The sequence below is a fragment of the Crocuta crocuta genome, unplaced genomic scaffold (genome assembly GCF_008692635.1).
Source record: "Crocuta crocuta isolate KB4526 unplaced genomic scaffold, BGI_CrCroc_1.0 scaffold170, whole genome shotgun sequence".
Taxonomy (NCBI): Eukaryota; Metazoa; Chordata; class Mammalia; order Carnivora; family Hyaenidae; genus Crocuta; species Crocuta crocuta.
The window spans coordinates 6,810,932-6,883,020 of NW_027527853.1; the positions used below are offsets into that span (position 1 = coordinate 6,810,932).

Sequence of the window (72,089 nt, forward strand, 5' to 3'; positions counted from 1 at the left end):
TGTTGGGGGGGAGGCTTGCTGCCTTTTCTCCCATTTCAGTGGGAACTGTCTTTTTGAGGGCTCCCTTCCACTGGCCCTATTCTGCCTGTTTAGGCAGGGCTGCTTGTCAGCTTTTGGATTAAGCGTTAAGTAAAATCATAGTGAATGAGGCCTCTGATTCAAGGAAATTACTAATAGGAATAGAAAAATTGGACTGATAAAGGGAAACGTCATGCCCTGTAACATTTTATTAAAGTAATATGGAAATTATATTTTCTAACACAATAGGCTGGAGTGGTATTTCTCTAGCTATGGGGGTTTCCACTGATGAATATAATGACTTTGCAAACGATAATTTAAAAAATTCAGTGGCTGAGTCCAGCTCTTCTGGAATTGCCAGACCCAGATCTATAGCAAATAAAATTTCACGGATGAAGCAGTGAGGCAAGAATAAGTTCACTGGCTCCAGTTACCACCCTACAAAGTCAGTGGGTCTGCCCTGGCCATTAGAGAGTATGTAACAGTGCCCTCTGCCCAGATTAAATCTCCAGTACTCTGTAGAAAAGGACATAACTGCTATATATAGTACTGTAATAGGACAGTTTCCCCGTTGTGGCCCAGGGACAAGAACACATGCTTATCTGAGACCTCTGATTTCTTAATTCTCTCTGCCATCCTAATGGACACTTCCAGCTGGGCCTGACCACACCACAATCTGTAAATCATCAGACCACCTAGAATAACTCTTAAGCCATACCACGGCACATTATTTTGGATAATCTACTATTTTAGATGACTTTTTAAGTACTTGAACAACTGAAGGCATGGCTAAAGTTCAAGTGAGATTTCAAAATAATTAGCCACATCTTAAACACAATGCAGTATAAACACAAATTAAAAAAAAAAACAAACTCAAATCCCCAACCCAAAACAATTTAGTATAAGTAGTGACAATTGTTTTCCTAAAGGTAATGGAAATATATGGGATGTGATTTTTTCATTTATTATCATAGGGGCAAATACCTGTGTTTTTCTGGGCCATTGCTTGGCTTGGTCCATCTTGCGGATGCAGAAGCTGAGCTCCAGAGATACTCTTCTTGATGTCCAGTGTTAGCAACAGAGATTTACCTGGTATCTGAGATGCTGTAGTATCAGCTGAACAGAATAAACAGATTGTTAAGAGCCCCAACTGGGAAAAGGTACATTTGGTAGGTTGGATTATTATTCTTGATTTTTCTTTCCCAATTCCCATTTGGCTCCCTGTTATAGAATTGTAAGTCTATACATCTTGCCATTGGCTTTGTTGACAGTGTGGATAGTAGAGTACATCTCCCACTGTTGATGTTGGTTTTGGCTATGTGACTTGTTTTGGCCAATGTAATGTTAGCAGACATGACATGACTAGAGTCTATTAATGTGCTTGCATGGTTTGGCTTGACCTCTTATGTCTTATGATCTACTAGGAGAAGAACATGTCCATATCGGTCCTGGTCCCCAAATAAGGAGACATGTAGAGAAAATCTGAACCCAACTTGCAGCCTGTAGCCCACCCCAGCCAAATTGCTGCCTGAAGTAGAGCTGCCCTAGTTAAGCAAGAAAAGGAAATAATTTTTTTTTGAGGCAGGGCGGGGGGGGAAGGAGAATGTGTCTGTTATGCAGCATTACTACTTCAACAGCTGATTAATACATTAAACATCTGTGGATCGGGCTACAAATATCAACTGGGGAAATTGCAATCTGGAATTCACTTATTCATCATATGTGAATACTAAACTGGCCCTTTTGGCAAGCACTGTGCTGGGCTTGGGGCATCAAATAGAAAGAGTACATTGTCATGGCTAGAAGGGCGATGACAGTTCAGTAACATAATCAATAACATAACAGACCTAAAAGACAATGCTCAAGAGCAATAGTAGGGCCATGTACAATGGCCTACGGACACACAGTATGCCTGGAGGGATGGAGAGTTGGTGACACAGAGGCTATCATTTGGATCAGGTCTTCAAGGAGGACTTTGTCAGCAAAGGAGAGAAAGACATTCCAGGCAGTGGGAACAGTGCAGAGGTAGGGCCATTGGAGTGTTCATGAAATACAGAGTAGCTCAGTGTGCTAGAGCATGGAGGGGAGTGGCAGGAGATGAGGCCAGAAAGTTGGATTGGGGATAAGTTGGAAAGGCCCATGACTAAGGAGTGTGGACTTTATTTAGTAGCTTTAGTCCATGGACATTTTAAGGAAACTCTCTGAGATTTTTAAGCAGTGGGCAACATAATTAAATCCATGCTTTAGAACAATGTTTCTTAAGGTGTGGTTCCAGAACCAGCAATATCAGCATCACCTGGAAATTATTAGAAATGCAAATTATTGGCCCAGACTTAGTAAATAAAAAACTTTGGGGTGGGCCCAGCAATCTGTGTTCTATAAAGTACTCTATGTGATTCTGATGCCCACTGAAGTTTGACATTCACTGCTTAGGACAATCAGTCTCTTCTTAGTCATGAGAGTGGGGAAATCATGCTGGGAAGAGTTTCTGAAGAGGCCCAGAAGATTCAGGAGGCTCCCTGCTTGAGGGTAAGGAAAGGTGAAAGATTCTTACCACTTACCTGGCCCCGAGGCAGTCAGATCAAGGTGGCCAGAGCATAGGCAAGAGGAGGCATTCATTTGTTCACTCATTCATTCATTTACTCAAGAAGCCTTTCTCAGCAATGACTATGATCAAGCATCGAACTGGGTCCCTGAGGCAGAATCTGGAAAACATGTTGCTGCCCCTTGGAAAGAACTCATTCCTAGTGGCATCAACCTTGTTCTAACTGGAGCAAGATTCCATATGCTTACTAACCTGTTTCTCTTTTTCTTTAGTGGTTAATGAGCAAAACTGATTAATTTCAAGGTCTCTGATGATTAGGATGATATTGGCTATCAATGATGGACACTTACTATATGCCAGACCCTGTTCTAAGCTCTTGAAGCTATTGAGTCTTCATAAGAGCTTCATGAGGTAGATCCTAAGATTATCCACATTTTGCTGATAAGTGAATCAAGACACACAGAAGATAAACATCCTGCCTAATTTTATACAAACTTGTAAGTACAGGAGTGGCATGTGAGCTCAGGTAGTCACTGTGCTGACGACATCTTCCAACCTGCTGGGCTAGCAAAATATTGAGAATTCCTGGAGAAACTAGGTAAACATACATTGTAAGAGCAGAACTTTGGAGAGTACAAGGAGAAACGAACTTTGTTATTTTCCCTATCACCTGCTTGAACCTGTTCTGTAGAGCCAGTACTAGATATCCCAACTCAACTGACAGCTTTGAAGAACTACCTTTTCCTTTTGTAGGTCGTTTAGAGCTCACAGTAGGCTACACCTCCCAGCACCTTGTCTGGGTGCCTGACACTGCCCCCTGATGTTACCACTCTGTTGGAAGGGCTAGGGCAANATTAGATATAGAGAAGCTCTCTTGATTCTTAGTTTGAGAGCCTTGAGTTGAGAAGTGGACATGGCCAAACCAAGGATGATTCTGTTGACTCTGTAGCATAGAGGGAGGCCCAGGCATGGGGTCTCCAACATCCTCATCCAGAATGTGAATTACCATTCTCTAGAGTAGAAGCATACCTCATGAAGGAGACTAGCTGTGCTAGACTGATCCGAGGCCCTTCCATTTTTCGAGACTCCTGGGACATCAGAAAATGGTGATTTGTCAAGTGTTTCCATGCTAAGAGGTGACTACTTTAGCCTGTAAAATTTCTTTTTTAAGAATAATGACTTCATAGTGCGGTAGGTAAGCATAGGGACTCTGGAGTCCAGGCAGCCTGAGTTCAAATCCTGACCCAATACTTAATTAGCTGTGTGATCTTATGAGCTGTGTGACTTTGGGCATGCTATTTGGTCTTTCTGAACTCAGTTTCTAATCTATAAAAATGGGCATAGTAATACATCCTCATAGGGTATTTCTGACGGTTAAATACAAGCCTCAGAAGAGCTCCTGGACTCTTGGAACAGTATACACTACGTGAGTGTCTGTCATTATTGTTATTCATTGGACTCCAAGTAGCGTCATCTGGTAAGAAGCAGCTAATTTCAAGTATTATTTTAAAAATATCATTTTCCTTCACTCCCCCATCAGGGAGTCTTGGTGACTGTGTATATAATTTCTTTTGCAGATAATTTCAAAATTTGAAATTTTAGGCCATTTCTGAACCAAGACCTGGGTCACATGGTCTCTTGACACCTCTTGTGAACTGGGATGCCTGCCCTGCTCCTGCGAGTGGCAGATACTCCACTTAAAACCTGCCACCTGAGGGACCAGTCCCTACCCACACCCAGGGGCAGCCCTTCAGCTTTGGGACTAGGGCTGTGGATGGACATGTATGATGAGAGTTTAGTAACTGACTCCCAGCAAAAGACACAGACGCCTAGGGTGTTGGATTCAGTCAATCTTCCGGCCAAACACAAGGGTGTGGCTCTTTAACCATCAGAGGTTGTTCTCTCCCTGGCTGAAGTTCAAAGTGATTGTGTTGCCAGTTGGCCGGCAGGAAGTTTGACTTTGCTAATAGGCTCCCTGTGCAATGCAAAGAACTCCTGTGGCAGTACTTGCAGTACCCACCAAAGCCTGTGCTAATCTCCATCCCTAAATATAGTTGTGACTGTCACCTTCCAGCTTGAGGGTGGTGAATAGTCACCACCTGTACACTTACAGGATTCTAATGTCACCTAACCTTTGTGTTGCTGCCCCAGCAAGAAGCTGGTATGTAGGAAGGGTGGCATAAAAGTGGCATGGAAATTGAGTAGTGAGAGCTGGGTCACAGGCAGTGTGTCCTGACCCCTGAGGTCCTTCTAAATGTACCGTGACCATGAAACTTACCCCATAGTCACAGCTCAAATGCTGGGGCCAATGCCCTGTGTTTTGATGCCTGCTCTTCATTCTGTCAAATCCTGGCCATGTTCCAGTGCTCCTAATTATCTCTTGCCTAGCAGCAGCGAGGTGGCAGTCACAGTGCAGAGGTGGGGGTGGCTGCTCTGTGCTTCCAGGCCTGTGTGGCTGGGAAGCACTGCTGCAAAATCTTCACTACTCTCCACAGCCCCCCCCACCCCCCCAGGCAGCAGGCAAAGTAGCACTTTACAAGTGAGAGGAAGACATTTATTGTCAGCTAAACATTCCCAATCAGCCCAATGGCTGTGAGCAGACTTTTGCCAAAGCTTCTGAGATGCTGATGTGCACCATTAGCTGCTAGCCAGCCTGTCATCACCTTACCCCTAAGAGGTGTGGGTGCTTGGCAGGGTTTGGGTGTAGGATGCCCATCGACTGAGTTATTTATAGGGCAATTATTTTCCTGCTTTCTCTTCCTACCTTTTCTTTTTAATATTTATTTTGGGGTTAGTACAAGCAGGGGAGGGGCAGACAGAGGGGGACTGAGGATCCAAAGCAGGCTTTGTACTGACCGGCTGACAGCAGTGAGCCCCGTGTGGGGCTCGAACTCATGAACCATGAGATGACGACCTGAGCTGAAGCTGGATGCTTAACCGACTGAGCCACCAGGTTCGCCACTCTCTTCCCACCTTTTTTTTTTTTAATTTTTTTAAAATTATTTTTTGTGTTTATTTATTTTAAAATTTTTATTTATTTCTAGGAGAGAGAGAGAGAGAGACAGAGTGAGCAGGGGAGGGTCAGAGAGAGAGGGAGACACAGAATCTGAAGCAGGCTCCAGGCTCTGACCTAGCTGTCAACACAGACCCTGACGTGGGGCTCAAACCCATGAACCATGAGATCATGACCTGAACCGAAGTCAGACGCTTAACTGACTGAGCCACCCAGGGGCCTCTCTTCCCACCTTCTTATATGAAGTATAGGTAAAGGTCACTGGCATGTCTGAACATTCTACATTTCTAACATGTTTTGCCTGGAGCAGGCAATGAATGCTACCCACCACCCGGTAAGGAGAGAAGGGTGGACAGAGGGGTGAATGTGTTCAGCTCCCTGGGACTGCAAGAGGGGTGCTTGGCCCTGAAGGTTTCAAATTTCTACCTGAGAAGGACAATATTTATAGCTTTTATTCTAAATGTTGAGAAAGACCTTTGCTAAAAAAGTTTTTCCTTCCAGCACTATTAATTTGCATACAATGAGGAGAAACCCTTTAAAGGAATGGTTTCCAAACTATGTCTTTTTTAAACTAAAGAAACATTTTTTTCCCAAGTGAAATCTTACGCCACAGCCTAGGATATAAAACTGGAACAACGACAGGAAATCCTTCCTGGATCTAGAGGCGGCACCATCTCTGTTTCCCCAGCAACCTCAGCAGCGGTCACACAGATTTCCAACACCCTCGGTGCTGCGAGACCTCCGCTTGGTCTGAGTTCTCTACCGTCATCTACTTCATGCCCAAAGTATTTGGTTTCTCAGACTGGCAAGGGGGCCCTTGCAGGCAAGTGAGTGTTATCAGGGGGCCTTTGACGCAGGATCTCTGGGGCTTGGGCATTTTATCCAGCATGATTCAGGCACTGAGAGACGGGTGCATGGAGATTCGAGTCCTTTCTCCATCTGACTCAGCGATGGCCAGTGCTTGGCAAAAATAGGTAATTTATTGAATCATTTGTCACTGGAAACATATGAACTGCATTCTGTCTTCATGCTGCCAACCTCCCTGATCTACCTCATGGGTTTTATATTCCCAAGTGGGAAGATGAAATAAATAAGGAAATAGGAAGCAAACAAAAATGAGTATTCCTATGACTGGCAAGGGCTAGAAGAAAATAACACAGGTTAATGGGATGGGGGTAAGGACTGGAAGGTAGTTCTTTAGACTGGGTATGTGAGGATGGCCTCAAAAAGGAGTGACCCATAAGCTGAGACCTGAACGGTGAGCAATTATCCAGCCGGGAGAAAACCTGGGGGAAGAGTATTTGCAGCAGAGGGAAGAGCATATGTGAAGTCCTTGAGAAGGTGTGTGCTTGGCTTGTTTGAAGAGCAGAAAGCTGAGTAATGTGACAGAGACCTTGATGACTGGGGGCAACAGGGTGGGGGGGCCTTACCAGAGAGTCCAAGGTTGGGTGTTTGGGCTTGAAGATTAATGGGGGTCAGAGGGAGGGTTTTCAGGTTCTCTCCCACTCATGTGTTGCTCCTTTCTTTCAGCATTGCACTTGCATTGCCATTTATATCTAGAAAATGAGCACATTTATCTTTATCTGTTAATAGTGCCTCATAATTAACAACTAAAACCTACAAGTACCCCAAGTTGAAAAAATACTGGGGTCTCAAAGGAACCATAAATGCTAGCATTCATGTAACAAATATTAATTTCTTTTAACAGAGGAGTGTTAACTGTAGTCATCATGAACATTACATCCCTAGTACTTATTTATTTTCTAATTGGGAATTTGTACCTTTTGCAGAATTTATGCTATAGCTGTGTGACCTTAGGCAAGTACTTAACATCTCTATTCTTAATTTTTCTCATCTGTAAAAAGGGAATAATAATAGTACTTCCATTATAGCATTGTTCTGACAATAAAGTATTTGTAAGATGCTTAGAATACATGGTAAACATGATATGTATTTGCGGTTTTTGGTTTATATGAAAAGGCACAACGATTTCATAGATATTTTTGGGGTGCCTATCGTGTGCTCAGTACTGTGCTGCGTACTGAGTATACAGCAATGAACAAAGCAAGCTCGATCCCTGCCCGGCACCTGGCTTCCTGCTCCTTACTGCGTAAAACAAGGCATGGAATTGCAAATCACCACCCTTGGCCAAAGCATGTGCAGGCTGGTAGAGAAAGGTGCGGGGGTTTCTTCATTATATTGGGAGCCATCAGGGGCCAACCCAGGTCCCATCCCCTAGAAAGCCTCTAGAGTCTGCAGAGACTATTCTGATATGAAGAAAATTCCCTTAGAAGGACCATATATAGGGTGAGCACAGGCACCTGTTTGGTCCTCAGCCTCCCTGCAGCCATCTAGCTGATATCATTATCACTGAACCCTAGTCTTGAATCTTGAGCCTTACCTCCAGTCCCTGCTCCTGGCTTCTGCTGGAACTGGTATCTTAAATGAATGGCATGCATCTCTTTTTTGGACTTCAAAGATCCACCAGGTATGGCCTAAAAGGACAGAATCAAGCATGAACACTCACCAAGCCAAATTACCTTCCCAAATAAGGCCAAGGCTCACTTGTAGGTTCCTATCAAATTATAATTACAAAAAATTAATCACACCAGTTCCTTGATTCCTAGTGTTGGCGAGGTGAGCCAGAGCAAAGCGTCTTTCTAAACTACAATGGTTCTGAAGGGTTAAATGCATTCCATGCTTGGCACAGCTTTCCGGGTGATGTAGACACGTTGGTGCTGGGCCTTCATGATGGGCTCCGTTATACATCAGCGGCCTCGTCTCTTCTCACTCCTCCCCATGTGTCCTATCACTCCACGCTGCTCCGTGTTCTCCGGGTGTGCCCGGGCTCTCTCCCTGCCTTTCTTGCTAACCCTTACCCAGATTTATCCTCCTGGAACACCTATGCAACTCTCAGGACTCACTCGGGCATCACCCCCACCAGGAAGCCTCTCTTCCTCTCTCAACATTATATGGGACCCCTCGTCTGTGACTCCCTGGACTGCCACGTCAGTTCCACTGGAGCCCTGAGGCTGTCTCTTTGGGTGCCTCTTTCACAGACTTGGCCTTCTAAGGCCCTGTCTCACTCACCATTTCATCTCTATAGCTTTCTGGGGCTTAATAAATTATTTTAAATGAATAAATGAGTGAAATATCATTATTTCCTGTAGTCCTATTGAAAATCTCTGTAGGTACATTAATATTTATAACTTACTCTGTATCAATTTTGGGATGGGGGAAATACAGTCCTTATATCTATAAAAGGTCTTGGAACACTGAAAAGCTTCTTGTGGGACTTAGTTTTTTTCTGTGATATACCTTCCCTATATCAGATCATTGCTGATTTTCCTTTTTCTGCTGCATGATGGAAGGAGTATTTTATGACTACAATTTTTGAGAATGTCTACTAAGGTATATTTCCCTAGTTTTTGCACTGGGGCTTGAACCACAAGTAGTACCAGAAAACTGTTGTAAATTAGGTAAATGTAACATTTATAATAAATCTCAGCTACCTATAAAATAAATCATCAGTACAACACTGGCTGAGAGAGAGAGAGATTTATTCCTCTCTCGTGTAAAAGAAGTCCAGAAGTTGGCTGGCATCTACTGTATATAGTAGTGAGAACCTGGGTGAGGTCTAATGATGGCTAAACCTTCCAGATACCTGTAAGTTGAAAGTAATATTAGGGGCGCCTGGGTGTCTCAGTTGGTTAAGCGTCTGACTTCGGCTCAGGTCATGATCACACGGTTCGTGGGTTCAAGCCCCGCATTGGGCTCTGTGCTGACAGCTAGCTCAGAGCCTGGAGCCTGTTCCAGATTCTGTATCTCCCTCTCTCTCTGACCCTCCCATGCTCTCTCTCTCTCTCTCTCTCTCTCTCAGAAATAAGTAAAACATTTTTAAAAAAGTAATATTATTAAAGGGCTTTTGTAAAGATCTAAAGTGATAAACCCTGGCCTGACAGAGCGTAAATGTTCAACAGATATGAGAAAAAAAAAATCACATCTATTATTTTATTATTAGTGCTAGTTGATTCTGCTATCAGCTCCTTTTTAGGTTTGCTGCTTTTTGGTAGAATTGATGAACTTCAGAGATTTGTATAATTTTCCAGACATAGTTGGAAGGCATTGCTGTACCACCATTTACTGTGAACATTTGTCTCATGCATTCTGAGATGGACCCTGACATAGCAATGTCACATCCTTCTGTCCTCAGAGAGTCCTTTAGGGGCCCTGCTTCTTGCAGAGAAATAAAACTTACAGGGGTCAGAATGGGGTCCTAGTGCCTCAGGGCCACGCTCTCACAACTTACATAAATAGCTACCATCAGTATCCAGGGTGACAGGTTACGTGGTTCTGGAAGAAGGTATCCCTCATTTCTTTTGATTGGAATTTAGTAATTAAAATAAGATGACCTAGTATACAATAATTCATATGGATAATGTTTTTAGACAAAGTATTCAAAGGTAGATTCACTTACTTTATCTTAATCTGGGCTCTCCAAAAAGACGGGCCTGAGATAGAGGACTTCTAGGCTATTTCTTTACTAGTGATTGTGAGTCCACAAAGCAGGATGGAGAGACAAAGAAGTGAAGCAGGAAGACAGGGAGAGGGTCTGTTACAGGGTACAGTAAGGTAGGTTACTGAGTTGGTCACTGCTAATTGTTTGATCCCAAGGGACCATCATGACTGTCCTGTAAAAGTGAAATAAATTCTGTATCCAAATAGTCCACTGGAGAAAAGAACAGAAATTATTTATTCATCGACTCCTGTCTCCCATTGGTTAAAGGTGTGTCCCTTGAGGTAATTGCCCCACATTTCCACACCACACATACATGGTGGGGTTTCAAGGCACACACACCTGTGTGTCCAAAGGAAGCCCCAAGGCAAGGAGCAGAAAGTATGGAGTGCAGGTAAGGCATGTATTTTGTGCCTGTGTGAAGGTGCTCAGAGGCTACTGTGGTGCTGGTCTATGCAGTAGCTGGAACAATAGTTAGGGGAGGCTGATGGAATGTGAGATGGCACTAAGAAGTATCTTATATGTTTTCATTCATTCAACCAAAAGGTATCGTAGACATGGTATACCCCAGGTAGAGAGAGAAGAAAGAGATGGTAGTTCGGCAGTGACCAAGACAACACGACTCTTACTCTCAGGAAAGTCATGGTTTGGGGGTTGTTGTGAGCCCTAAAGTGAGGTAAGTACTTAACACAAGATCTGTAAAGAACTGCTCAGTTGTCACCGGCTGCTGTTTTTACTTTGTGGCACTGCTTAAAATGGGTAACACATCTGGGCTAGTTCCCAGAGATCTCCGTTGGTGACCAGCTCAAAAGCCAAGACACCAAATGATTCTGTCATTTTTTTTTAAAGGAATAAAGTGTGCATATTATTTATTAGGCTGAAAAATTCTTACTAATGAGCAATCAGTAGAGACACACTTGCTCCTCAATAAAATTTTCCCTTTGATCTGTACCGCTTCTTGAGGATTCTTTCCTAGACCCATGTGTATCATGATGGTTACAAACTTCCCACCTCAGCCACTCCTTCCAGGGCAGTACTTTTACAACTTCATCTGATTGGTGGGGGTGGGAGAGCACAGAATCCTCTGCTCTTAGTAATAAAACAGTGTTGGAAACTGCTGTGAAAACCCAAGTGAAAAACATTGAGCCTTTTCCAACACTCCCAGGACTATACATTTAGGAAGTACACAAGAAATTAAAAGTGAGTCATGCAAAAGCTTACTTTTTGGCTTTAATCCTATGGTGAATTCGGAACATTAACCATACTTAGCATGTGATAAACAAAGTCTCCTAAAGACAATAGCTGATGACTTCTATACAAATTTTAAATTCAACGTATTATGTATTTAGGATTGGGAAGCAGCCTTAAACATTTTTAAGCAGCAGAAATATACAAAATGGTTACAAGTGGAAATAACACTGGCAAAGTGCCCTGTGTTTTTAGCCCAGTGCTAACTCATAGACGTCTCAGGTTACTAAGAAAAAACATAAAACAACATTTTCCAAGTTAAGAATTCTGGGTTTGGGGGAGGGCAGGAGACAGAATAATAGCTTACTCTGTGGCTTAAAATACTCAACAGTTCAGAGTCATTACATTTAAAACCAGAAGGATCAAGTACTAAGGTAGTCTGTGTTCTGAAGAGGAAAATGCACAGAAACCAACTCTGGCTGTTTCTTTCCTGAAATCCTTGGCAATTCTCAGCTGAAGACGGTCTCATTTATAAGCTGTTACAGTTACTTCAAACGTGGGTATTTGGTAGTTACAAACAATGTTTTCATTAAATAAATTATGTTATTGTTTTGATAATAAATGATATTTATTAACTGGAATGAGTGATAACTTGTGAAACATTCTCCTTTTTTTTTTTAAGAGAGAGGGAGAGCATGAGTGGGGAAGGGGAGAGACAGGTGGTGGCAGAGAGAGAGGGAGGGAGAGAGAATGTCAAGCAGGCTCCATGCTCAGCAAGGAGCCTGATGTGGGGCTGCATTCCACAACCCTGTTCTGAGCTGAAATCAAGAGTTGGATGCTCAACAGACTGTGTCACCCTGGTGCCTAAATTTTCCCATTTTTTTAATGTTTATTTTTGAGAGAGAGAGAGAGAGAGCGAGAGAGAGCGCACGAGCAGGGGAGAGGCAGAGAGAAAGGGAGACACAGAACCTGAAGCTGGCTCTAGGCTTTGAGCTGTCAGCACAGAGCCCGATGTGGGGCTTGAACTCATTAACTGCAAGATCATGACCTGAGCCAACGTTGGATGCTTAACTGACTAATCCATCCAGGAGCCTTCCCCCTGCCCCGTTTTCCCATTTTTAAACATAAGGGTCTGTCTGTATCCTAACACAAATATCCCACCCCAAAGCAGGCACCTTTGGAGGGGTGAGGGGTCTATGGGCAATCCACAAGTCTGCAACCCACGGGTCTAACAGGCCTGTAAGCAGGAAGCATGGACTATGCTGAAGGGACTGAAGTATGGCTGTTAGTAGAGTTAGCTGTAGTAAACTTTCCACCCTAACTTATAAGCACAAATGTGCCGTTTTCCTTGATATTCTAATCTCATAGGAGGCTTTTTATTAGCACATTGTTCCTTTGAACATATGGTGCACACCATATTGGCAAATTGCAGGAAGGGATGAAGAAGCATGTACTCGTTTTCCATTGTTTTTCTGGAATCCAGGCTGATCCAGCATAAAACTGCAGGTGAACCCAACTTTCCTTGTCTGCAGAGAGACTTCTCCCATGGACCATACACCACCAGACACTGTAAGTCTCGTGTAGCAATTGTACTGCCTCCATCTTCCTGGCCCTGGCTGCAGTTCTGGTCTAGGAGGCCAAGACAGCCTCTGGGCCAGACTGGTTACTACAATGGTATTAACTCCCTGAAAAAGAGTGGTAACTCTTCAGCTCTGGGCCCCCCTCCTCAGGGGAAGGAGCTACTTGTGGAGAATCAGTCCCCTCAGATCACATTTTTATCTTAGAGCTTTCCCCTTGTCCACTTTGATCTTCTTTAGGACCTTGTCTAGATGCTGGCCTCCTTGGCTGTGAAAGAAATGTTCTTCTGATTTGGGTAAGCATATTCACAGTTACTTATGCACTTTTAGTGTCTGTCTCTGTGCTCAGCTTTAACCGATGGTGCCAGGCCCTCATGATGTCTCTGTGAAGTAGGTTGACTAGCGGTAGTTCAGAGGGTAATGGAGGAATAGGGGTCTTCTTCCAGTTTTAGGCTGCTGTTGCACTGTGCGTTCTCCTATGGACAAGAGCTTGGTTTTCCTCCACGGATCTTTGTTTTGTCCCCTTCAATGAGGTTCTTGATAAAGCTGAGATGCTTGACTCCCTCAAGCTCACTGTCTCTCTCATTTCCACCAACATGAGTTTGAATTTGAGGGTCACCTATTCTCCTCCTGACTTCTCTGTGGAGTTCCACTCCTGGCCTGTTGTGTTCTGCATCGTCTGAAAAGAGGTGATGCGAAGAAAATTCTTCTGGCTTCTGGCTCAAGATTGCTCTTTTAAAAGTTTCCTCCCACTTCTTGGGACGTGTGGGTGGCTCCGTTGATGAGCAACTGACTCTTGATTTAGGGTCAGGTCATGATCTCAGGGTTGTGGGATCCAGCCCTGTGTCAGGCTCTGTGCTGAGGATGGAGCCTGCTTGGGATTCTCCCTCCCCTTTCTCTGCCCCTACCCACTCCCTCCCTCTCAAAATAAATAAACGTAAGAAAAAACCCAAAAGTTTCCTCCCACTTCCTGCCACTCAAAGACACTTTTGATTCCATTATTGTAATATATATATTCTATATTCTCTCTATATATATATTCTAGTATATATACATATTCACTATTAGAAATGCAGTAAGTCAGATGTTTCACCCTAGATAAATGAATTTCCAAATTCCTAGATTGCTAAAATGAGGACAAAAAGAACAGCCAGACAGGTACAAAAGCCCTCCAAAAAGAGTTGAATTTTAGGGAACTGGCTTTAAGTGGTGTGGCCTCATTCTCCAAGAATGCCTTACAGAAGGATGTGAACACAGCTGACCCTTGCATTTTCCCTGAATGATTGAACCTTGCTGGGATAAGGGTGTAAGAAGTTGGAGTTCAGAGCTTCTGCTGACTTTGTAAAACCAGAATTGTGCCCCCTTCCCCACTCTCTGTACAGCCTAGACTTCACCCAAGGGGACTCATCCAGCAAAGGACATGGTTTATGGAGCCACCCAGACTGGGGTTCAAATCCTGAGGTCATCATCTCCTAGCAATGTGATCTTAGACAAGTCACTTCTTTTAAATATCCTTATGTATATTTGGGGGTTGTGAGCATTAAGGGAGGTAAGTACTTAATATAAGCCCTGTTAAAGTAAGTGCTTCTGTGGTATGGTCTCCATTTCCCAGATCACCTCATGGTATAAGATCATGGCTATAATTTCAGCCTTCTGGTTTTTCATTCCAGGCAGTAAGAAAAAAGACAATAAAAGGGTAAAGCCGGTTCATTTATAAAGTAAGTTCCTGGAATGTCTTGCAAGAATTTATGTTTATATCTCATTGACCGAAAAGTAGTTTCATGGATTCAAATTTCTGCAAGGGAAAAATGTAGTATTTACTCTGGATAGCCATGTGTCTAGCTAAAATTGCCATTACTATGGAAGAGGGGGAGAATGAACATTCAAGGCCAATTATCAATCTGTGGCCCAGAGAGACATTTTAGGCACAGCTAGAGAGGGAAGAGTCTTGGGACTCTGATTAAGCTTGATGGCACAGGAGGAAATAACCATTAAAAGTGGTTGATGCTGATAATATCAAAGGCAAATCCAAGTTACCAAGAAAATATGATCTGGAAGTGCTCTGTCTAATGAGGTAGCCACTAGCCACACGGGCCTTAGGCTCTCTTATCATTTCCCCCCTGAACAATTTTGACCCTTAAATCTTTAAGGTTGCTGAAGGTGGAAAGTCTCATCTTCTGTAGTTTCCTCCTGCTGAGTAGGGGTGTAGAGATGTCTTTACCTATGGGTCAACATTTTTAATTCCACTCTACCTTCCCCAAATGACCAAAGGCAGAGACAGCTGATTCCAACATGGGCAACATTGTTGTACAGATCTTCTTGAACAGGAAGGATCATCTGTTGGCTTGAAATTATTGCAGTGATGGAGTCCAGTGTCTGGCAGTGCTACCAGCAAGAAGATTTTTAGAGGTCAGGCTTGAAGTATCCTTTGATGGAGTGGGAACACGCATCAGGAATCAGATGGGTCTTTCCGGCTTGTAATTCACATGTCTGTAGCAATCCTTTTGAATGCCGCACTGTAAGAAGGAATTGTTAGTATAAACTGGAGAAAGGAGAATGAAAAACAAAGGTACAACCATCAATTTTGTTTGAAGAGAAGTTTGAGGTCTTCTATAGGTTTACAGGAAATAAGAAGGCACATAAGTTTGATCATTGGTCTCCTGTCAAGGTGGTAGAGGTTTTATCCTAGATATAGGAGTCCATGAAGAGTGTCCCTGTAACTTTATTGCAGTGGGAGTACATAACTTGACCTGGTAGGGGCCCTTCCATTTTTGAGTTAAATCCCCTGCTGTATGATGACTTTCATTAAACCAGGTCTCTTGGGTTATTATGGGGTGGGTTTCTAGTAATTGTCAGATCAGGTTTAGAGAGGATATGGTTTACATATCGACTTAGAGATTTAGGAGTGAACCTGGCCTCAAGTGAATAATAAAGGCTATAGTGCTTTTAGGCTATAGTGAGAAAGGCTTTTTATATACAAAGAAGATGGTCTATACATGAAATATTGTGACGATTTTTCTGAAATTTACCTCAAGTTGGGTAGCTTAGGCAAACAAACATTTAAAGATAATCAGAATGATTTCGAGGGTCTTTATTAAGAAGGGATGCTGTATTTTGTCAAATGCTTTTTCTGCATCTATTGACAGGATCATATGATTTTTATCTTTTCTTTTGTTGATGTGAAGTACCACATTGATTGATTTGCGAATATTGAACCAGCCTTGTAACCCAGGAATGAATCCCACTTGATCTTGGTGGATAATTCTTTTTATGTGCTGTTGAATTTGATTTGCAAGGATCTTGTTGAGGATTTTTGCATCTTTATTCATCAAGGATATTGGCCTGCAGTTCTCCTTTTTTGCTGGGTCTCTGTCTGGCTTGGGAATCAAAGTGATGCTGGCTTCATAAAATGAGTCTGGAAGTTTTTCTTCAATTTCTATGTTTTGGAATAGCTTGAGAAGAATGGGTATTAATTCTGTTTTAAATGTCTGGTACAATGCTCCAGGGAAGCCATCTGGCCCAGGGCTCTTATTTGTTGGGAGATTTTGGATAACTGATTCGATTTCCTCACTTGTTATCGGTCTGTTCAGGTTTTCTATCTCTTCCGGTGTGAATTTTGGTAGTGAGTGTGTGTTTAGGAATTTGTCCATATCTTCTAAGTTGTCCAGTTTCTTGGCATATAGTTTTTCATAGTATTCCTTGATAATTGCTCATGTTTCTGAGAGGTTCCTCAAAAAATTAACAATAGAACTCCCCTATGACCCAGCAATAGCACTGCTAGGAATTTACCCAAGGGATACAGGAGTGCTGATGCATAGGAGCACATGGGCCCCAATGTTCATAGCAGCACTCTCCACAATAGTCAAATCATGGAAAGAGCCTAAGTGTCCATCAACGGACGAATGGATCAAGAAGATGTGGTTTATCTATACCATGGAATACACATGGCAATGAGAAACAATGAAATCTGGCCATGTGTAGCAACACGGATGGAACTTGAGGCTGTTATGCCGAATGAAATAAGTCAGGCAGAGAAGGCCAGCTACCATATGTTTGTACGTATAGGAGGATTAGGAGGAACTTAACAGAGGACCGTGGGGGAGAAAAAGGGGAGAAATAGTGGGGGACAGGGATAGAGGCAAACCATGAGAGACTCTTGAATGCTGAGAACAAACTGAGGACTGATGGGTGTAGGGGGGAGGAGGCATGATGGGCATGGAGGAGGGCACTTGTTGGGATGAGCACTGGGTGTTGTTGGAAACCAACTTGACAATAAATTATTTTTAAAAAAAGGTTAAAAAATAAAAGATAATCAGAACTAGAATTTAGTATCTGTAAACGTGTATTATTGAGGCATAGTTTTTCTCTTTAGAATCATCCCTATTGTTGAGATAGCCAAATCAAGACTAATTTGTTTGTAAAATAATTAGGCCAAGTTAAAATTGTACTTACATAAGTTCATTAAGAACAGTGATTGGTTATATAGATCTTTTATAATTTGCTTTGCTGGAAACTTTTATAAGGAATCTATAGATTGAACGTTTAGCAGCCAGAAGCAGCTCTCCAGGCCAGAAGCCAACCCAAGTACTTGCTATTAGGCATGCCTGAAATACCTGATTTGGGTGAATTCCTCTTCATGAGGTCCCCAAGATGTCCTGAGGTTCCTGTACCTTCCAGGAAGTGACATTCCTTACTCACCTGGTAAGGCTGTTGGGAACTTGACAAGGTATCAGGCCAACATTTCCAAGGGGCTTTATAGCTCCATGTTTCATAAAGTCAACTTCAGTTCCTTAGAGCTGAATGGTGATATGGGAGTCTATGCATGTTGCTCTCAAATATGACATTCCAGTCAAAACCTTGGTAAGATAACCAGGATTTCGAATGCTGTCCTGTTAGGAGAAGATTCTTACTGAACTTGTACAAGTAACTCTAATTTCCATGAAAGAAAGAATACGGAGGGGTTTTTGAATTTCAGAAGGTTTAGCTAGAGAGAAAGTTAAAAATTTCAGGTTGTTTACAAATGAATACTTTTATCACTTTTTTTGTATATCATAGATACCTTAAGAGAATGTTTTCTTGATCTGAAAGAGCAAGCATTAGGGAACCAGCAATACTTTAAAACAAAGGTCACAAAAAATAATTTTCCTCAGTTCATTTGGTCCCATGATTGTAATTCCTGTTCAGTTTGAATGCACCTTTTTAGTTCTGAAAATTCTTTAAAAAATTTTTTTTAATGTTTTATTTATTTCTAGGAGAGAGAGAGACAGCGTGAGCAGGGGAGGGTCAGAGAGAGAGGGAGTCACAGACTGAAACAGGCTCCAGGCTCTGAGCTGGCAGTCAGCACAGAGCCTGATGCGGGGCTCGAACCCACGAACTGCGAGATCATGACTTAAGCGAAAGTCGGACGCTTAACCGACTAAGCCACCCAGGCGCCCCTAGTTCTGAAAATTCTTACCCGTTTTAGTTTTAGGATTTTAAAGATGTTAAATAACCTGTATTTGTCATAAAGGTTCTTTTTATAGATCTCCTTGAAGATGAAACATGCTTTGTAAGAGCATGAGAATTATAAATGACAAAACCTCAGAAATGGACATGGTTAACAATCTGATAAGAGTTCATTATAATGAGTTGACGAGGTAATCCAGTTATTTCTGTGATACATAATACTTCAATCATCAGAATATCAAGTGACGACCTTATACCAAAACATGAAAACTTTAGGAATTGCGTACGTATTTGAACAGTTATACCATTTACCCATACGATACAACCTAAGGTTTACCATTGTTTGACAGTGCTTTTCCAAGTAACTTAGCCCATCAAACAAAAAGGTGTAAATGGTCAGGAAGACTTGACTTACACTTCAAGTCTTGGGAAGCTTGTTAAAACCTTAGAAAGCTATAAAGTGCATCCTAAATAGGTTTATAGATCATTACATAAGTTAAAACTAACTTAAGATGGAAATAAGAGATTCCAAAGGCAAATATGTGGGTTATATAGTTAGCAAAGTGAAGCTCCTTGAACACTGATAAGTTTTAACTAAGTAATCAAAGACCTGAAAAAGACAAAACATAAGCTTTGGTTTTACGAGCAGACAAAAGAACTTTGTTTACATTTTTCTTATCAAGAGCAGAACAACAATCCAAGAAAAATTTCGTATTTTGAACAGAGAGAAAAGCAGAATTTTAACCTTATACCAGTATACTTTTAAAATTCATACATTTGAACTTTAGTCCCTCTAGACCACACACAAAATTCCTTTCCAAAGATTTCCCTTCATAAACATTCTATAACTTTCCATTGCCATCAAATTTTGTCCCAAGCCATTTCTCTCCAAATAACCACCTCATTTAGGACAAAATTACTTTCTTTTACCTTTTGCAAAAATGTATTTCCATTTCTTACATCTTTCTTACACATCTCCTATTTTTTAAACAAAGAGTTATTTTTCTTATTTCCATCAGTCTTAACTACATTTAGCAGAATTTTAACTCTTAGAAACCTTAGTCTCCAGTGAAAACCAAGTAGTAAACAATTGTGAATTGTTACACCAGAATTTTTGGATAGCAAATTTATGAATTAATAAAGCACAGCATATTTTTCCAACAGATCCAAATATCCTAGTTTCTCTACAATAAGAAGTCAGAAGTACAAACCTACGTTCAGTAATTAATGCTTTAGCACTCTCTTCGATTTGGAAAAGACCTAGATGTCCAACGAATTCAATCCCATTCATCACGCATGCGAAACTTTAAAGTTTTAAATTAACAATGACTGAAAGTTATCTTAACAATTACCCATGAAAACTTTGAGACAGAACTAACCATTATTTTAAGTCATCTTTTTGCCAACAAATTGGAACAGAGAGAACATCAGCTTATTTGACCTTCAGCAAACCTAGATAGAATAAAGTTTTTTTCTTTAATGTTGATTAACAGGTCTCTCTCAAACCAACAAACTTAAATAGCTTAAACATCAAATATGTTCCACCTGCATCACTTAAAAGTCAATCGATTTGTTCCCCATTATTAGTTTTTACCTGCAACACCAGTGGGGAATCTTAAGTGGGTGGTCCAAGGAGGTGCTCTTCACTCCTTGACAGCAAGGGTGGGAGGAGGTGCGGGAGACGCCAAGGATGGTAGAGAAGCTAGTTCTGTGGGCTGCACCCAAGGTGGTACAGAAACAGGAGGCAGGGAGGGGAAGGCAAAAGAGGCGAAGTGCCAGAAGGCAGAGAACCAGTTCCTGATTCTAAACCTTGTCAGCTGGGGTGGGAAGGGGGACACCTTGGTGGCTCAGTTGGTTAAGTGTCAACTCTTGGTTTCAGCTGGGGACTCCGTGCTGACAGTGGGGAGCCTGCTTGGTATTTTCTCTCCCTCTCTTTCCTTTCTCCCACTCATTCTCTAGCTCAGAAATAAATTTTTTTGTTTTATTTATTTCTGAGAGAGTGAGAGCGGGCACGACAGCGTGAGCATGGGAAGGTCAGAGAGAGAGGGAGATACAGAATCTGAAACAGGCTCCAGGCTCTGAGCTAGCTGTTAGCACAGAGCCTGATGCGAGGCTCGAACCCACGAACCATGAGATCGTGACCTAAGCCAAAGTCGGATGCTTAACCAACTGAGACACCCAGGCACCCCATAAATAAATAAATTAGTTAAACAAAACAAAACAAATCACCTTGTCAGCTCGAACAGAGGAGCAGACACCATGTTTGCTTTTTTTTTTTTAATGTTTATTTTTGAGAGAGAGACAAAGCAGGGGAGGGGCAGAGAGAGAAGGAGACATAGAATCTGAAGCTGGCTCCAGACTCTAAGCTGCTGTTGCAGGATTCTCGTACAGAGTCATGACACTGAGGCCTTTCTTTCCAGGAAGCAACTTTATTCGTGCCAGCACCGCTCACTTGGGTTCATACCCAAAGAACTAGGTGGCCCACATCACATGGCATAGGTTTTTTTAATACATTTTCTATTTCTTTGACTCCCATATATGGTAACACACATAAACATGCAGTCTGATTAAGCTGTCTCAGTTTATAAGGCCATGGGGGATGTAGCCACTTGGGTGCATATCTAGGTGACCCTGAAGTCTTCTCTCCTTTCTTTTTCATTTTCTTTTTCTCTCCTTAGGGAGAGGTTCTTACCACACTGCTAGCACAGAGCCCGACACAGGGCTTGAACCCATGAACTGCGAGATCATGACCTGAGCTGAAGTCGGTCACCTAACTGACTAAACCAATCAGCTATCCCTGGGTTTTTTTTTCCCCACCAAAGTGGAAATATAGAGTCTATGTCAGGCAGGAGAAGACATGGAATTTCCCTGAAACAAAGGGAGTTTTGGCAGCTGCTTAGGAATATTCCTTAAAGTTTCTGTCCTGAGGTAGACTAACCACAGTTGGATCCAATTATCATAGCCTGGGAAATGAATGATGGGGAGGCCCTCACATCTATTAGGAAGAGGAAGAGAGTCAGCATCCCCTTTGTCAGGGATGGCCTGTATTTCCTCCAGCAACCTGGATTTATTTGGAGGAGGCCTATTTAGACATTCAATATGTCAGGAGGGAGTTTACTAGTCAAACACATTTGGGCAAACACCTTCTGCAAGAGGCCTTTTGGTTTGGGTCCTGATTTAAAGCCCTCAAGTTCTGTTCCTAGGGTACCTCTGTCCATTTGCCCTGTTTACTAAGGCCATGCAGTTCTAGGAAATCAGTCCTTTTCTCAATTTTGCTATCTGAATTGTTTCCAGTGGGTTAAAAAGGCATCCCATCGGAGAGTTCTTAGGGACAAAGAGAAGCTCCCATGCTCCTCTGAGGGACAGAAAGTAGAGAAGGTCCATTACCATGAAAATTCCCCCCGATTCCCAAGGGGTGTCCCACAAGCAGGAGATGTCAGAAGTTCCTGAGGTGTAAAAGTGACCTGAGGTGTCCCTCGAATGAAATCACTATGATCACCGACCAGCCACTAAGGGCCCCTGTAAGAGGGATGCTAGCATTTCCCCTGCCTCCCCATTGCATCCAAGGCTACAGGTGGGTGCCGGTGTATGGACCTAGTTTGCCTTGCTGAGAAGGCCACGAAGAAACTGTTTTTGTTTTTGTTTTAAATATTTTTATTTATTTCTAAGAGAGAGAGAGAGACAGGGTGAACAGGGGAGGGTCAGAGAGAGAGGGAGACACAGACTCTGAAATAGGCTCCAGGCTCTGAGCTGGCAGTCAGTACAGAGACCGACGTGGGGCTCGAACCCACGAACCGCGAGATCATGACCTAAACCAAAGTCGGACGCTTAACCGACTAAGCCACCCAGGCGCCCCACGAAGAAACTGTTTTTAAACCATGAAAACAGCGGAGAAGTTTTACAAGGGGGTGGGTGGGAATTACCCAATTTGTAATTTAAGTAGTTAGTAAAGGACAATGACAGAAAACAGTAAAGCTAGAAATCCATCATGATCTAAGTGACATTCCAACACATGGTCTTTATAGCTGATTTCCCTAGGAAACAGTTCCCGGGTGGGTTTTAATTCGATAGGGTACTGGTTCCAGCCAGCTCCCAGTGGAGGTCTTACACCCAGAAGTAGCTAGACCAGGGATGTGGAGGGGATCACCTTAGACCAATGAGGAGAAAACCTCACATGGGGGTCTCAAGGTTAGCAGCTGTCCTGGTGACTTAGGGGGCTGTCCCATGCCCCAGACAATTTTGCACAAGGACAGGAATAAAGAGAGGGCAGAAAATTTCTGGGTCTTATTCCCATTCCGGCCAGCATACTAACTTTTAGCCAAAAGACAGGCTTTATCCTCCCTGTAGGCGAGCCACAGGTTAGAGGCGTGTGGCCTGAATGATCAACGTGAAAGTGTTCCAATAAGACCATACTTGTTGAAAAGCCCCTGAAATGAGAGTAAAGGAAGAAAAGAGAAAGTACTCACCAAGTTTGCACTGGGTGAGTCCAGATGAAAAGACTTGAAGCCCCATGGCTTGGGTGCCAAATGATGGGGTTTTGAAGTGAAGGTGGGGTTCAGAGCTGACGGCCAAGAAAGAATTCTTGAAGATGTCTTTGGTGTAAAAAGGTGATTTTATTAAAGCATGAGGACAGGACGCGTGGGGTGAAAGAGGTGCACTGGGGTTATGAAGGGTGACTGCTTATGTACTGCGGAGTTAAAGGGGTGATAAAGTCAAGAGGAAGTTTCTTAAAGGGATTTCCACGTGCAAAAGGAGATTCACCAGTTACTGGAGACGTTGGTATTGTCAAGCTAAGGTTCGTTTTTCCTTTTAGTAAAGCATTACCCTTAAGACAGTAGGGAGTTCCCAGAGATTAGGCTATTGATAAGGTCGCCCTTTTCTTGTAATATTATGAAGATATTTGTAAACTGATGGAGACTCTATCAGTTTAACCATTTGTTTTCTGTCCTTTCCTTTGTTCTTGGACAGCCAGGAGTGCCTGAGGACTATCACACATATTCCACCTGGGTGGTGTGGGGGTTGGGTGCTAGTTTGTGCTTTGCCCTCGGCTTGCCTTACGCTCCCTCATCACCTGTGCCCTATCTTCCGTCTCCCCACCCAGATTCCCATCTCTGAGTGACGTTCTTTATTTCCCAGACAGCTGTTCACACTTTTCCACTTTAAAACATGTGAACAGCTTTATCCTGTGAAGCCTTTCCCCATTCCTAATCCCTTAATCAGTCTGTGCTGGACTCTGCTGGTATCCAAACCCAGTTCTTCTTCCAAGGCACATAATCTACAATTCCACTCCTGAAATACGATGCCTAATGACACTTGCCGCCAGCAGCAGTGGGGAAAATGTGTGGCGCCCTACCCATCACTAAACTTGGGAAGCTGCAAAGATGCCAGGCACGCAGATGAAGGGCCAACCTCTTTCCTTGTTGAGCAGTACCCCCTAACTCCACCCCAGGGGACTGGTAATTGCCCCAGAAACTGAGTACTCTTACTTTTCTTGAACTGCTAATGGAGTCATGCCTCAGCCTCAGGCTCTCCTGTCAGCAGATTGTACCTTTTGGAGGTAGGGATCAGGTGAGGGTGAGGGATCAGGAGTGGGGTATTACTGGATCTGAAAACTGATGCCTTGCCCTTTCCAGCTCTTGCGCATCAACAATGTGTATGGAGTTTTATAGTTTCCAAGACACTTTCAGATTTCATCATTTAGGAAGCAACTCCACCTCTCTGAGAGGGGAGCAAGGAGTTACCATCATCAGTTTCACAGATAAGACAACAGAGCTGGAAGGTTACCGTCTTTTCCGGGTGACTCCAACAAGAAAAGTGAAGGTGCACTTATAGCAAGGTTTTCTGTCGACTTGACGACTTGACTTGACGTTTGGTTTACCAACTCCTCCTTGCTAAATGGGTAAAATCTCACACTAAAAAGCCCAAAGGGCATCTAAATGGCTTTGTTCAGTGAAGATTTGACACAATGAATGCATTTACTGAAAACACATTTGCATTCAGATTACAAGTGGCCATTACATCCATTACTTTATCTACTCTGTATAACAACCTTACACTTTACAGAGATGCTTTTGTTATTCTTGGCTTACAGATGACAAAAAACTCAGGCTCAAGTAGGATGGGTAAATTGCTCTACTCACAATAGAACCTCTGCCCACCATGTTCAGCTAAATCCTCTCTGCTTATAAGTCTAAGGAGATGAATGCAGTACAGCAGGGTTTCTCAAACTGTTCTTTAAATTTTTTATTTTTTTAAGGTTTATTTTTATTTATTTTGAGAGAGATATAGAGAGCAAGCGGCAGAAGGGCAGAGAGAGAAGGAGACAGAATACCAAGCAGGCTCCTTGCAGTCAGCGCAAGCTACTCACAAACTATGAGATCATGACCTGAGCTGATACCAAGAGCTGGACACTTAACCGACCGAACCATCCAGGTGCCTCTCAAACTACTACGTATTTCTGTTTTAGAAATAACAGATGTTTGGGAGTCTCCCACCTGCTTCCACCCAGTCTCTGAAGCCCCAGGGGTGATGCTTTTGATTAGCTGAGGCTGGGAGACACTGCATCTAGGGAAAGATGAATGTAGACTACTGCAATTTGTTTCCTCTAAATGCCTCGATTATTTCATAGGAGGTGTTCTTTTTTTTTTTTTAATGTTTTTTTATTTATTTCTGAGAGAGAGAGAGAGACAGCGTGAGCAGTGGAGGGTCAGAAAGAGAGGGAGACACAGAATCTGAAGTGGGCTCCAGGCTCTGTGCTGGCTGTCAGCACAGAGCCCAACGCAGGCCTTGAACCTACGAACCATGAGATCATGACCTGAGCCGAAGTCGGACGCTTAACCAACTGAGCCACCCAGGCGCCCCAGGAGGTGTTTCTTTTGATGGATATTTTGGGTGGGCCTTTGGGAAGCAGGTCAGTGAAAGGACTTGACCACTGGATCTTTTACTTTCTTCTTTACGCACAATTTTCTATCCATCTGAGGTTTGGCTTCTCTGGATAGCAACCACAACTGTAATTACATTTCATCTGGTGCAACACTGACCTCGTTCAGATAATTTTAGATTCAAGTTCATTCTCTAAGGGATAGCTATTTCTTTCGTTTTGCAAATTCTGTGTAGTTCTGAGTCCCAATTCTTCTTCTGAAAAAAAGACATCAGTTGTTTAATTGATTTTTAAATAGTCCCTGTCAAAGATTTCCACTGTTGAAAGACTCTAGATCCTCCAATCAGCATAAGCATCAGCATCGGCACCAGCATCATCTGGGTGCTTGTCAGAAATGCAGCACAGACTCTCTGGTGTACTGAATCAGAGTCTGCTTTCAACAAGGTACCCCAGTGATTCGTCTGTATCTTAACATTGGAAAATCACTGGTTTAGGACACTTTTCCTTTCAGGAACAGTTACAATGTATTAGGTACCCACCATCTCTCAGGGTAGGCACTTTACCCTTTTTAAATCTGGTCCTCACAACTAACCTGCAAGGAGAGAATTATTATCCTCAGTTTATGAAAGAGGAGACTGGTTTTGATTTAATCAATTGCCCAATTAGTAATGACGGAGATGACAGTAAAGTTGGTCTACCTTTTCTTGGGACACTTGGCTTAAAACTTTCTCTTCCTTCCCTTCCTCAAGCCTCTCCACAAATCTCAGTGTTTTCCCTCTCACAATCTCACATGTGTTGCAATTGATAAGGCAATATTGATACATTATTAGTAACTAAAAGCCACAGTTTTCATTAGAATCCATTCTTTGTGTTGTACATTCTACAGGTTTTGCCAAATGATAATGTAATTCACTGACCTAAAAATCCTGTGTCCTAGCTATTCATCACCCCCATCCTAATCCCTGGTAACTGCTATCTTTTTATTGTTTGTATAATCTGGTTTTCGTTTGTACATGAGAGAAGAATAAATAACCAAAAATCAAGGGTGGTATTTTGTCCATCTAATTCTTCATTGTGTCTCCTCTATCCAGAATAGTGATAATACTGAGAATCACTAGAGGAAACCTCTTTATATTTTGACATAAATACTTCCATATATGTGATTATATATGTATGTATGCACATACACTCATATGTGCAGTCTCCTGTGTTTGAAAGGATAACCCATTTATGTGATGATTTATTAAATGTTTAATATGCCCCAGATATCCCATGAGGCACTACCTATCGATCTCCTCTTAATCTTCATCACAAAAAAATTGATAAATTATAGATAAGCTCAATGTGATTCTTAACTTGCTGTGGGGATTTATAATCTGATGACAGTAATATTTAACAATGGATATTTGTTTGCAAAAAAATTTTTTTTCACACAAATGATCTTACCCTCAAAATAATCTTTTAAATTATTATTAACTTTGTTTTGCTGTGAGTTTGAGTGCCTTGTCTTAGAACTGAATCTAGTTTTAAATTTTCTCACGCCACATCCTGCACCACTGCTTTGTTGATTCACACTGAGCTCGTGGCAAAAGAGAACTTTCCCCTGCTTGTCTCCATGTCATGTCATCTTCATTCTAGACTTGTGCACTTGTTGCAGTGCAGTAATACATTTTTCTTTCAATAGATATTAAAAAATATTGGGAGCCTGGGTGGCTCAGTCGGTTAAGTATCTGACTTAGGCTCAGGTCATGACCTCACGGTTCGTGGGTTCGAGCCCCGCGTTGGACTCTGTGCTGACAGCTAGCTCAGAGCCTGGAGCCTGTTTCAGATTTTGTATCTCCCTCTCTCTCTGACCCTCCCCTGCTCAGGCTGTCTCTCTCAGAAATTAAAAAAAAAAAAGCTTACTAAGCAGCTACAATTCTGCTGGGAGCTTTGTGTACATGGATGAATAAAAATATATTTGGTCTTTGCTCTTGTGGGGCCTAAAATCTGTTCAGTTTATACCTATGTGATTGACTAGGATGCAGTGGAGAATATCTCTTTAATTCTGTCTTGCCATTCAGCTAGTAGATGCACTTTTGCATCATTTGCAAATTTAGGAACCATATTTTATGTTCTCCACGTCTCTGGATCTCTATGTCAGGTCATTTATTTTCTTTCTTGTTGGATTTATTTATTTATTATTTTTTTTTTTACAAATAGTTTATTGTCAAATTAGTTTCCACATAACACTCAGTGNTTGTTGGATTTATAAAGGAGAGCTAAAGAGGGAGCATTCTCTTTAATAAGGCTGTTTGGCAAAAATATTTAGCTATCATTTCTTCATCTTATCCCTAAGGATATCATGAAAGACTTTATCAGATGATTTACAAGATTTAAAGGTCACTTTGTATCAGTATTCCCTGATTTCTAGTGGTTAAGTGCAGGGACTCTTGGGTGCCTTGGGTTCAAATTCTGGCTCTACTGTTCATTAGCTGTGTGACCTTGGGCATGTTACTTGAGCTCTCTGTATTCAGTTTCCTATATTTATAAGACATTCATAAATTCAAATTGTATTAATAAATTATAAATTGATAAATTTCAGTAAATCTGAAAGTCTAAACAATATAAATGATTTTCTAGCAAAATATAAGTGAGCAAAATCGGTGCAAGAAGAGACAGAAAGCCAAAAATGACAGAAGAAATGAAAACAATTATTAAATTCTTCCTTTAAGGAAAAATACTTATTGAAATAGTTTAGTTTTGCAACTGAATTTCATCTAACCTTCCAGGAAGAGTTAATTTAATCTCTTTAATAAGTTAACCAAATTATTTCATTCTCTAGAAAGATATGGAAAGTTCCTCAATTAATATTATGACACAAGCATAACTTTAATACTAAAATCTGGTAAATAAAGCACAAAATGTTTTTGTGGTTCAACTTATGCATATACATGAAAAGATTCTAAATAAAACTTTAGCATGCCCATTTGAAATGTAAGAACAAAGTTGGGGATTCACAGTACCTGATTTTATATTTACCACTTACGAAGAAAGTGTGATAATGGTAAAAGAATAGTCTTACAGAACAATGGAATAGAATAGAGACTCCAGAAATAGACCCAAACATATTTGTGATCAATTGAATTTTGACACAGGTGCAAAGGAAATTCAATGGAGAAAGGAGAGACTTTTAAATAAATGGAGCTGAAGCAATCAGAAGTCTCTGTGTGAAAGCAAAAACAAAAGAGTAACAAAAGTAACAACAACAATAAAACCTTGGCCCTTACCTCTATAAAGATACTAAATGGAATCACATTAGAGACATAAATGTAAGAGCGAAAGCTATAAAACCCCTAGAAGAAAGCATAGAAATATAGGAAAATCTTTGTAATCTTGGATTAAGCAAAGGTTGCATAAATAGGACATAAAAAACATGAACTGTAAAAGAAAAAATGGAAATGAATAGAAAAATCAAAATGTGTTTTGTCAACATAGAAAACTTCTGCCCTCTGAGAGACAACATTAAATAAATGAAAAGCAAGGCACACACTGGGAGAAAAAATATTTGCAACAATATAACTAATAATGGACCCGTACCCAGAATATATAAATAACTCTTACAGCTCAATACTGAAAAGTCAAACAGCTCATTGACAATACCAAATGCTGCCAAAGATGTAGAGCGACCGGAACTCTCATACCTTTCTACTGGGAATGCAAAATGGTGCAGGAATTTTGGGAAAGGGTTTGGCAGTTTTAGAGTGTTAAACATACATTTGTCATATGACCCAGCAAACTCACACCTATGTATTTACTCAGAGAATGAAAGCATTTGTTCACACAAAGGCATACCCAAATTTTTAGAGCAGATATATTCCTAGTAGTCAAAAACTGAAAACAAAAAACCTGAAAGTCCATCCACTGGTGAGTGGATAAAGAAATTGGGTGCATATAGATGATGAACAATAGCAAAGGAACAAACTACCGATACATGCAGCATCATGGATGAATTTCAAAAACATTATGTCAAGTGATAAAACCATCACAAAAGCCTACATGCTGTATGAACTTTATTTATAACAGGACATTCTGGAAAATGTGAAACTAGAAGGATGGAAATCCGACCAGTGGTTGCCAGGGATTTGTGGTGGGACAGGAGACACTGCAAAAGGGCATAAGGAAATACTTTGGTGTGATGGAAATGTTTCTATCTTGATGGTGGTGGTGGTTACATGACTGAAGATATTTGTCAAAACTCATCAAATTGTGTACTTTGGGAGGATGAATTTTACTATCTCCAAATTATACTGCAACAAACTGGACTCACAAAATGTAGAAAGTCTAGTAATGATGTTGAAAGAATAATAGACACTAACTAAGTTATGTTTTAAGAATGCCAGAAAGGTTTGCCATTAGGAAATCCAACAATATAATTCCCGAGAACAACAAATTAAGGAAAAAATATGAAGTCACCAGTAAATGCCAAGAAAAGGTTTTGATACAATCACTAGTTATTTCTAATTAAAACTTTAATTAAGATATTGAATACAAAAGAAACTCTTACAAAGATGTATCAGGAAACATGTATAAGAATTTTCATAACAGAAAGCTGGAAACAACCCAAATGACCATCAACAGGAGAATGAATACATAGCTTATGGTTTATTCACCTAATGTACTATAATATGGCATTCAAAAAAATGACTCACAGCTACACATAAAAATATGGATGAATCTTAGCAATAATAATATAGAGTGAAAAATGTAGGTCCCCAAAGGTTACCAAAGAATAGCATGATATGGTGGGAGGTAAGGTGGCAGCATAGTAGGAAGACCCTAGGCTTGTCTAGTCCCTTGAACACAACTAGATAACTATCAAATCATTCTGAACACCCAAGAGATCCACCTGAAGACTGGCAGAAAAAACTGCACAACTAGAGGGAGAAAAAAGGTCACAATGAGGAAGGTAGGAAGTACAGAGACTTGGTTTAGGGGAGAAACAAATATCATGGTCCTGTGGAGGGGAGGGAGCCTTAGTGGTGGAGAAAAGCAAGATAGAGAGAAAGGCACAGGGAAATGCACAAGGAAAACACTTCCCCAAAGCCACTGGCTCGGAAAATAAGAGGGGCTGAATTTTGTGGGTCTTTGCAACCAGTGGGGCTTAAAGACTGGAGGTTTTTAAAAATGTTTTATTTAATTGTTTTTTGGTAGGGGGAGGAGAGTACATGAGAGCAGGTGATGGGGAGAGAGAGAGAGAGAGAGAGAGAGAGAGAGAGAGAGAGAGAAATCCCAAGCCAGCTCCTTGCTCAGTTGTGGGCCCCACATGGGGCTTGATCTTACCACTGTGAGATCATGACCTGAACTGAAATCAAGAGTTGGATGCTTCGGCATACAAAAAACAGACACTCAGATCAATGGAACAAAATAGGGAACCCAGAAATGGACCCACAAATGTATGGCCAACTAATCTTTGACAAAGCAGGAAAGAATATCCAATGGAATAAAGACAGTCGTTCAGCAAATGGTGCTGGGAAAACTGGACACCGACATGCAGAAAAATGAACCTGGACCACTGATCTTACACCATACACAAAAAGAAAATCAAAATGGATGAAAGACCTAAACATAAGACAGGAAGCCATCAAAATCCTAGAGGAGAAAGCAGGCAAAAACCACTTTGACTTTGGCTGCAGCAACTTCTTACTCAACACCTCTCTGGAGACAAGGAAAACGAAAGCAAAAATGAATTACTGGGGACTCATCAAAATAAAAAGCTTCTGCACATCAAAGGAAACAATCAGCAAAACAAAAAGGCAACTGATGGAATGGGAGAAGATAGTTGCAAAGAACATATCAGGTAAAGGGTTAATATCCAAAATCTATAGAGAACTTATCAAATTCAACACTCAAAAAACAAATAATCCAGTGAAGAAATGGGCAAAAGACATGAACAGACATTTCTCCAACAAACACATCCAGATGACCAATCGACACATGAAAAAATGCTCAACATCACTCATCATCAAGGAAATACAAATCAAAACCACAACGAGATACCACCTCACATCTGTCAGAATGGCTAACATTAACAACCTAGGCAACGATAGATGTTGGCAAGGATGCAGAGAAAGGGGAACCCTTTTGCACTGCTGGTGGGAAATCAAACTGGTGCAGCCACTCTGGAAAACAGTATGGAGTTTCCCCCCCAAATTAATAATAGAACCAGCAATGTTCTATTGTTCTATTCTAAAAATAGAACTATGAACCAGCAATTGCACAACTAGGTATTTATCCAAGGGATACAGGTGTGCTGTTTTGAAGGGGCACATGCACCTCTTTATTTATAGCAGCACTGTCAACAATAGCCAAAGTATGGAAAGAGCCTAAATGACCACTGACAGATGAATGGATAAAGAAGATGTGGCATATATATATATACACACACACATATATACACACATATATATATACACACATACATACAATGGAGTATTACTTGGCAATCAAAAAGAATGAAATCTTGCCATTTGCAAGTACGTGGATGGAACTAGAGGGTATTATGCTAAGCGAAATTAGTCGGAGAAAGGCAAATATGAGGACTTTAAGATACAAAACAGATGAACATAAGGGAAGGGAAGCAAAAATAATATAAAAACAGGGAGGGGGACAAGACATAAAAGACTCTTAAATATAGAGAACAAACAGAGGGTTGCTGAAGGGGTTGTGGGTGGGGGAGGGGCTAAATGGGTAAGGGGCATTAAGGAATCTATTCCTTAAATCATTGTTGCACTATATGCTAACTAACTTGGATGTACATTTAAAAATAAATAAATTATTAAATAAAGAAGAGTTGGATGCTTAACTGACTGAGCCACCCAGGCATCCCAAGACTCGAATTTTAAAGGTCAGTGGGCTTGGCTGGGATAGAGCCAGGGTGCTGCCCTACTTCTGGAGAGAAAGCAGGCAAGCAACCAGGGCAGGTGGCACAGAGGTAGAGGTCTGAGGATCACCTGGGCACACAGGAGGGAGACTGTTCACTCTTCTTGGAATGTATCTATAAGAGGTGGTGTTTGCAAAGACACCTCTCTGGGGACAAAAATCCTGTGGACGCCACTGTCCTCCTCCCACCCCTTGGCATAGATGCAGAACCACCTGCTAAGAGTGGCTTGCTTGGACACTGGGAGCCTAACCTGCTTGTTGCAAGTCCCATGCCCCTGAGCTCTGGTGTGACTGCCCTTCTTGGTCAAACCTGCCTCAGTCCCAGTGCAGGGGAACTCTTCTCCAGAAACCCAGCAGAAACCCCCACATGAACCATGTCTTCTGAACAGAGGGTTCTGCAAGGCTTCAGTTCTAGTTGAAGTAGCATCAGGTCTCATTTAATAAGCAAACCAGAGCACATCTAGTTAAAACTTGCCACACATCAGGGGTGCTCAGTTGGTTAAGAATATGACTTTGACTCGGGTCACGATCTTGTGGTCTGTGAGTTCAAGCCTCACATCCGCCTCTGTGAGGACAGCCTGGAGCCTGTTTTGGATTCTGTGTCTCCCTCCCTCTCTGCCTCTCCCCTGTTCATGCTCTGTCTCTCTTGCTCTCAAAAAACAAAAACAAAAACAAACAAACAAAAAACCTGCCACACTCGGGCCAAGGTCCACAAAATGCCCACTGTAAGCAAGGAGAGTCTCTGGAGATGACTGGCCAAAAGGATAGAGCAGCCAAAACACAGCAGCAGAGTGTATGCAGCACACACCAGAGACACACTCTGAAGCTCCAGGCCCTGACTGTTATATGACATCTTCTTCATAAAGCCATTACTCTCAAGAGAAGGAAACAGAACAGATTTTTCCAAAACACAGAAGAAGACAGAGATGTAGACAAAATGACAAGATGGAGGAGTTTATCCCAAATGAGACAATTAAGAAAAGGTCATGGCCAGAGATGTAACAGAAACAAATACAAGTAATATGCCTAATGGAGAATTTAAAGAAACACTCATAAGAATGCTTGCTGGACTTGAGGAAAGTAAGGAAAACTTCAGGGATGCCCTTACCTCAGAGATGAATGAGTTAAAAAAAAATCAGTCAGAAATGAAAAATATAATAACTGATTTTAAACAGACTGGGTGTAATGAATAGTAGGCTGGAAGAAGCAGAGGAATGAATAAGTGATATAGAAGACAAAATAATGGAAATATGAAAGCTGAACAAAAGAGAGAAAGAAGAATTATAGAACATGAGAATAGACTTAGGGAACTCAGTGATTCCATTAAATGCAGTAACATTCATATTACAGGTGTCTCATAAGAAGAGAGAGAAAAGGAAACAGAAAATTTGAGGAAATAATAGCTGAAAACCTCCCTAATCTGGGGAAGAAAACAGACATCCAGCTCCACGAGGCACAGAGAACTCCCATCAAAATCAACAAAAGCAGGCCAAACCAAGACATACTGTAATTAAATTTGCAAAATACAGTAATAAAAAAAATCCTAAAAACAGCAAGACAAAAGAATTCCCTAACTTACAAGGGAAGACCCATAAGGCTAACTCTCAGATCTCTCAACAGAAACTTGGCAAGCCAGAGTTATTCACCATGCTGACAGGGAAATATCTGCAGCCAAGAATACTCTATCCAGCAAGTCTGTCATTCAGAATTGGAGGAGAGATAAAGAGTTTTCCAGACAAACAAAAACTAAAGGAGTTTGTGTCTACTAAACAAGCCCTGCAAGAAATATTAAAGGGGACTCTGAGTGGGAAGGAATGACCAAAAGTGACAAAGACAAGAAATGAACAAAGAGAATCCCCAGAAACAACCACAAAACAAGTAATAAAATGGCAATAAATACGTATCTATCAATAATCACTCTAAATGTAAACAGACCAAACACTCCAATCAAGATATAGGGTGTCAGAATGGATAAAAACCAAAACAAACAAAAAAACCCCCAAGATCCATCTATATGCTGCCTACACGAGACTCATTTTAGACCTAAAGACATCTGCACATTGAAAGTGAAGCGATGCAGAAACATTTATCATGCAAATGGGCATCAAAAGGAAGCTGGAGTAGCAATGCTTATAGCAGAGAAACTAGATTTTTTTTTTAATTTTTTTATTTTTTTTTATTTTTCATTTTTTTACAAATAGTTTATTGTCAAATTAGTTTCCACATAACACTCAGTGCTCATCCCCAAAGTGCCCTCCTCCATGCCCCTCCCCCCTCCACCCNAGAGAAACTAGATTTTAAAATAAAGACTGTATTAAGAGATGAAGAAAAACATTCTATCATAATTAAGGGGTCTAGCCACAACAAGATCTAACAATTGTAAATATGCCCCCAACTTGGAACACCCAAATGTACACATCAATTAATAATAAACATAAAGAAACTCAGATGACTTCACAGGTAAGTTCTACCAAACATTTAAACAGTTAATACCTATTCTTCTCAAACTATTCCAAAATATAGAAAATGAAGGACATCTTCCAAATTTATTCTATGAGGCCAGCATTACCTTGATGCCAAAACCAGACAAAGGCTCCACTAAAAAAAGAGAACTACAGGCCAATGTCCCTGATAAATATGAATGCAAAAATTCTCAATAAAATACTAGCAAACTGAATCCAACAGTACATTAAAAGAATCATTCATCATGATCAAGTGGGATTTATTCCTGGGCTGTAAGAGTGTTTCAATATTCACAAATCAATCAATGTGATATACCACATTAACAAAAGAAAAGATAAGAATCTTATGATCCTTTCAATAGATGCAGAAAAAGCATTTGACAAAGTACAACATATATTCATGATATAAAAACCCTCAACAAAGTAGGATTAGAGGGAACATACCTCAGTATAATAAAGGCCAAATATGAAAAACCCACAGCTAATATCATCCTCAATGGGAAAACCTGAGAGATTTTCCTCTATGGTCAGGAGGATGATAGGGATGCCCACTCTCACCACTGTCATGTAACATAGTTTTGGAACTCTTAGTCTCAGCAATCAGACAACACAAAGGCATCCAAATCATAAGGAAAAGTCAAACTTTCACTATTTGCAGATGACATGATAGTCTAAATAGAAAACCCAAGGACTCCACCAGAAAATTGCTAGAACTGATACACAAATGCAGCAAAGTTGCAGGATACAAAATCAACATACAGAAATTGGTTGCATTTCTATACAACAATAATGAAGCAGCAGAAAGACAAATAAAAGAATCAATCCCATTTACAATCATACCAAAACCATATGATACCAAGGAATAAACCTAGCCAAAGAGGTAAGAGATCTGTACTCTGAACACTATAAAGCACTGATGAAAGAAATTGAAAATGTCACAAAGAAATGGAAAGACATTCCATGCTCATGGACTGGAAGAACAAATATTGTTAAAATGTCTATATTACCTAAAGCAATCTACACATTTAATGAATCCCTATAAAAATACCAACAGTATTCTTCCACAGAGCTAGAACAAACAATCCTAAACTTTTTATGGAATCACAAAAGACCCCAAATAGTCAAAGCAATCTTAAAAAAGAAAAGCAGAGCTGGAGGCATCACAATTCTGGACTTCAACCTCAACCATAGCAACTTCTTACTACATATGTCTTCTGAGGCAAGGGAAACAAAAGTAAAAATAAACTCTCGGGATTACACCAAAATAAAAAGAAATAAGCCTTGGGGCCCCTGGGTGGCTCAGTCAGTTAAGTGTCCTACTCTATTAATTTATGCATGTCTGTCTGTATTTATATATTCTCAAGTTAGCTAACAAAGAACCCAGTGATTCATTGCTTACATACGATACTCAGTGCTCATCCTAAAAAGTTCCCTCCTTAATGCCCATTACCCATTTAATATTCCCCCTACCCCTCAGTTTGTTCTCTGTATTTAAGAGTCTCTTATGATTTGCTAGAAGATTTTACCTTCCCCAGGCTGGCTGGGGGATTTCCTAGGGCTGCTGCCTCTGCTGCCTGCTTCCTGCTGCTCTGCTCCGGGAACTCTGCCAGCTACCCCAGCTGGTCACAACAGAACCTTGCCACCATTGCTCTCTATTTTTTTTTTTTAATGTTTTATTTATTTCTAGGAGAGAGAGAGAGAGAGAGAGAGAGAGACACAGCGTGAGCAGGGGAGGGTCAGAGAGAGAGGGAGTCACAGACTGAAACAGGCTCCAGGCTCTGAGCTGGCAGTCAGCACAGAGCCCGACGCGGGGCTCAAACCCACGAACCACGAGATCATGACCTAAGCGAAAGTTGGACGCTTAACCGACTAAGCCACTCAGGCACCCCACCACCATTGCTCTCTAGCTCAGGGCATGCACTCACCATTTCACTCAAAGACGGATGGAGTGGGGGGTGCCTGGGTGGCTCAGTCTGTTAAGTGCCTGATTCTTGATTTTGGCTCGGGTCATGATCTTACCATTCATGGGATTGAGACTGGCATCAGGCTCTGCGCTGGTGGAACAGAGCCTGCTTGGGATTCTCTCTCCCTCTCTCTCTGTCCCTCTCTCTACTGTCTCTTTCTCTCAAAATAAACAAATAAACATAAAAAAAGATGGAGTGGGAAATGACTTCTCCTCGGAGTTACGTTCTATTAGAGGGGTCTCATAGCAAGGTAGGTTGGTGGCACAGTTCTTTGATTTTTATATACTTCCTCCAGGGTAGGATACTGAATAGTAGTAGGTTCGCATAACAGCTTCCCTGCTATACTTGAAAACCATTTCTTCTCTCTCAGCTCAAGTCCTGTTGCCAAGTTCAACACACCAAACTAGTCTCTTTTTTTTTTTTAATTTTTTAAAAATGTTTTATTTATTTCTAGGAGAGAGAGAGAGAGACAGGGTGAGCAGGGGAGGGTCAGAGAGAGAGGGAGTCACAGACTGAAACAGGCTCCAGGCTCTGAGCTGGCAGTCAGCACAGAGCCCGACGCGGGGCTCGAACCCATGAACCGCAAGATCATGACCTAAGCGAAAGTCGGACGCTTAACCGACTAAGCCACCCAGGCGCCCCTAGTCTCTTTTCTTATAGTGGATTTTCTCCTGGGGGCCCCACAGTTCCCTTCCCTTTTGTGATTTGGCCTCATGGGTCCTTCACACTCATCATCTCACTTACCATGATGTCCACTATTCATGCCTGCATGTGCCTAAATTCTATTTAATAACACCGATGGACTTCATCTCCTGGGAGCCCCATTTACTTCAGTTGATGTAAGCCACTCACACACTCAATTTGCATTTAGGTTTCACCAGAATCTTGGGTTATGAAATGTGAACTACCTAAGCACATACCCATGGACTGTGGCATGAGACCATCTAGATGTAAACTCTGAATGGCGCGGGAGATTGGTCTTTATTTAAAGTTCCTTGAGGTAAGGGCACCTGGGTGGCTCAGTTGGTTGAGTGTCCAGCTTCAGCTCAAGTCATCATCTCACAGTTCATGAGTTCGAGCCCTGCTGTCAGCACAGAACCTGCTTCAGAACCTCTGTTCTCCACTCCCCGCCTCTTTCTACCCTTCCCCACTTGCTCTCTCTCTCTCTAAAAAAAATAAATAAGCATTAAAGAAATAAAGTTCCCTGAAGTAATTCACAAAAATGTTAAATATGAACAATTGGTTAACATACTTCTTATTGATATATACCCCAAATAAATGGTCAGAAGGTAAAATGCAGGCTATTAGCTTTGAATCTCTTACAAAATATGGTTGTGAAAACCGTTAATGACCAATTTTATTCTTGGAACTGATACCAAACAAGACTTTGGCTGGTCTGCCTGCCTGATCTTTTAGGTAAAGAGTGAAGGGTCTTTGATCATTTGATCTCAACCACCTTAGAACAGAGGCCTGAGGACACTAGTTGGTGTTGACGTAAGATGTTTGTCCTGAGGAGAACTGCTCAAGAACTCTGGTCTCCTTTTCACATACACCAACTCCATTGCCAGTTGAAATATGTATATCATGATCTTTTACCTAATCTAGATCTCAAACACATGGCCAAGAAATTGTTCTCTATAAAATAATTCTGTTCTTTCCATTTGGGATTTGGCTTAATGGATTTGGTATGTTTTCAAGTCATCACGATAAATCCTTGGCATGAAGATGACTGTGAACTTTATCTGTAAAATGGGGTTATGGTAATTCCTGCTCATAGGGTTGCTGTAAGGATTAAATGAGTAATATAGGCAGTAGCTAATGTATAAGTGCTCCCTGCTCAAGGCCTTCAAAGGCATGCTATTGTCCACAGTAGAAAGTTCAAGCTTATTAACGCAGCTTTCAAGGATCCTTGATGATTTGATTTCATTCTCATTTCTCTCTCTTATCTTAACTGAACTACTTAATACAAGCATACATTCTCCACCTCTCTGCCTTTATTCCCTTTGGTCCCTCTGCCCAAAATGCCTTCCTTCCCTTTTTTGCCAAGTCCTACCCTTCCTTCATGACCTGATTCACACACTTCAGGAAAGGTTCTTACCATTGCCTAAGCTGAAGGGAGCCATTTTATCTCCATACACTCCAGATGCTTCTATCTGGGTCACTCTTACTTTTCACTTTTAGTGTACTAATTCATGTACATATCTCATCTCCATGAAATTCTAAAGGACAGGGTCTGAAAATATTTCATTTTGAATGCTCAGTCACACTTGGCCCTTGGTCCTGCCCAGAACGGGATTAAACTAATGTTATCTGGTCATATTTGGCCCTTGGTTCTGCCCAGAACAGGGATTAAAAAGATTTTTATGAATGAATGGGTTAAAGAGAGTTAATACTTGGTGTGGTGATGCCTGAAGTTTGGGTTTTCATGGGAATCCATGAAAGTTTTTTTTTTATTTCCAAAGTTTAGGATTGTTTTTCTTTGTGTACTGCAAATTGACTAAGGAATGGGAGATTACTCTCTTGATCAAAGGTATCTGATCTGAAACTGTATCAGAATACCTTACAGGTCCCATCTAACTTTAGGAAACTATGAGACTATTGTCTGGAGAAATGGCAAGATGACAGCCCTGACTCATCTTTGTAGGTATGAAGGATAGGTATGTGGGTAGAACTAAATCCTTGCAGCTGATAGATTAATTTGTGCCACTCCAGAATTAACAATCTAGTGGCTAGAACCCTTAGGTCTTTCCTAACCCAACTTTCCAATGCGTATTTGAGTTTCTGGATAGTAGAATAACAGTTTTTACAATGGAAGGCAAATCCCTTGCCGCTGAGGCTATCTTCTCACGTAGAAGCATTCTGCCTTGAGCACCTCTGACATACCTTCCAGGCTCTGCCTGAGCACGTCCAATGAGCAAACTCTCACTAGTTTTCTAGTCCATTGTTGGATAACCCAGTTGTTAGAAAGGTTTCTCTTATATTCAACTAGTATTTGTGACTTTATCACAATGTTGTGACTTTATCATATGGGTCCTATTTCAGCTTTGGAGCAATATAAAAGTCTGTTCTCTCTCCCATATATATGTAAAGTTAACAGATTTTCGAAAATGTATCTTGTGCATTCTCTAAGTCTTCCCAGGCCAAACTCCTTTAGCCCCTTAGGCAGCTTGTGGAACACATTTCTTGTTCTTTCTTAAATTTCCTGTTGGGCAATGACCCTCCTAAAATGTAGTGAGTGGAATACACTACTTTCACACTTAATTATAACTACATTTACCACTCAGTCACCTTACTATAACTGCTTTACTTATGTATTTCTCCTCATTTAACTTTTTTCACAATGGTCCCATGCAGACAGTTCTTACAACTATTATTTTATACATAAGGGGTCTGTAGCTCAAAAAAGTTAAGTCATTAATGGACTTAGAGTTAACAGTAGTAGAAAGCAGAGCTGAATGTGATGGCTCCCAAAATTCATAGTCCTCCACCAGTATGATTAGTTTTACTACCCAACAAGCTAGTTACAACAAACAAAACTCAAATTCCTTTTTTCTCTCTGCAGTGTACCTCATTCCTGTTTTTAAGGCACATACGATTCAGAAAGTCTGCTGGCTGATAGATAATTGGAAGTACCCTGGCCGGAGGGTCTGGCAGTGCAGCCTAATCAAATGCCAGTGAAGACTCGGTCATTCCCCAGCACTGCTGAGTTCCTTGTTGGTATGCTGTAAGCATTCCAGGGTTCATGTGTTAAATATTTTCACAAGGGCTTCCTTGGAGCAAGGAACTGTTAGGAAATGGGGTGACTATGGATAGGTGCTTTGGGGGAATTGACAGTGAATCAGACCCAGATTACCCTAGTAGTTTATTATAAAAGAAGATGACACATGCTAACCAGCAACAAATGAAGTGCAGGGGTGATGTTATTGTGGTGCCTCAAATTTCTGAGAAGGGAGGAATGATTTTCAAGAGCGTGGGGATATCTGGCAAACCTTTGTGGAGAAGGTTGCATTTAAGCACGTTTCTTACATTCTCTGCATTAGTTTCATACTCTAAAGATGATATTAAAACTGGTCCTTAACTGATAGGGTTGTTATAAGGATCAAATAAAACAATCCAAGGGAGTGCTCAGCATATTGCCTATCATGCAGTAAGTCATAAATAAATAATTTTTATTGAGAATCATTTTTAGATTGGAATCAAACACAGGGGTTTTGAAATCATCCAGACCTGGGTTCAAGTCCAACATGATATGACTTATGGGCACTTAATTTCTCTGAACCTCAGACTCCTCATCTGTAAAATGAGGTGAATGAAAGCCCTACTTCCTAGGTAACACAGTGACTGAAGAGGAATAAGCTCTCAGAGACTGTTAGCTGTTATTCTTAATATCTTTTGAGCTGGGCCTTGGAGGATGGGTAGGATTTGGGTGAGAGCAAGAACGTTACAGAAAGAGTATACCAGATGCAAGGTACATTGTGATTGGTTGGAAGGTCACTTCATCTGGGCCATATAATGTGTATGAAGGGGAGGGTTCAGTGACCAGAGCTGGGTTGTCTTGGAAGCTAGAATGAAGAGTCTGGGGTTTACTCTAGTCAGTGAGGCTGGACAGTCACATACACTATGTAAAAATTTGCTGGACTTTTGTTGTTCATTAGTTCCTCCTACTTCTGTGTCAATCTCTGTAGTCAGTCTCAATTTATTCCATCATGGCCCATCATTTCCATCCTCATTACTGCAACTGCCTCCTAACTAGTCTCCTTGTTTCTACTCTTGCACCTTTTCCCATCTGTTCTCTATGCAGCAATTGTTAGAGTGGTTTTTTTCAACACAAACCCGGTCACTTACCTGCTTAAATCCTCTCAATGACTTCCCATGGTACTTAGGGTAAAATCTAAACCCCTTATCATAATTAAAAGCCTTCTGTGTGATCTAGACTCTTATTTGCCTCTTCTATTAGTCAGCATTCTGGCAGGAAAGTAGCATAAATCAAAATGGGTAATTTGATGAGTGTCTAAAAAAGATGCTATTTACATGGGTGTGGGAGGATTTGAAGAAACTAAGGAATAGTGAAGTGTTTTGGGGGCAATAACTCCAGGAATTGTTCCCCACCTCTAGGCTGAAGCACTGCAAGCAGATGGAGCCTCTGCAGAGCCAATGGAATAGATCCATGGAGAGCCCTGCCTGACGGAAATCAGGGCTATAGGGAGAGGATTGAAGCCAACCTACCACAACCTACCACAGGAAGGAAGGAAGGAAGGAAGGAAGGAAGGAAGGAAGGAAGGAAGGAAGGAAGGAAGGAAGGAAGCCAACCTACCACAGCCACCTGTCAGGGTGGAAGCTGGGGAATAAATACTTTGATTCATTCTCCTCACACCTTTTGCTTTCCTGTTAGTGCCTCTTGTTGACCAAACCCAACCAAAAGTCACAGGACATGGAAGCCCAATAGTGCCCAATCCTTGAGCTCTCCCAGGCAAAAAGGGGGTTACAAGAGTGTGGCAAGTGCATCTGGAGGGCCCTTATATTTTTCTAAACCAACTTGTACCTTATATGTTGTTTCTTTCTGTCTCCTCATGCCTGTTCCTTCACCTAGCCAATGCCTGCTCTTCCCTCTGCTCTCAGACTGAGTATCAGTTATGCAGGGAAGAATCTTCCCTTGACTTACCCCAGGTTAGGTCATCTTCCTTTATCACGTGCTCTCATAGCACTCTCTACTTATCTTTTGAAATACATATTAAAATTGCATAATAATTAATTATACAATTATTCGCTTAGTAATAGTCATTCTGCTAGACTGAGAACATAAGACCCAGTTGGTTTTTTTTTTATTATAGTATCTTCAGTCCTGAGTACAGTGAACTCCACAGAAGCCCAATAAATAGTTGTTGAATAATTGAATCAACATTGTTCAGTCTTCAAATTTCTCTTTGCATGTCACCCAACTTTGACCAGAATAGGTCTTGTTGATTTCAGGTGTGGGCCTCACACCTTAATGGGCACATAAGACTACAGGATATTTCAACAAATATCTTTGAAGTGTCTACAGTCTTCTAGGCATTGGTAAGTGCAAGGGATACAGAGATGGGTAACATTTGGTGCCTGCCCTCAAGAGTTCATAGTCTACTAGGGGAACCAGTCATGTAAACAAATAACAGTGTTACAAAGGCTATGCTAGCTGTCTAAACGAATTTGTCTCTGGAACACAGAGCAGAGAATAAGGAATTCTGTTCTGTCTCTAGGGTTGGGGGAAGTTTAACATTGGACATCTGAGCTGTACCTTGAAGGATGGGTAACGTTTGATCAGGTGAAAGGCTGCTGGGCAGAGGAAATGGCAAGAACAAACAGAGAATGTGGCACATGAAGGCAGAGACTTACATGACTTATGTACTTTCCACAATTAGGGGAGTCCAATAGTCAGCCGAATTTTCCAGGAGGTTTTAAAGTCAATGGTAATCTTAAATAAGTAACTCAGTGAGGGACACAAGCAGGAGATTGTTGTGGACATTTAAAGTCCCAGAAAGAAAGGGCAAGGTGGACAACAGCCATAGGTAGCAAGAGAATCAAAGGATGACAAATGGTTTTATGGATATGAAAAGAATTCCTGTTGAGTTACTGCCTTAAAAATCCCAAGTCTACATCTGTCTTGATCCTGGTGCCCAACTTGTGATCCAAAAGCAAATCTGCCAGGTCCCAGGACAATGTGTGCTTTCACTGAGGCTCCTAAGGCTGGGACATTAGGTAGTTTGGTTGGCACTGCTTTGTGGTACTTTTGAAATACCTTTTCCCTCTGAGAGCCAACTTAATAGTACACTATATTCTTCCAGTATTTTTGTCAGTGCTCCTCTCTAGATTGTTTCTGAAAACATCTTTTGACAATTCGTATTCTTGCCACGTGCCTATTCACCAAATTCACATCGTTTCAATGTTATCTTATTTTCTCTGTTTTATGGAGGATTCTGAAGGTAACAACCATTTTTCTTAATTATCACACACAATTTACCCAACAGGTATGTGTAGTTAGTGCTAGGTGCCAAATTCTTGAGATGCACAGATGAATAAGATATTGTCCTTGCCCTCCAGAAGCTTATAATCTAGCAGAGGAGACAAATGCAAAACAGAGTCTTATGTTACCAAGAGACTAGATTTTAGCTGTTTCCACCACAAAAAAGAAATGACATTTATGTGATGTGATGTGATGTGATGTGATGTGATGTTACCTAATGCTACCCTAGTAATCATATTGCAATATATGAACTGTGTACCTTACACTTACACAACTGGCATTTTTATGTCAATTATATCTCAATATAAATAAATTAAAAAGAAGAAAATTAATTACAAGCAAAAGAAAAAATAAAAGAAAAACGATGTCAGCTTTTTTAGATATTTTGCTATAGGGTTCAGAATTTCTTATCTTTTAAAGTTTTCCCTGATGTTCTTCCCCTAAAGCAAATATTTATCTTTTTAAAAAAATAATTGTGAGCTATGGAACATTTTTGCTTCTCAAAATAACCATCAGAGTTCCCATCAGATAATTCCTCCTCAGTCTTCTATAGACTTATTTGTGATAGGCAACATTTATCATCTTAGATAAATAAAACAGAAATTGAGAAATGTCATTATTCCACTACATTTTTAAAAGATTGAAATCTATTTTCCCTTTCTGACTTTTAAACAACAGAACTGTTAATATTCTGAGGGTAATAATTATCACTTAAAAAATACAACACTGTCAAAATAATGCAGACAATTCAGACATCTCTTTCCATAGGATATTGCAGAATAAAAACAAAACCAACCAACAAACCAGCCAACCAGATTTTTATAAAAAAAAGATAGTAAGTGAAATGATGAAGATAATCCCAGGACCTTTAAAAAACACAGAAGTAGTCCCAGGAAGCAGTCTGGAGAGGAGGGCATGGAAGATACTCCTGGGAAATGACATCTGACTAAACCTCAAAAGGGGAATAGACAGTAGTCAAGTCCAGGTGAATGGAGGGAGAGCACCAGGCAGAGGGGACAGTGTAAGAGCACATATAGCATTAGGGAATGACAGATGGGGTCAGGCAATGTCAGTAGTTTGTTTATTTTTGGTAGACTTAGATTATAGGCAGCTATTGCAGGATTTTTGTGATCAAAGCTACATTTTAGATACACTGTTAGATGTGGGGAAAATGTGTCTGAGTGACACAGTACAGGGTGGGAAAGGCAGGTCAGAAGGCTATTACGACAATCCAAGTGAGAGATGGTGAGTGGCAAAAGGGTGGAGGCGAGGACATAGATTTTGAGACATACTGAAAAGGCAAAGCAGGCAGGATTTGGTGAATGATGCAATACGGAAGTGAGGAAGACAGGAGCACCCAACAGAGTACTCAAGTTCAGATCCTAGTTTAATGTCTGTGAACAAATCAGCTAATTACTCAGATGAGGTGTTGGCACATGAGGTTAGGTCTTGGCATTTAAGCTTAAATCCCATTACTTAATAGTTTCAAACCCTGCTATCGTCATTCAGCCTTAGCAAGGCTCAGTTTCCCCATTCAGTAAGATGGAATAATGAGAGTGGCTTCACAAGGTTTTAATGAGAATTAAATGAAAGAAAAGATATGAGGCATTTGTAAAGTTAAAGGACTAATCATATGTAAATGTTATTGCTCAAGAAGTGTCACTGTGATTTCTACAATCAAATCTTGCACTTCTGTTTGTAATCTGCAAAATAAGAACCTCTTTCAATATTAACCATGGAGAAGACTAATTCCATAAATAGCATCAAAACTCTGGATTTGGGGGTAAGGCAGGATGGAAGTAAGACAAGAGAAAATGATGCTTAATCATTGTCCTGTCTTAAGCAGTAGTTCTCTGTTGTTCTTCTTAATTTAATAGTAATTGATTTAAAAGTAGCATTATAACAATATTATAGCCAGTGATTATCATAAAATATAGGAAAGGACCTAATAATCCTGGATACATGGTTTGTTCTTATAATGTTAATTTTATTTCTTCAATCCTTTCTTCAGAAAGAAAAAAGCCCTCTTCTAATCACTAATTGAATTCCAAAACTCTGTAACAATGAAAGCTCAATGTATACAAGAAAGCAAGACCTAATGCTTTTTTCTCAACATTATCACTTTCCACTACAGGAGAGGGTTTTTTGATAGGAAAAGTGAAGGAATTTTGAAGTAGTTTGTCTTCCTCTTGGTGGTCTCAAATAACTTCCAATTTTACCAAGTGACTTAACATTTTAATAGTTGTTCATTAAAAAAAATTAATATTTTACTAATAGATTAAATAAGGCTTGGAGGAAGTGGGCTTTGAAACATGTTTTCAAGGTTGTGGCTGCCATTGTAGAGGATTTACTACACTTCAGACAATCTGTGAAAGCCCTAGTGAGAACAGTTGACTCAGTAGGATCTGGGAAATTCTTCACTCTCTCACAAATGCCGCCCACCCCACAGTTGAAACTTTTTACCACTTCCTAGGCATGTAGCAGCTAAACAGAAATAATTCTCTGATAGACACAAAGCCATAGCTTAGGCCAAATCTGCTTTAACTCTGTATGGGTAAGAAAGATGCTACAGCATTCTAGTTAAAAAAGGGTATGGGGCGCCTGGGAGGCTCAGTCGGTTAAGTGTCTGACTGGCTCAGGTCATGATCTCATGGTTCATGAGTTTGAGCCCCGCATCGGGCTCTGTACTGACAGCTCAGAGCCTGGAGCCTGCTTTGGATTCTGTGTCTCCCTCTCTCTCTCTGCCCCTCCTCCCCTCAAATAAATAAAAACATTTAAAAATTTTTAAAAAGGGTATAAAGAATTTTGAGTATCTCTTGCAGCTATTAGTCATTAAGAGTTATATCCAGAGTGGGGGTGGGGTGGGGTGATGTGATGTGTTTGTGTGTATGTGCTGGAGAGTGGATGGCAAGAGATGTTTAATTTTATCATATAAGAAAGAAAGTATTGTGGTATGTTATAAATCAGGGATCTGTTTTCAGTTTGGATTCGTTCTGCCAAAGGCCCTTTAAAACTCCAAAAACCACAGTTCATAGCTGAATCCAGACACTAGATGACAGAGCAGAAAAATATCTGTCTCTAAACAAAATGAGCCTGGTGAATAAATTGTGGTTAGACAGAGAGCTGCTGCATCCCATGGGCTTTCTGAGTTTGCAAGCAAAGAATCATAATGCAGAATCACAATGATTCAGAAAGCTAAGATTTAGCAAAATACGGGACTTAAACTGAAGGCTGCACACCCCAGCCCAGACAGAACACTGAGAACGTGTCCAGAGCATCAGACCCACTTAGCACAGATGAACCCAGTAGCCATGTCCACAAAGGGACTTATCCAGCTCATTTTTTTAAAAAAATTTTAAAGTGTTTATTTATTTGAGAGAGTGAGAGAGAATTCATGCCTATGGGGGAGGGGCAGGGAGAGAGCATCCTAAGCCAGCTCCGAGTAGTCAGCACAGAGCTCATGTGGGGCTCAATCTCATGAACTGTGAGATCATGACCTGAGTGGAAATCAAGAGTCAGATGCCCACTCAGGCATCCCTCTAGCTTTTTAGAAAGGGGGAAGTAGAGATAGGGAAGAATAGAACTTAGGAGTATACACTGTATCAGTTCTCTCTTACTGAATAGATTCAGTCCTTGCCCCAGTGCATTCTATAAGCCTGGAGTTAAGAAAATTCTCCAAGTCACAAAAATGACAGTGCCCAGAGCAAGTGGAATCAGGCTGGTAGTCTTCTTGCAGAATTCCCTGTGGAGCTGTCTTTTTTTTAAAATTTTTAATGTTTATTTTTGGGAGGGAGAGAGAGAGAGAGACAGAAACAGAGCATGAGTAGGGGAGGGGTGGAGAGAGGAAAACACAGAATCTGAAACAGGCTCCGGGCTCCGACCTGTCAGCACAGAGCCCAACATGGGGCTTGAACCAAAGAACCATGAGATCATGACCTGAGCCAAAGTCAGTTGCTTAAACGACTGAGCCACCCAGGTGCCCCTGGAGCTGTCTTATTTGTGCATGTTACCGTGAAGTCCCCCTTCATAGGGGCATGAACTAAAAACAATTTCTTGTACACATCCTTCCATTCCCCCGCCCCCCAAAATGGGCCTAGCCGCCCAATTATTGAACAATCAATTCTTCCTTTCCTTTCATTAGAAATGCCCACCTGTAATATATATTAAATTCTCACATGTTTAGTAGGTCCAGTTATGGACTCTTTAATCTCATTGATCTGATTCTTTTTTTTCCATGTGCCAAATGATTATTTATTTACTTTCATTTTTTTATTGAGGCATAATTGACATAAACATTGTATTAGTTTCAGGTGTACAATATAATGATTTGATATTTGTATATATTATAAAATGACTACAGTAGGTCTAGTTAATATCCATGACCACACATAATTACAATTTTTTTCCTTCTAATGAGAACTTTTAAGATTTACTTTCAGGGGCGCCTGGGTGGCTCAGTCGGTTGAGCGTCCACCTTCAGCTCAGGTAATGATCTCATAGTCCCGTAAGTCCGAGTCCCGCGTCTGGCTCTGTGCTGACAGCTCAGAGCCTGGAGCCTGCTTCAGATTCGGTGTCTCCCTCTTTCTCTGCCCCTCCCCCGCTCATGCTCTGTCTCTGTCTCAAAAAAAAATTTAAAAAATTAAAAAAAATGTACTTTCAGCAACTTTCAAATATACAATATAGTAGTATTAACTATAGTTACCATGCTGTATGTTATATCCCCATGACTTATTTTTATAACTAGAAGCTTGTATCTTTTGACCACCTTCGCCTATTTCTCTCATCCCCCACTCCTCACCTTTGGTAATCACCAGTTTGTTCTTTGAATCTATGAGCTCTGTTTTTTTTCATTTTTTGATTCCACATATAAGCAAGGTCATCCAGTATTTGTCATTTTCTGTCTGACTTATTGACTTATTTCACTTAACATAACACCCTCAAGGTCCACCCACATTGCCACAAATGACAGGATTTCATTATTTTTATGGCCGAATAATATTCTGCTGTATGTATGTGTGTGTATGAAATAATTTATCCATCTTTATTCATCCGCACTTTGGTTGTTTTCTTATGTTGGCTAGTGTGAATGCTGCTGCAATGAACATGAGGGTGCAGATATCTTTTTGAGTTAGTGTTTTCACTTTGTTCGGGTAAATACTTGAAAAACAGAACTGTCGAATTGTATGGTAGTTCTATTTTTAATATTTTGAGGGACTTCCACCTGTTTTCCCTAGTAGCTGCACCAATTCACATTCCCACCAACAATGCACAGAGTTCCCTTTGCTCCACATCCTCACCAGCAGGTGTGAGCTCACATCTTACTGTGGTTTTGATTTGCATTTCCCTGATGATGTTGAGCACCTTTTTGTGTACCTTTTGGCTGTTTGTATGTCTTCTTTGAAAAAATGTCTATTTGGATTCTCAGCCCATTTTTTAGAGTGTTTTTTTTTTTTTGCTGTTGTTTTGTTCTTTACTATTGAGTTGTATGAGTTCTACATATGTTTTGAATATTAACCCATTATCAGATATACATCATATTTGCAAATATTTTCTCTCATTAGGTGGGCTGCCTTTTCATTTCATTCATTTCCTTTGCAGTGCAGAACCTTTTTAGTTCAGTGTGGTCTCACTTGTTTATTTTTGCTTTTGTTGCCTTTGCTTTTGGTGTCAAATCCAAAACCAAAAATTATTTCCAAGACTGATGTCAAGAGGCTTACTGTGTTTTCTTCTAGAAGTTTTATGGTCTTATATTCAAGCCTTTAATCCACTTTGAGTTAATTTTTGTACATGGTGTAAGAAGGTGGTCCAGTTCAGCCTTTTATATGTAGCTGTCCAGTTTTCCCAGCACCATTTATTGTAGACACTGTCCCTTCCCCATTGTATACTCTTGGCTTCTTTGTCATAAATTAATTGACCATATATATGTAGGCTTATCTCTTGTCTCTCTTTTCTGTTCTATTGATCCATGTACCTGTTTTATGCCAGTACCGTACTGTTTTGATTACTATAGTGTAAGGTAGTTTGAAATCAAGGAGTGTAATGCCTCCACCTTTGTTCTTTCTCAAGATTACTTTGGCTATTTGCTGTTTTTTTTTTTTTTTTTTGTGGTTCAACACTAATTTTAGGATTGGCCTATTTCTGTGAAAAATGCCATTGGAATTTTGATAGGGGTTGTACTGAATCTGTAGGTTGCTTTGGGTAGTATGAACATTTTAACAAAATTAATTCTTCCAATCCATGAGCATGGAATATATTTCCATTTTTTGGTATCTTCTTCAATTTCTTTCATTAGTGTTTTATAGGTTTCACTGTACTGCTCTTTCATCTCTCTGGATAAAGTTATTCTTAGGTATCTTATTCTTTTTGATATAATTATAAATGGGATTGCTTTCTTAATTTCTCTTTCTAGTAGTTTGTTACTATTGTTAGTTTATCATTATTGTGTAGAAATGCAACAGATTTTTGCATATTGATTTTGTACCCTGCAACTTTACTGAGTTAATTTATTAGTTCTTTTAAAAATTTTTTTAATGTTTTATTTATTTCTGAGAGAGAGAGAGAAAGAGAGAGAGAGAGAGAGAGAGAGAGTGTGAGCAGGGGAGGGGCAGAGAGAGAGGCTCTGAAGCAGGCTCCAGGCTCTGAGCTAGTTGTCAGCACAGAGCCTGACACGGGGCTCGAACCCATAAACTGTGAGGTCATGACTTGAACCGAAGTCGGACGCCTAACCGACTGAGCCACCCAGTGCCCCTTAATTTATTAGTTCTAACAGTTTTTTGTGTGAAGTCTTTGGGGGCTCTCTACATATACTATCATGTTATCTGCAAATAGGTATAGTATTATTTCTTCCTTTCTGATTTGGATTCCCTTTATTTTGATCGGATTCTTTTTTTTAAAGTTTATTTATTTTTGAGAGACAGAGAGAGAGCGAGCCGGCGCACATGAGGGGCAGAGAGAGAGGAGAAAGAGGGAGAAAAAGGGAATCCCAAGCACAATCCACGCTGCCAGCACAGAGCCCAATCCAGGGCTCAAACCACTGTGAGATCATGACCCCAGCTGAAACCAAGAGTCAGATGCTCAACCAACTGAGCCACTCAGCACCCCTATTTTGATCGGATTCCTCATTCATGCACCAATACGAAATTTGAAAAACACTAATCTATAATACATTTTTAGCTACTAGGGCTAGTATGTCATTATTTTTTCAGAATATTCCTTCTAATTTTGAGGTTTCTTATGCTGACATTTCCTATTTAGTACATTTTGTCTAGTTCCTATCCTTCCTCAGCACAACTCGTCCCATCGCCCATCTTCCATATTCATATTCAAAATGCTCTTCAGTAGTGACTTAAAGTTTTTCCCTCCATAGGTCCTTTCTGACAGGTTTTTCTTCACCCCAATCCTTGAATGAATATGGAGAACCTGAAGCAATCTGGAGATGTCACCATCAGCACAAGGAATGATTTCTCCTTTACAGTTAGATTGTTATTTCATTCTTTGCTCATTTCATTGTTTTGCACTCACATCTCTAATTTTCTTCAAGGCAGTCTAGGAGATTTTCTTTTTTTTTTTTTTTTTTTAGGAGATTTTTTTTTTATTTTAACAGTTAAGGTTCTCTTTCCTTTGACCCTTCCCGCAATGTACCCTCAGGCTAGAGTGCTCACTTCTGGCCAAATTACTCTCTCTGCAGTTACAATACACGTTCTGGTCCTCTTTGGCCATCCTGGCCTCTAGAGGCCTCTCCTTTCTCTCAAGTCCTAATGTACATATAACAAATGTATATAATGTTCATATGACCCATTTTCCACTTAGCCAGCCTGGTATGGTTACTGGTCTTTTTACTGTATATCCTTCTTCCCAAGACATTAGAGAGGCCAAGTGCATTCTCTTTTATTTGTTCCCTTCTTCTTCTTCATCTCACCTGTGATACCACACATATCTGAGGTGGTGTCTTGAACTTTCTTTAACCATTTTAACCACTGTTTCTTTAACCACTGTTGCCGTTGGCAACAACAATTGCACCTTCACACCTGCACCCAGATTGTTCTCTTACAGGGAAGTTTGAAAATTGGGGTGTGAGGTGAATCCAGTTTAGAGGCTTATTCAGTATTGACTCCTCTTTGGAGAGAGCCTGTTTTCTGGATTTCTATTTTAAGGACTTCAGAGAGATGGCTTTCATGGCATGAGCCAGCACCAGGGGGCAGGAGAGAAGGCAGCATGAATGGAAACAAGCACAAACTCAAAAGGACTGTGTGAGTAAATGGTATAAGAATGTGAAAGCCTCCAACACAGTTCTTGGTACCTAGTAGTATCTAGTAGTCTAGTAGGTAGACTATATAGGTTAGTTGAATGTGGAAGTTTTAAGGTCCTTTAAAAATGACTTCTTGGTTACAGAAAAAGTCCCTGTTCATTGTAGAAAAATTTAAAAATACAAAGAAACAAAATGACACAGAACATTGTAATTACTCATCCAAAAATAAGCCCTGTTAACATTTGGGTAGAACATATCCTATTTTCTATGTTATCCACATTTTCCCTCTAAAATGGAATCACAATACAGTCTTATTATTTTGTTTCCCTGTAACTTTAACTGGCAACACCCACTTTTTTAGTTCAATGTGTGATCACGAGTAGAGGCACAAACTCTGTCCTGTTTGGGCTCTCACCTAACCAGTCCTGGCAAGCAGCTCAGCTTCTTTGAGTTTTAGATTCTTCATCTCAGTTGGGGGTGGGGTGGGGGAGACTTGGAGAAAAGAAAAGAAGAAAGACTTTTAAGCCAGTGATACCTAAGTCACCTTCTACTCTCATCATTCTAACTGTTGATGGGTAATGAAAGGAAGTCACTCTGGTGCAGTGGTTGTTGGCCTGGCACCAGCCAATCTAATCCCAGCTTTATTTATGACATTCTGGGCAGATTTCTTGACCTCTCAGTGCCTCAGTTTCCTTATATCTCAAATGGGATTAATAACACACCATTTAGGGTTGTTCTGGGAAATAAATAGCTAAGGCACATAAAACACTTAAAATGAGTGTTTGGAACATAGTACAGGCCCAGCAAGCAGGAGCTATTGATTAGTAAAACAGCTCAGGCACTGGCCACCCGGGCAACGGAATAAAAACTACACTGAGGGAGAGGGTATTGATTTAAGAACTACCAGGGGTTGAACACACGTGCTGGGCACTGTGCTGAGTTTTCTCATCAGCACAGTCTTATGTAATCCTTGGAATAATTTCACTATCTCTGCTTGAACTGTGAGAAATTTGAGGCTGAAACTTACCGAGATTCATGTAGCTTGTGAGTGTCAAACCCAAAGACTATGCCACCTTCAGTTAGTTTTGGTTCCATGGAGGGTCTAGAAGATCGGCTACTAGCTAGATGTTTCCTTCTTAAATTCAAACCCAAGCTTTATGGACTTTCTGGGGTGATACTCAGCATGGGTGTCTTTCTCTTTACTCTAGTAACTATTTTAACAATTCCACTGTTTGAAGGTAATTTAAAAGACACAGGGATTTTTTTTTTTTTTTACATTTTACATTGTACATTTTGTACATTTTAATTGACTAGTGGATATCGAAGTTAATAGAAGAGACCTAGGATGTGGGTTTTATAAAAATAATTTATACTCGACTTAGACATTTAATTTTATGGTTGTAACTGATGGCCTAAAAACTCCATAAACTAAACAAAGCAACTGGTTTGGGACAGTCATTAAATTTACAGGGTGATATTTTAACATTTTGGTTTCCACCTCACTGCCAAAGGACGTCAGAACTCAGTTGAGGGATTTGGATTGAACACTGGCTCTGTGGCTGACCGACCGCAGGAGGAAAAAAGACCTATTTCACTACTGGCTTTAGTTTTCTCTTCCAGGGAGAAAAACTGAAGAATAGATCTAAATACAACGTGCCTTTTAATTAAATGCCACGCCACCGTTCTAAGCGATTATTATTAATAGACGTGTGCTTTATTAACATTTGTTTAGAGAAGTTGGTAATTCCTAGCAGCCTTAGTCCACTCTGTGATGAATTTTTGTATTTTCCTTAATTAAAAAAAATATGCAGCCAACCTCTGATTGCTTTGGCTAAAGGTGAGGGAGAAAATGAGTGGATGGACCAAGCAGTGAACAGTATAAACATTTCGAATATTGTATACATTTGGAAGGAGCCACAACTCTCCGTGCTTGGGTTTAACTGTGTACAGACGCCTGAAAACGAAAAAGGCATCCCCTTGCCTGCAGTCTCGCCGAGCTGGCGCCCAGCCCGGGTGAGATTTGCCGCTCTCCTCCCTGGCTTGCACCCGCTACGTGCTTCCCGGTGCGGCCTCTACGCCCCCCTCGCCCGGGGTTCGCATTACCCGGCTGGGTCCAGCTGCTGGCCGAGTCCCGGAGCACTCCCCTGCGCGCCTCTGCGGTCACGTTCCCCGGGCGAGGGCTCGCGCCCTAGCCGGGTGCTGGTTGGTCGCGGCGCGGGGCCAGTAGCCCGGTGATTGGCGCGAGGGACCGGTTCACGTGGTCCGCAGCAGATAAGCGGCCACTCCCGCGTCGCAGCCGCAATCGGTCGGAGCCACAGCGGGAGCTGAGACTGCGGAGGAGCGGGATCCGAACTTGTGCAGGCAGCGGAGAGCCGGCTTTCGCGGGCCGCCGTCGCCTCTCTGCCTAATGAGCTGCACCAGGTAGGTTCACTGCAGACTCCCTGCCCCAGAGCAGAGGGGAGCGCACAGCTACAGGGAGGTTGGGCTGCGTCGTCTTTCGGTCATCACTGCTAATGGAGACCCCGGAGGATGGCTAGCTGGCTGAAGGCTGAGTTGAATCTGGTCCCAGGGAAACCTCGCAGGGGTGGGGATGTGCTCTGTGCTTCTTAGGCAAAGCTCATTTTGGTAGTAAGCATCCCCAAACAGAAACTCTTAACGTGAGTCAGCTTTAGTTCTGATTCTCTTTTGGATTCCGACTGTTATCTCTTGATCCCGCACGAATGTCCCAAGCGCTGGGGCAGCTTGTGGGAACAGCACCCTAACATTGTTGGTTGGGTAGCTGAGCCTGGAGGAAAAACTGCAGTAAGATGTTTTGCATTCATTCGTCCTTCTCCACCCTTCTCATCACGGCTTGCCATAGTGAACTCAGCCTTGTGGAGTTTGAGCAAATGATGAGTTTTTAACTCTTGGCCAGGACTTAAAATTCCAGGGAAATTGCCAAATCCTAAAACTGTATTTCTATAAGTGCAAAAAGTGAAAATACAAAACAAAACCCCAAGACAAAAAACCTTCCACAAAACTACTTTAAATAGCGCCTCTAGACATAACTCACTTAGCAGAAGACTTCTCTAAAAATCCTGCCTGTTAACTATTATTAGACTCACAAATATAGCTTTAGCCTTGATTTGTTTGTTCTAAGTTTGTAAGTTTTCCAGAAAAATCAGAGGACTAATAAATTCTGTGAATGTTCTTTTATTATCCATTTTGTGTTAATGACCAGTTGCCTATGTGCTTAGAGCTGCAATCAAGAGTTACTGAAGCCAGATTGAGAAATGTCATATATAGTACAAAAGCCTCCTATCTGTAAGGATAGGAGAAGGGAAAAATATCCACAAGCTTGGCAATATGTATGGAGGGCTAAAGGCCAGGAAAAAACTCGATGGGCACTTCTTAATTTAATACTGCTGAGCATAGTTATGTTTAAAATTTTAAATAGCTTTATTATCTTGCTAGTTATAAATATCCGTTGCCAAACACTAGAAAATACCAAAAAAGTACAAAGACGAAAATAGATCACCAATGACCCTACTGGCCAGAGATAAGTAACTTTTTGGTGTATTTCCTAGTAAGTTTTTTATAAGTTCATATATATATTAAAAACACTCCAATTGTCAGGTAATCAGCTTTTCCCACTTAAATGTGGATATGTCATAAATATCCCTCTATATGAAATATAGATGATGTGAATATAGATATGTGACGTACACTTCTTTAAGTGCATGAATTGCTGACTTGCATTTCGGTTGATTATTTGTGAAAACTGAGGAAGAACATGATAAAGTGCATAGAAAATCCTCTGACTCCATTCTTTCTAGCCTTTTCACTTTCAAAAATGTTCCATGAGAATTTTATTGCCATTTTGTTTCTTTTCAAGGGGATTACCTTTCCGGAGAAGTGTAATCAATTTAACAGCAAAATCAGCAGAGCAGCCAGAGGTAGCAGAGTCTGGAACCATGGTTCTGGAACCTGTCTGGTCATTAGAATCACCTGGGAAGGTTTAAGAATCTCTATCCTCCCTGTGGATGGGTTCTGCCTCACTGGCTGTTAAGTCCCAAAACATTAAAGAAAAAGAAAGAAAACGAACTCGATCTCTAGGCCATTGTGACTAGACAGGTTTGGGACCCACTGGGTCAGAACAGAGCAAATGGTTCTTAGAGCTGTATTAGAGATTATCACATCCAGCCCTTTTATTTCTCAGATGGGGATACTGAGACCCTCAAGTGTTTTAAGCAGTTAACCCATGGCCTTGTAGTCAAGGGCATGGCCAGACATGGGATGCAAATCTGATCGTCTAATATTGTTTTCTTTTACTACAGATGATCGCACATCCCTGATATTTACTGCACTTGTATGGTTTAATCAATATAAAAATAGTACATATATATTTGAGACCAGGGGAAGAGCATTCCAGATCCAGGTGATAACCCCTCTTCTTTTTGTATTCCAGAATGATCCAGGTTTTAGATCCACGGCCTTTGACAAGTTCAGTCATGCCAGTGGATGTGGCCATGAGGCTCTGCTTGGCTCATTCACCACCCCTGAAGAGTTTCCTGGGACCTTATGATGACCTCCAACGAAGAAATTTTGTGAACAAATTAAAGCCTCTGAAACCATGTCTCAATATAAAACAGGAAGCCAAATCACAGAATGAGTGGAAGCGTTCACACGAGCAAGCCAAGAAGCGAGTTGTATTTGCTGACTCCAAGGGGCTCTCTCTCACAGCCATTCACGTCTTCTCGGACCTCCCAGAGGAACCAGTGTGGGATCTTCAGTTTGATCTCTTGGACCTTAATGATATCTCCTCTGGCTTAAAACTCCATGAGGAGAAGAACTTGATTTTAGATTTTCCCCAGCCTTCAACTGATTACTTAAGTTTTCGGAACCACTTTCAGAAGAATTTTGTCTGTCTGGAGAACTGCTCTTTGCAAGAGCGAACAGTGGCTGGAACTGTGAAAGTGAAAAACATTAGCTTTGAGAAGAAGGTTCAGATTCGTATCACTTTTGATACCTGGAAAAGCTACACCGATGTGGACTGTGTCTACATGAAAAATGTGTATGGTGGCTCAGATAGTGACACCTTCTCGTTTGCCATTGACTTACCCTCCATCATTCCAACCGAGGAGAAAATTGAGTTCTGCATTTCTTACCATGCTAATGGGCAGGTCTTCTGGGACAACAATGAGTGTCAGAATTATAGAATTGTCCATGTGCAATGGAAACCTGATGGTGTGCAGACACAGATGGCATCTCAGGACTCTGCATTCCACCAGGTGCCCCCCAAGACCGAGTCTGAGTCATCCATCTTTGGCAGTCCGAGGCTGGCCAGTGGGCTATTCCCAGAATGGCAGAGCTGGGGGAGAATGGAGAACTTGGCCTCTTACCGATGATTAAGTAACCTGGTGACTGGCTTTGACCTGGCATATTTCCCATGTAATTCTAGGTCTATATTGCTCAATATTAGGAAGTCTTTGCTACTTTCCTTCAGTAGGTTTAGTTTTGAGCTTCTGAGACCTGGCTATGAAAAGATAGCCACTTGAGAATTTAGTGTTGGGGTCTCTATAATGATACTGCCCAATTTTGCTTTGGAGGATCAAGTAACAGCCTGGAACCCTATTTTTGTAAAAGCAATACTGTTCCAATGCCCTTTCTCCTTCCCTCTCAATTCACTAGCTTTCATGTTGGGCAAGGAAAGGTTGAGAAAGGACAGCTGATGGTGATGGGAAGCTGTGTTAATGGTATGAGGAATGTCTAAAAAATGCACACAAAGGGCTCTGCAGCTCATCAGATGAAGAGCGGGAGGTCTGGTATTTTGCTATTGGTGAGAAAATGTAAGGTTATTTTGTATTTTTAAGTTGGTTTTACAGTTCTCTCCTAAGGAAATAATTTGTAGAGATGGAGGAGAGATCCCATCTTAGGTCTTCTTGTGGAGAAAAACCAAACAAACTTTAGGGATGTTGAGTGGTATTGGGGAAAGGTGAATGAATTATAACTTGGGAGAATCAAGATTTTAAATGAAGCCTTTCTTTTCAAACATGATTTATGAGAAAGCATGATTTGGGGAAAGTTGAAGCAAATCTGGCTTTGCAGTCCTTTGCAGTTATAGGTGATCTTGTTTATGATCAAGGCATCATGCTCAGATTCTCAGTACAAAATGCTGCTTAACCAAAACCCCATACCATCATCAATGGTTAACACCTTCTGGGGATTCTGTCATGTTAAGGATAGCTCTTTGCAAGTACCTTGATAAAGCCTGAATATTGTGTTGTTCCCAAATATCTGAAGGGTCATCTGATAACTCTTGAGTGTTTGACTTTATAAGAAGGTCCACTCTGTATACTGGCATTACTTTTGCAATACTGTTGTATCTTTTGGGAGTGTTGTCAGTGTACACAACTTGCGTCCTTCATATTGAAGGTGACTCATTTTTCTGCCACACTTTTTCGATGTGATGTTGGAAATGAGGACTGACACTGATTCTCAATTCATGAATCTAGTACCTTGCACATACAAGTAGCAATGTATTTTTTGCCTATATTTGTCTTGTTGTTTTAAGTCTTTCTACCAATTTCTTTGAAGTAAAAAAAATTTTTTTTAATGGCTGTGAATTGTTTGGATGTGTTGTAATATGCTTGTTTGGGGTGTGCATAAATCCATTCTGTAAGATCCTAACAACAGGAGTCCTTGAACGTTGGCTTTTGTCAATGTGCACATCCATTGAGAGGTATTCAGAGAATGCAGTTAATTTTAACACGTGTGATCTGCCATGCTGGACAAGTACTATTGGAATAACTCTGCTGTGACAATATTTGAGGCTTGGCTAGCACCCACACTTTTTCTACTCTAAATATTTCACTCTCCTATAGCTATCCTTTGTGAACTTCTCACTTGAAGAATAAAAGTGTTTGATATAAGATCTGATTATGTTTTCTTTCCCAAAGTCACAGCTAAGTCAAATAAGAAACCATCAACTGAGATTCTCCTGTTTTGTGTAAGAACAACTGAGCAAAGATAGTTTGGACTGGGAACTGGATTCACCTGAGGGTATTCACATGGTTGCAGTCTCAATAGTGAGGTCACTTCCTACGACCTGACCACTAGGGCTAGGGTCCAGGGGCAGTGACTTTAGCTGCTGTGACTGTCCCCCTGACTGTCCCCATTTGTGTTTACTGCTCATCACACACACTCTGCTGGGTCAGGGTTCTCTTGGGGGCTGCTTCTCAGCTTTAAAATTGGAGAGGACATTGTACAGGAAGAGCTGGAGTGGCTTTTACTTTGTCAGCTCCGCACTTTCCTGAAGGGGCAAAGCTCGGAGCTGCACAGAGGGCACAGTGGGCATTGGTCCTGGACTGAGAGGAGAAGCTCCTTGCAGTGAGAGGCAGGAGGTCTATGAAACTTAGTTGTAGTTCTAGTTCTTGTGTAAAATTCCAGAAAGGACTTCTGCATAGGCTGTCTTAAACTCAAGGTGAAACAACCAACCAACCTATGGAAAAGGCCCAATTATGAAGAACAAATTTTGTAACATCTTTTTCATCAGAGGTTGTAAACTACAGGCCTGCAGCCTGTATTTGGCTGCAGGTGTATTTTGTTTGAAGCACAGTGTCTGTAGCCAGGATCTTAGCCTGGATGGGAAGATATTTTACCTCTTCCCTTTGGAAGAGTTTTAGGGGTTCTAGTACCTAAAAAAGTGCTTCATAGCACCCTGAAACTTATACCCTGTATGACATGATCAAGATGAGTATGGCCTTAAAAACAAAAGTTAAAGTCTAGATTACTCCCCCCCAAAACTCCTGCAGTACCTAAAAATGATACAGAAACTTTTGAAATTATATTTTAATATAATAATAATATATTTTAAAAACATTGCTCAGCTGGGAAGAAAGGAAGGGTGGCCTTAAAGGCTTACTCTGTCCCCTACATAAAAAACAAAAGCAGGACTCCAGAGAGTAAATGTGTATTGAAGCTGGCATCTGTCGTGAAGTCACTTTTAATCCTTTGATGACCAGCATTAGCATCGATGACTGCTAAGAGGACAGAAATGAAGGTAAGTGTCCATTAAGCTGGGAGGCAGTCGTAGTGAATATCTAGCCTACATGGGAGAAGAAAGGATACAACTTCACCGAGAAAATAATACAACCCTTCTTACAAAGAAATTCAACTAGGAAAGATGCCAGTACCTCTGGGTAGAGGGGAAAAAACTCCTCTTAAAATTCATAACCACAATCTGGCCCTCACATGGATTTGCAATCTGAATTCACATTCCTTGTATTCTGAAAACCTCAAACTAAAAATTTATTTAAAATGGTCCCTGGTTGTAGTACCCACAGGTGCTCAGTAGAAGCAAACACAAGTACTCTCTGTAAAAGTGTGCCTTTAACCTAAGCCCCAAAGAATTTTCATCAAACATGAGTTCATAAACAAAGCGATAAAAGGACAGGTCTCTGACAAGATGCATGAAGAAAAGTAAGAAAGCTAAAAAAAGGGAATTAAAAAATATGAAAATTATAGGTAAATCATATATAAATAATAGTGCATTATGAACAACTTTATGCTAATAACTCTGAAACTTACATAAAGTGGAGAGGTTCTAGAAAAATGTGTTGTCTCAAAATTATTTCAAGAAGAAATAGAAAACCTGAGTAGTCCTATAAACATTTCAGGTTAGTAATTTAAAATCGGTGGCTTAAGGGGGCCTGGGTAGCTTAGTCAGTTAAACATCCGACTTCAGCTCAGGTCATGATCTCACGGTTTGTGAGTTTGAGCCCTGCATGGGGCTCTGTGCTGACAGCTCAGAGGCTGCAGCCTGCTTCAGATTCTGTGTTTCCTCTCTCTCTGCCCCTCCCCTGCTCACACATGTGCTCTCTCTCTCTTTCTCTCTCTCTCAAAATAAATACTTTAAAAAATAAATATATAAAATTGGTTGCTTACAATCTACTCACAAACAAAATACCTGGTCCAGATATTTTTGCAGGTAAGTTGTACCAAACATTTAAGGATCAAATATTTCTAATCTCATATAAAATATTCTAGAGTATATAAAAAAGAGGTAACATACCTCAGCTTATTAATGAGTTAGCATAACCCTGATACTGAAACTTGATGTAGACACAATAGGGAAGGAAAACTGTAAACCCATCTTATTTGTTGACAGATACAAAAACTGATAAATTATTAAAATGAATAAAATGTATAAAATAATGTATTATGATCAAGTGGGTGTATTCTTTGAATGAAAGACTGGTTTAATATTAGAACATTTAGGGGCACACTGGGTGGCTCAGTTGGTTGAGTGTCCAACTCTTGATTTTGGCTCAGATCATGATGATCTCATGGTTCATGGGATCAAGCTCTACGTCAGGCTCTGTGCTGACAGCGTGGACCCTGCTTGGGATTCTCTCTCTCCTTCTCTGTCTCCGCTCCCCCCCTTCTTGTGTGTGTGCATGCAGTCTCTCTTTCTCTCAAAATAAATAACTTTAAAAATGAACATCAATTACTGTAATCTGACACATAAATAGGTTAAGAGAATAAAAATATATAATCAGCTCAATAGGGGTAAAAAAGGCTTAAAGATTTTTACATGCTTCATGAAAAATAAACCCTGAAACAAGGAATAAAGGGAAATCTGGGAAAGGGTATCTACAAAAATAAAAATAAAACCTGCAAACATCGTATTATGGTAAATGTTGCAACTCCTTTTAATACAAGGTCCTCTCTTACCACCTCTCTTAAATACTGTGCTGGAAATCTGAGCCAGTGAAGTAAAGTAAGAAAGAAATAAAAATAGGATTGCTAGGAAACAAAGAAAATTTACATTATTTATAAATTTGCCTGCATAGAAAATCCAAAAGAATTTACTACTACATTATTAGAATAAATAGGAGAATTAGCAAGGTTGTTGGATATAAATTGTAACAGCTTACAAAATGGCCCTAATTATGCCAACCTTCTGAGCTTCATACCCTTGAGCAGTCTCCTCCCATGCTGTGTACCAGAGTTGCTCTGTGTAACCAACAGAATACAGTAAAAATTATAGCATGTCACTTCCAAGACTAGGTTATCAAATACACTGTAGCTTTCACCTTGCTCTTTTGCTCTCTCTCTTCTCTCTCTCTCTCTCTGTCTCTCTCTCAGATTCACTTGCACTAGGGGAAGCCAGTTGCTTTGTCATGAGCAGCCCTATTGGGGTCGCCCATCTGGTGAGGAACTGAAGACTTTTTTTTTTAATTTTTAAATGTTTTTAATTTATTTCTGAGAGAGAGAGACAGCATGATCAGGGGAGGATCAGAGAGAGAGAGTGAGACACAGAATCTGAAACAGGCTCCAGGCTCTGAGCTAGCTGTCAGCACAGAGCCTGATGCGGGGCTTGAACCCATGAGCCGTGAGATCACAACCTGAGCCGAAGTTGGATGCTTAACCGACTGAGCCAGCGAGGCACCCCGAGGAACTGAACACTCTTAATAAGAGCCATGTTAGTAAGCTTGAAAATGGGTCCTCCAGTCTCAGTCAAGCTTTCAGATGATTGCACTCCTGGCTGACATTTTGATTACAACCTAATGAAAGAACTTAAGCCAAAACTGCCCAGCTAAGTTCCTTCTGAATTTTTGACTTAAAGAGACTATGAGATAGCAGCACTTTCAACAATAGCCAAATCATGGAAACAGCCTAAATGTACACCAACTGATGAATGGATCAAGAAGATGTGGTTTATATATACAATGGGATACTACATGGCAGTGAGAAAGAATGAAATATGGCCATTTGTAGCAACGTGGATGGAACTCGAGGGTGTTATGCTAAGTGAAATAAGTCAGACAGAGAAGGACAGATACTATATGTTTTCACTCATATGTGAAACAGGAGAAACTTAACAGAGGACCATGGGGGAGGGGAAGGGGAAAAATAGTTAAGGAGAGGGAGAGAGGTAAACCATTAGAGACTCTTAAATACTGAGAACAAACTGAGGGTTGATGGGGGAGGGGGAGAAGGGAAAATGGGTGATGGGCATGGAGGAGGGCACTTGTTGCAATGAGCACTGGGTGTTATATGGAAACCAACTTGACAATAAACTATAAAAGAAAAAAAAACCAAAATAAACAAACATTTAGAAAAAAGAGACTATGAGGTAATAAATATTTGTAGGTTAAAAAAACTATTTATTTTGAGAGAGAGAGAGAGAGATTGGGGGGGGCAGAGAGAGGGAGAGAGAGAATCCCAAGCAGGCTCCACACTGTCAGGGCAGAGCCCCATGTGGGGCAGATCTCATGAAGTGGGAGATCATGAGTTGAGCTGAAATCAAGAATTCGACTCTCTACCCACTGAGCCACCCAGGAGCCCCTAAATGTTTGTGGTTTCAAGTCACCAAGTTTGGGGTAATTTGTTATTCAGCAAGAGATGACTAATACAAGGATCAACACCAAAAAGTGAACTGAATATCTATCTATATACATGCAATAAACAGAAAAGATAGTTTTTGAAAAAAAGGGAATATTTTACAATAGCAGTAGTGATAAAAAAAACTCTTTGGAATAAATATAACAAAAAGTTAACAAGATGTTTATGGGGAAAATTATAAATATATATTGAAGGACAATAAAGAAATTTACAAATAAAAAACGATTCCATATTCATGATTAGGAACACTTAATATCATGAAGATGTTTATTATTCAATGCAATGCCAGTCAAAACCAAGATATCAATAGTTTTTTTTCCTTTCTCTTTTTTAAAGGAACTTGACAAATTGCTTCTAAAATGTATGTGGAAGTATAAAGAATCCCAGGAAGAGTCCAAAAATTCCTGAAGATGGTGGGGGGGGGGAGGAGTGAGGGACTTGGTCTAGTAAATATCAACATGTCTTATAAAATTATAGTGACTGATACAATGGGGTATAAGCTCAGGGATGGACAAATTTCCAGTGAAACAAGATAGAACTCCCAGAAATCAGCCCACATATAGATGAAGGTTCGGCTTGTGACAGAGCTGGGAATGGTACTAAGTGGGAAGAGAATGGACTTCACAGCAATTTACGGTAGAACAAATGAGTTTCCACACATACAAGCAGGAAACCAGGACCTGCCCACATGCCTGGCTCTGAAAGCACTTCCAGGGGCTTATATAATTAGGAGGAAAGGGAAGACTTTTTGAAAAAAATATAGAAGGCTTTTGGGACTTTGGAATTGGAAAGGATTTCTAAGATAAAGGAACACAAACCACAAGAAGAATACTGATAAATCTAACCACGTGAAAATTCAGAATTATTTTTTTAAATCAAAAGACAAAATAAAAAAAAATGAAGAGATCAGCTACAAACTGGTAGAAGCTATAACAGACAAAGGATTAGTATCCAGAATATGTAAAGAACTTTGATACTTACTAAGAAAAAAATCCTATAGAAAACAGGCAGAAAGACTTGAATAGATATTTCACAGAAGAGGAAACATGAAAGGCAATAAACATATGAAAAGATTTTCTACTTCATTAATAAACAGGGAACTGCAAATAAAAACTACAGAGAAGACACATCCATCCACATTCATATCTATCTGAATGGCACAAGTTAAATAAACATCTGTAAACAAGTGTTGGTGAGCTTGTAGACAGTGGGTCTCATACCCTCCTGGTGAATGTATAAACTGGTATGACCACTTGGAAGACAATCTAGCATTGCAAAGTTGAAGGTACACAGCAATTCCACTTCTATGTGAATATCCTGCACAGAAACTCCCGAATGCAGTACATCAGGACGTAATATAACTATGTTTGTAACAGTATTATTTGTAAAAGCAAAAACTGAAACCAACATAAATGTTCACTGACAACGGCTTGGATAAATAAATCCTGTTATTTCAATGGAATACAAAGCATAAGTAAACATGAATGGCAGCTAATCCTACCAATACAAATGAATCTCCCAGATACAAAGCTGAGCAAAAAGTAGGTTACGGAAAACACATACAGTATGATTCATTTACATAAGGTTCAAAACCCCACACGTTTCTGAATATACACAGTGGTTACTGGGGGGGAGAAGATGGAGAGAATTGCGGATGAGTTCAAAGAATATTTAAAAATACTGCTAACATATTCTTCCTTAAGCAAAACTCTTGTATATACATTATATATATCTCACATGTAAATAATACATTATGATAAATTTAAGATTTTATTGGTACCTATGTGCACAGTAGAAACTTTCCCATTCGGATTCTATATTGAACTTCTGTTTTCTTCTCAATATTTTTTGGGAGAAGGGGTAGGGATGATCACTTTCCTATGTAACCCTTAAGAATAATAAATTGTTTTGGAACCTCTCAGTTTTGAAACCATTGTACTACCAGATTTTAGGATGTGGTTTGAATTCATGACAATGGCCCATTTTTACATGTTTTTCCTAACCTTTGTAGGTGCCAGACTGCATCAAGCTGAGTAGAAGTTTCCTTTGTGTTCTCATTGCTGCTGCATAAGTAAAAATAGAAGCTATATCCTTAGGTATTTCTATTTAGGACCAACTATTCTCTAGCTTCTTGGTGCTTACACCTAGGGTTCTAGATGACAGAAAGGGCAATCCTATTTAATGTGGCAACTACTCTCTGTTAACATTCTAAGTGTAGTGAAAGCCCCTTGCTGGTCCTACCGCCTACAATTATACACCACCCTGCCTTTCTGAATCCTAGCACAGTCTTCCAGCCCTTATTTATCTTCACTAAGAGTACGTCAAACGTGGGTACAGAAAGGCACCTTCCCATCTTGGGATCAGTTCCAACTGCATAATATCATCATCTACTTTCAGCGTGCTTGGAAAGAATAATCAGACCACACCTGTGCCCAAACTTGCCATTAAAGCAACAAACGGTATAGATGCTATGCATCACAAAAGGATACAGTCATAAAGATAGCCAGTGGGAGCTTCTGGCTATTTGCTGGTACAGGTGTGCACAGCCCCTTTGCCCCACTCATGCTCTGTTAATGAATCTAGGTATGAACAGCTCATGACAGGTATGGGTCCACTGAGTCAGAGGAGCTGGTGAGGCATATGCTTATATCTCGTCTTCCAGCAAATATATATATATTTTAATGTTTATTCATTTATTTTGAGAGAAAGAGAGAGAGAGAGGCAGAGAGAGAGGGAGACAGAGAGAATCCCAAGCAGGCTCCACGCTGTCAACACAGAGCCTGACACAGGGCTCGATCTCATGAACCATGAGATTGTGACCTGAGCAGAAATCAAGAGTCAGATGCTTAAATGAGTGAACCACCCAGATGCCCCCTCCAGCAAATATTTTATCCCAGTCATTTATAATGCTGACCAGCACATAATATAATGATGAACCACACATAGATTCAAATGTCCAGGTATGATGTCACTGTTGGATGAGGTAACTTTTAAAATTAATCTTTGGATATAACCTAGTTAATAGTCTATAAACTATTTGTTCCTATGTTGATTTTTCTGGATTTATGATACACTCTTTGCATTGTGGAAGTTGACACTCCAGCTCTTTTTATGTCATGTGAGATCAAAGCTAACATCAGGCCAGAAACTTGATTTAGTTTCTATCAAAGTTCTTATATGGAAACTTTAAAAAATGGAAACAAATCCCTGAAGCAGCCATCCTGGTAGTAAACAACATATAATATATGTGCACATTTAAACTCTTTTCATGATAATTGTCACTGTCATAAAATTGTTTTTGGATCTTAGAGCTTTTTGTTGGAAGTATTTACTTGAAATGCCATTTAATTTGCCTGACCCTGAAAAGCCAGCTGCAGGTGGATGTGGATGTTGCCACTAGATACCTGTGACTTAAGATATGATAGAAGGTAGATTCTCTTAATTCTCCTTAACTCACTATGTCATCAAACATTGTTGAGTGCTTGTGAAGGTCCTGGACTCCTCAGTCCATGTCCTCCTGGAACTAAGATTTATTGAGCATTTATTAATGTGCCAAGTACCCTGTTAAAGTGTTACTTACATTTTCTTATTTAGTTTTATAAGGTGGATACTGTTATTACTATTTTACATATAAGAGAGCTGAGGCACAGTGAGGTTAAGTAACCTACTCAAGGGCACACAGTAAGAGGCTGAGCTGGGATTTGAACCCAAGAAGTCTGATTCCAGTGCATGAAAACCTTCTCTCATAGGTGTTCTTCTCCTTCATCATGTATCACAATTATAGTTTTATCTGAAACATGATGTTGAGTGAGACCTTTCCTTTTGTCTTGGAATGGCTGCCAAGGCCCAAAGGTGACACGGTAGGTGCTAAGCACCCCATGTTTCTAAGAGAGCTCTCAATCAGTCTTCCATAATTGAAGTAGCAGAACTGGCCCTAATATCTCACTCACCCCTGCCCCCAGTCCAGGAGTGCGTGGAGAAGGCTGAGTTGGAGAAGGGGGTGGGCTTGGGGGAGGAACAGAGCTCCTGAAGAGGGAAAGGGGAACATCCTCTTTTCTCTAAGTCAGAACTGCAAGTGTGCTTTGGGGATGACCGGTGTCATATTTCTTGGCTGGACATCTGCTTGGGCACAGTACTACTGTCTGCACTCTATTTTTGTCCCGGGTTGGGGGGGTACTTTGAAGGGAAGAGGCAAGGCTAAAGAAAGGATGGCAATGGGGCAGGGTCTCTCCCATGGCTTGGCATGGCAGGAAGCTTGAACTTCCCGTGTATCCAAAGGACACTGAGGAAAGTAGTGGCCCCACCCAAGATGGCCAGCCTCTGGATGAGGGACAATGACCTTCCAGCAACAAGGGTCGATGAGGTGGGCTACAGGTGGCATGGGCTTGAGGGTAGGGAGAAAGAGCTCCAGGGCTCCTCAGCCACAAAGCCCTCTGGGAGGGCAGTGGGTTTTGGGTCAGATATGAGAGTTTAAGCTAGCCTGGACTGAATTTCAATAACTGGAAATGACAGGAAGTAATAGAATCTGTCTGAGATATTTTAAGGGGAACAAATAGGGAGGGAGATTTGACAGTACAGTTGAGAACAGTGTCTGGAAAAAATTAAAACTATGTCATGTTTACTCTGTTGATTTGGAACTTCTTAGTGGACTGGTATGTATTTAATTGTAAGTTCACTTATAGACCTTCTTCTCCTATCTAGACTGTAAGTTCTATGAAGGCAGGACCTGTCTGTCTTATTTACTGCTGTGTCCATAATGCCTAATACAGAGTCCAGCAAAATAAACGTTCACTGAAGTGAAAAGCAAAAGATGTAACTGCAGGCATGGGGAAGTTTAATTGGGTATTAATCCTGGCATTTCAGATATCTGACTAGATCTCTCAGTAGATGCTCTGGAATCTTAGATACCGAAGACCTCTTTCTTATTAAGAGGATCTGCAGGCAGGGGGTTGAAAACATGTGTATTACAGTCCTATAGGCTTCTTCAAACCTTAGTATCCATGCTCTCCCCTTAGGACTGCAGTTACATAACAGAACATCAGAACTTCCCTTCCCTAATTTACAAAATGTCCACAACTCAGTATTGTTGTGGAATTTAAATGAGATAATATATGCAAGGCATTTAGCACGTGCCTGGAACAGAGTAAATGTTTACCTAATGGCAGGTCTGATAATAATAGGGGTGTGAAAAAAAATGTTTCAAGAAAAATGTGATCTGAACCACAGGTGATTTATTTTGAGTGCCAGGCCCTGAAGCTTATAGTTTCAAGAAGAACTTTGAGAGTATGGCTGTGGGGTGCCTATGATTCTGTGTATAGGACTGGTGAGGAGGGGCTTACAAGACCTTAGGGTGTGGGAGGCAGGAATCACATGAAGATTACATGTCAGAAAGGTCTTTGCAGACCACAAAGGGAGGAACAGTGTGAGGATGTATACACTTAACAGCCAGAACACGGCAAGAGTTAATAATGGGCCACTGGTAGGCTCGTGTCTTATTGTTTATTTATAGAAATGCCTTAGGGAGCTAGAGAAGGGGAGGGAAAGGGAAGAATGTGTTTCTGTGCAGGACTCTGTGTGTATGTGTGTGTGTGTGTGTGTGTGTGTGTGTGTGTGTGAGACAGACAAACAGAAATGGGGCACAGGGTGGGAGGAGAGGGAGAGAAATTCCCAGGTTTCATTTTCCCCAGACTTGCATTTAACACATGCATCCTGTATTTCCCCTTCTCCCTTCCCCTCTTCTCTACTCCCTTATCTCTCAGCTGTCTTAGTGACAGCTCCTCACCTCCTCTGGCTGGTCTTGTCTGGACACCTTGTCTGACCTTGAACTATCATTCAATCTTTCTGGGTATTGCCTCAGCCAGGGAGAGTCGAGTCCTGGCAGAGGCCACAGTGAAAATAATTCAGTATGAAAGCTGGGCTTGTTCTTTTCAAAGTGTGAAGCAGGCTAAAGAGAAAGGATGAGAGAGTTTCCCCACCCCACCTCCACTCCCTCCAAGTCCTCTCTTGGAAACTACCCTTCCCCTTTTGGGGATGACCTTCATCTTTAATGAAATGAGAGAAACAGAACATCAAGACTTGTTTCCTTTTCAAATGAAAAGACTGACCATACTGAAGTGCATTTTAAATGCTGTCTGGCAAGTGTGGGTGGTGGGAGGAGGGGAGGAAGCTGATTTGCCTTTTCTTTGCTAGTTATCTGGAAACCTAGCTCACCCACACTTTCTCCATAAAACTGAAGGGCAATGTATCATTGTGGAAGAGATACTGCAGTTTCTCCAAATAGAAACCTAGCTCTTCTTAGAGTCTTCATCATTTACAAGGAGAGCTGTGTTTTTTGAACATGTTAGTATTTAAAGGGATGGAGACTGGGCAGAAGCTACCAAAGAGATTTTAGGCAAGATCTCTACTCTACTCCAGGGCCTATGCCAAGGACAGCTGGAAAAGAAAAGGAAGACTTATAATATTGGGAGCTGTACGGAATTGGATAGAAGGAGCAGCTCTGGAGGAGCAGAGTAGTTGGGAATGGATTTTTGAGTAGAGACACAGATGAGTGGATCTGGACAGACAAGAAAAGAGATGGTGTTCTAAGAGAGCACAAGAGCAAGGGCAAAGGCAGGAAGTGGCAATGGCTATACTGTGGCAGGAAAGAAAAGAGATAAGTATGCTTGGCTATAAGGCTGGGGGCTGCAGTAAGGTAAGGTGCAAGTGAATGATGGGGACTGAAGAAAGTAGACTTTCTTTTTATCTAGCTAATAGGGAGACAGATCAAAGTTTGTCTTAACTTAGAAGCAATGCAATGAGAGCAGAGCATTACAAAGTCTGACCAGGGTGGTTCAGGGAGAGATAAGCAGCAGAAATTCCACGGGTGGTCACTTGAGGTGAGGGGTGACAAAAACCTGGGTGGAGCTGGGCCGTGGGCCTGCCTGGATGTGAGGAGAGCAAGGCAGGCCCAGTCTCTCTGTGTGAGCTGCTCTTGTGGCCTGAGCGCAGAATAAGAAAAGGCTCTTGGCTGCACCAGCATGGCCATAGTTGCCCAGTTAAGGAAAAACGGTTTGTTGCTAACATGGATGACTCATATGATAGTGCTGGGCATGCATATGCTCTTGAGGACTCCGACTAAACTCAAGGAAAAGTACAACATCTATAGCTGTTGGTTTCTAGTTGTTTGGTCTGTAGTTGACAGTGACAACCAAGAACTGACCAGAGGGCATGCTTTTTATTTGGCTGAGAGAGTGAGTGGTTCTTCTTAGGGAATCCAATTCTCGGAATCTCAATTGCTAACTCTTTCATTGGAAAAAAGTCATGTACTTATAAACCTTTATTTTTTAAGAGCCTATAACTGAATATGAAGATATCTAAACAAAATGGTTGATGAAGAACTTGTACGAAAGTTTATCTGTTATAAAGAGGCATCTTCCTTAAGGACTTCATAACTCAAAGCCAATTTACTATTCCTTTGCACACAATTCTAATTAAATCACCTTCTTGTGTCCTAGCCCACAGAACAGTCAAGCGTTAGAAAGTGTTTGACTATGTCAAAAGAGTTATGTGTGTTTTTGTATGTGTGTGTATGTGTATGTGTGTGTGTGTGTAGAGGGGTAGCAGTCACACTGGCAGCAATGAAATGGTTAATAATAAGATAGGAAGAGACTACATAAAACTGTTTAAAACACTCAAGAAGCACAGCAGCGTGGGACTACTGAGTGTCCAAACACCTGCATAATCCATAAGGGCATTTCTGCATGGTATAATCACTGAGTTTCACAATGATAACCTTGATTTGTTAAGAGATTAAGTTATATTCCACATATTCTGTTTAAGGAGACTGGCAAGGACATAACACTTTTCAGAAGGATTTCCATTTTTTATGAGCGGTAATAAATTCAAATGCCTTCAAGAACCAGTGGGAAATGCAAATGAGTAAAATGGACCAGGTGTACACAATTGAAGGTGTGGTCCATCCAATGATATGGAAATTCAATAAAAGAAAAAAATACTGTTGGTGCCAATGGAAACATATGGGTCAGCTGAATAAGCCAGGAGGAGGCTATCACTGTGGGATTCCTGGTCTAAGTGGTTAACTTTCAGTTTTAGTGCTGAAAGTTTTTGGAAAAGTCCTGAATGAGGAAGAATTTGTTTCCCAGATGCAGGTAAATGAGCTGGTGGTCTACGTTTATGTCAAATACATTTGTACTTTCCCCTAAATTCAGGTGGCATGTCTAGCTATGGTGACAAAATTAAATTTGCTTATGAATTAAGACTGGTAGACTGTAACAGATTGTAACTGCCTTTGGGAATTCTTTCTTTACATAATTAATGAGACATTTACAAGTTTTAAGAAATATAAGATTGGCTGAATTGTATATAAGAACTCTTGAAGTTCTTATACATATATGTATACATATATGTACATATGTATACACTAACTTATATATTTATATAAGTAATATAAGAACTCTTGAATATATATACAACTATAGAACATTCAAAAACAATGAGATCCAAAAGATTGGGACCAAAGTGAAATTTGATGAAGACAGAAGCCAGTGGAGAAAAAAAAAGATTAAAAACAAGAAAAAGATCAAAATATTGTCAGATGATTCAATGAGAAGTACAGGATATGAATAATCAACTCATAGGATGGGAGGTGGAAGAGCATGATACGGGAGGTTCAAACTGCAGGCCCACACACAGGTCTGGGGCAGTGCCTGGCACCAGGTGGGAATTCAACACTTTTCTGTTGAATAAATGCCTCTAATCCCATCTGTGCAAAGATGTCTTCTAGCTTCAAAAGAAGACAGATACTTATACCTTTTGTCTTTTTAGTGACCATTAGTACATTGCAGGGATGGACTTTTGATAGGATTTGCTTATGTTTACCAAAACTATTCTGTCACTAATTACATCTGAGAATCAAGAATTTGGAC

The 72,089-nt window shown here is 40.8% G+C and overlaps 1 protein-coding gene and 1 long non-coding RNA gene across 2 annotated transcripts; one reads left to right on the top strand and one right to left on the bottom strand.

Annotated features, from left to right (window-relative positions):
* Positions 1-1,008: 1,008 nt before the first annotated feature.
* Positions 1,009-8,049, bottom strand: LOC144245356 (uncharacterized). The gene is made up of 3 exons (XR_013339231.1): positions 7,978-8,049; positions 7,007-7,132; positions 1,009-1,134 (listed from the first exon to the last, which is right to left on the bottom strand). It is a non-coding gene; the product is annotated as an uncharacterized LOC144245356 (long non-coding RNA).
* Positions 8,050-54,101: 46,052 nt separating this feature from the next.
* Positions 54,102-58,372, top strand: PPP1R3C (protein phosphatase 1 regulatory subunit 3C). The gene is made up of 2 exons (XM_077780753.1): positions 54,102-54,198; positions 56,225-58,372. The coding sequence occupies exons 1-2, from the start codon at positions 54,185-54,187 to the stop codon at positions 57,162-57,164; spliced, it is 954 nt and encodes a 317-aa protein (XP_077636879.1). The 5' UTR covers positions 54,102-54,184; the 3' UTR covers positions 57,165-58,372.
* Positions 58,373-72,089: the final 13,717 nt, after the last annotated feature.